Genomic DNA, 72,089 nt, shown 5'->3' on the forward strand with positions numbered 1-72,089 from the left:
GATTTTGTTCTAGCTTAAACTAGTCAATACACAGATTCAGAAAGCTTTTTTTGTGATTAAAAGAATCTTTCAAATCAAAGAAGACCAGTTTCAGCAAGCCCAGAAATAACAGATTCTATTTCAAATGAACAAATTTATTTCCTGACAAATTATCCAATCAATCAAAATAGAGTGCAAGGATGAGAAGAATGATGCAAGCACACTTTATACCGGTTCACTCATAACGAGCTACATTCAGTTTCACCTCATTCCAACGTGAAATTCACAAAAAGATAGTTCCAAACAAATACAACACACAACAATTCTTGAAACCTACAAGAACAACACAACCAAAGCTGAAAAACCCCATTTCTACACTACTTGCACTTCAAGAAACCCTATCAAGAAGTGACTTACGCAAACACCTTTACAAGAATAATTTAAGGAAGGATAACACCTGAAAGAAGATGCAAGAACTAAAAACCAGTAGCTCAAATTGCAGTAGAACCGCACCAGTACCTTCACCAAGATCAAGGCTCACTAAGAACAAGCACTCTTCAAGATCTTTTTGAAAAACCTTTCAAAAACTCATTAAAATCCTCTTTCTCTCACAGAAAACGTTTTATTTCTATTTAAACCGTGATTGCACAAAAACCTTTCATGTGAGAAGTGTCTTTCTTTATATAGAAATCAGTTTCTAACAACTTTTCAAAAAACAGTTAAAAAGCTATTATAAAACGAACAGTGGAAGGGTTTCAACACCATTATCAAAGTTCCATTGTCTGACAAGTGGAAGGGTTTCAACTGAGATCGATATGACGGGTCTACCGACCCGGACGAGCATATTGATGAATACACCACCCACATGAGTCTCTACACCTCAGATGACGTAGTGTTATGCCGAGTGTTTCCTACTGTTTGAAGGGAGCAACCCTTAGTTGGTTCACCAAGCTCTCACCCAACTCCATTGACAACTTTGCCACACTCGTGGCGAAGTTTGAGACCCAGTTCGCCACCAGCTAGCCGCACCACCTGACATCCATCGCCCTGGTGGGCATCCGCCAGGAGAAGGGAGAGACCCTGAGAACCTTTGTTGATATGTTCAGCAAGGTGGCAATGACCATCCGGAATCTGAGCCCGGAAGTTGCCATGTATCACATGCTGACAGCCCTACGTCCAGGGCCCTTTGCTGACAACCTGTGCATGCAACCGGCCGACAGCCTGGACGATCTGAGGAAGAGAGCTGCTAAGTACATGCAGCTGGAAGAACTCAGAGAGTTTCGTAACCAGGCCCGTTTCGAGGCCAGTGGAGAGAAGAACAAGGAGGAGAAAGACCGTCAGGGCCGACCGAGTCAAAGGAATGACCGACGCAGAGACAACCGGGACTGACCAATCTAGTTCTCGAGATACACACCCATGACGGCCGAGAGGGGAAGGATTATGGACGAGGCTCTCAACACCGAGTTGATCCCCCATCTAAGGAAAGTGGCCAACCCAAACAATGCCGATTGAAGGAAGCAGTGTCGGTACCATCAAAACAGCGGGCACTCGACCGAGGAGTGTCAGACTCTGAAAGATAAAATTGAGGAACTTATCCAGGTTGGGCACCTCCTCCGATTCGTCAGGAACGGCTGAGACCCACCCCGCCGGGCACAACCCCCTAGGCGAACGAGGTCACCCCAACGCGGTCGAAATGACCAAGATCACAGAGACGACCGACAGCCCAGGAGGGACGATCTTCCCCGCATGGATGACCCTCCCAGGGAGGCCGACAGAAGAGATAACCGAGAGGTTATCAACACCAAAGCCGGCGGCTTCGCTGGGGGAGGGAGCACCAACAACGCTCGGAAGAAACACCTGCGGGCGATGCACCAAGTGAACGCGGTGGCATTCCGACCAAGGATGCCACCCATCACCTTCACTGACGAGGATTTTAAGGGCGTGGATTATCGCCTGCAAGACGACCCGATAGTAATATCGGTCGATATAGACCAATTCACCATCCGGAAGACCCTCGTGAACCAAGGAATTTCAGTAGACATCCTCTACTGGAAAACATTCAAGGCCATGAGAATAGTCGAGACCGAGATGATGCCCTACGACGACCATGTAGTACGGTTTTCGGGTGAGAGGGTAGGTACCAAGGGCTACATTGAGCTCTACACCACCTTCGGCGAGGGAAAGAATACCAGGACTATAAGGATCCGATATCTGGTCATCGAAGCCAATACCTCCTACAACATCCTCCTCGGTCGACCATCCATCAACCGGTTGATGGCCATCGTATCAACCCCTCACCTGGCAATGAAGTTCCCTTCGAAAACGGGAGACATTCTTACAGTCCACGTAGACCAGAAAGAGGCACGAGAGTGCTATGCCAAGAGCCTCCGGGTGGAGCCCTTAAGGAACGACACCTCTCCCAAGAGAAAGTCCTTCAGAAAGGACCGCTCACCCAATATGAGAAGTCCGGAGAACATCAAGGAGGTACAGCAACTCCTAGGACGCATGACCGCCCTCTCCAGGTTCGTCCCCCGTCTGGCCAAGAAGACGAGACCGATGGTCCAACTGCTACCACCAAGTTCAGCTGGGACAACCGATGTGAAGAAATCTTCAAACAGCTCAAGGATTTTCTCACATCCCTAGCTGTCATCCAGAAGTCGATACCCGACCACCCAATCCTGGTGTATCAGGCGGTCTCGGAGGAAGCAGTCAGTGCTGCTTTGGTGCAAGAGACTGAGGGCAAGGAACGGTCGGTATACTTCGTCAGTCGAACCCTCAACGTGGCCGAGACCAGATACCAGATGATCGAGAATGTGACTCTCGCCCTAGTCCTCACAGCAAGACGGATGCGCCCCTACTTCCAAAACCACTCAATAACTATAAGGACCGATTATCCCATTTTTAAAATTTTATCTAAACCAGACCTTACAGGGAGAATGATAGGTTGGTCGGTCGAACTGTCTGAGTTCGACATACGCTATGAACCGAGGGGCGCCATCAAATCTCAATGCCTGGTCGACTTCTCGGTCGAGCTGACACCACTGCCCACCCTCTCGAGCGGGTGGACGCTCTATGTGGACAGATCATCAAACAAAACAGCTTGTGGAGCAGGAGTCGTCCTGGAAGGGTCGGGCGACCTCCTCTGGAGCAAGCACTCCAGTTCGGATTTCAGGTGACCAACAACCAGGCCTAGTACGAGGCCTTGCTCGCTAGGCTGAACCTAGCCTACAACATGGGAGCACGCTAGGTTACGTGAAAAAGCAACTCCCAGTTGATGGTCGGCCAGGTCAATGGAGAATTCGAGGTGAATGAACCTCTACTGCAACGATACTACCACGCGGCCAAAAACAGTATCGCCCGGTTCAACAAGACACCCTTGGAACACATACCGAGGGAGCAAAAAAAAGGGTTGACATCTTCTCTAAGTTGTCGATCACCAAGAAAAATAGCCACCAGAGATCAGTCATACAAATATGGCTAAGGCACTCCAGTGTGATCGAGACTGAATGTCTTGCAGTAGACAAGGCCGAGGTCGAGACCGATAACTGGATGATACCCGTCATCCAGTACCTGAAGGACGGGACATGCAAGCCAGACCAAGAAAAAGCGATGAAACATTAGTGTGCCTGAAACACCATGATCAATGAAGACTTGTACCGAAAAGGATACTCGACCCCCCTGTTGAAGTGCATCACCAGCAAACGAGCCGAGTACATTCTGGCCGAGATCCACGAGGGAGTCTGTGGAAATCACTCTGGGGCGAGGACGATGGCCGCTAAGGTCCTGTGGGCCGGCTACTACTGACCGACAGTCCAGGGTGACTGTGCCGAGTACGTGAGAAAATGTGCCAAGTGTCAGGAGTTCGCCCCTCTCCATCACACAAGGCCGAAAGAGTTGCGCTATATTATCTCCCATGGTTGTTTGCCATTTGGGGGATGGAGATTATCAGCCCCTTTGCGCCAGGAAAAGGCAGACCATGTTCCTCCTCATGGGAGTCGACTACTTCACCAAATGGATCGAGGTCGAACCCCTTGCATCCATCTCGGCCAAAAACGTGCAAAACTTCGTATGGAGGAGCATTGTTTGCCGATTCGGCATCTCGCACACAATAAAAAACTGATAATGGCCGACAGTTTATTGACTGAGGCTTGTAGTCCTTTTATGATGTCCTGGGCATCAAGTCTGTTACGACCTCGGTAGAACACCCGTAAACCAACGGGCAGGCCGAGGCCGCCAACAAGGTCATACTCAATGAGCTGAAAAAGCGCATGGGCAAGGCAAAAGGTTGATGGACCGAGGAGCTGATAGAAGTACTATGGGCGTACAGATGCACCCCCCAGACTACCACGCAGGAGACACCCTACAGCCTGACATATGGGTCTGAGGCCATGATCCCGGTCGAGGTGGCCGAGCCCACCATACGAAGGCAGATGTTCGACCTCACCCTAAACGAGGAAAGCCTAGCGGTCAACCTCGATCTGGTAAGTGAATTTCGTGACAAGAGCAGGATTCGGGAGGCTACCTGCAAGATCTTGGGGTCAAGGCGATACAACACAAAAGTCCGGCCGAGGAGCTTTCAGAAGGGAGACCTCGTCTGGAGAATGCGCAGTGATGCGAGAAAAAATGAAGGGAAGTTCTCGTCCAACTGGGAGGGACCTTTCCGAGTCCGAGAAGTCGCAAAGGGGGGAGCTTATAACTTAGAGGGGCTTTCGGGCAAAATTGTACCGAGGACGTGGAATGCCACGCACCTCAAGTTTTTTTACAACTGAATTTAATAAAGTCACACACTCTTTCCTCACCCTATCAGGGAGTTTTTCACAAGGTGTTTCCATCAAAGTACTAGCATTGTTCCCCTGCAACCCCTCGGCTCGATCTGGATGAAGCCCTAACCGGCATACCCTGCCGAGACCAATCAATCAGGTTTGGTCTGGATGAAGCCTTAAACGGCATACCCTGCCAACACCTCTCTATCGACTCGGCCTGGATGAAGCCTCTACCTGATGGCATTGAGCTCTACTCCTTGCGGTTTTTGTGGTGGTTTGCGGAAGTTTCAATGGATTGTAGGTGGAACAAGGCTCTCCTAAGAGTTGTGGTAGCCTTGGAGGTGCATGAAGAGTAGGAGAGTGAGAGAGGTTCGGCCAACTCTCTTTGTAGGTGAAAGGTTTGAAGATTAGAGACCTAAATTTAGAGAGATTTTAGGCAAGGGAGTAAGAATGGCACATTTTGGCAGCATTTCATTACTCAAACTAATCTTACAAAAGGAGAGCCAAGCACCTCAATTTATAGTGTTTAGAGGGCTGGAAATTCAAAAGAAAGTGGAGGGAAATTCAAATGAATTCCCTCCCAAAAGTGGAGCCTAAATGAGCACATGGGGAGGGGTGTGTCTAGTTTGTATGCTCACCCCCTCCATGGGCTTTCTAGACCGACCTTGGTAAATTTAGAGGTTCTTTTAGAAACTCTAAGTTTACCTAGGTTGGTCTTTTAGGTGCCAAAATTAATTCTAAGAAAAATTACAAATAAAGTTCTTATGCTAATTTTGACAAAAAATTAAAGTCTACTCTACACTAGAGTTTATGGCATTTGAACATGTAAAAAAACCTCTTCTTGGATCCTCTTGGCCATAACTCTAGGGTTGGCCCAAATCTACCCTTTGGTGGGCTTGCATGTGGGCTTGTGCTTGGACCTCTTCCATCACTACCGGCACACCCCTGCCGAGACCGATCGATACACACCGAAGTTAACGTCGTAACTTGGCACAAAAAAACTCACACGTTAATGGTCGACCGCCCATTTAACTTGTTTGATTAACGCAATCACAGTTAATGGCCAACCGCCCATTTAAATTGTTCGATTAAGCATTCACAATTAATGGTCGACTGCCCATTTAACTTGTTCGATTAAACAATCACAATTAATGGTTGACCGCCCATTTAACTTGTTCGATTAAACGATCACAATTTATGGCCGACCGCCCATTTAAATTGTTCGATTAAGCATTCACAATTAATGGTCGACCGCCCATTTAACTTGTTCGATTAAACAATCATAATTAATGGTTGACCGCCCATTTAAATTGTTTGATTAAGCATTCACAATTAATGGTCGACCGCCCATTTAACTTGTTCAATTAAAGCAATCGCAATAATGGCCGACCTCCCAAACAAATAAAAATTGACACTTTTAACTTGTGCTAATTGTTTCTACAAAATCAAATAGACTGATTAAAAAGAAGTTGGGCGATATATCAAAAGTTGCAAAGGGAGGAAGCCACACCCCGGCCTCGGAGGAAACAAAAAGAGAAGAAAAGGTCACAGCCCGACCAAAGGCAAACCTAATCTTGAACTTCAATGCACTCGCCCTCCTCAGCCTCAGTCGGCCCAGCCTCCTGTGTCGCCAAAGCACCCATCTTGGCACTTGGGACCAGCCGACCCTGGTGAATTTCACAATCAATGTCGAACTCACCAGTGGCCGACGGCCCCCCATAAAGCACATGGGCTTGGCGCACGACTCGGTCGAAGCATTGCTTCAGCAATTCCTCCGACTCCTCGTAGTTTTGGTCAAGCTCAGCTTCAGCCTGATCCTTTGCACCTTGGATGGCAGCCAACTCAGTGGCCAAGGACAAGAGCTTCTTTGTTGTCTCCTCGACCATCTTCTTCAGTTCGACAATCTCTGTTGTCGCGCTCAATGTCTCGGTCTCCCTCACCGCCAAACGTTGCCTCGCCTCGACAGCGTCCTTCTGCACCAACTCCCTCTCGGCCGCCTCCCGAGTAATCATGGCCGACAACTCATTATTAGCAGCCAAATATTGCTTCAAATCTTTACTGGCCTCGGCCAGCTGATGCTCCAGTTTAGAGACGTCCTCGGCCTGACGGTCTCGCCCTTGAATTGCATTCTGGACAAGGACAATGGAGCGGCACAGTAACTCCAAGCCACTCCTCAGCAGATCCGACGAGGAGACGCCTCGGATGGACTCCTGAGTCTCATATGGGAGGGCCACGCGAACTCTTCACGTAAATTGGAGGCCACCCCCAGAAGGTCGAACGGCGAGGACGAGGCTCCAACACTGGTCGCGGATGGCCCAGTCGCACGCTCTACATGTCTGGGCTAGGGCGGTGCCACCTCGACAACCTCTCGGCGAGGTGGAGGTGTCGGCATGGACCCGGGAGAACGAGTGGTAGCGGCGGTGTTCCCACCGTCCCTCGGGCATTTCTTGGACTTTTGGGAAGGACTAGTCGAGCCCTTGTCAGTCCTTGCAAGTGGCAGCACCTCAATGTTGCGACGACCCTTACGCTTGGCCGCCCGTTGCCTATGCTTGTCGAGAGCGCCAACAGGGGTCGGTTGTTCTTGCACCATGATTTCTACAAAACAACAAAAACAAACAAGTTAGAAGCACTGTAAGACCGACCGAATCACAAGAATGACCGACCGACAAAGCTAAAATAAAAACCCATACCCCTAACGGTCGCCCATCACGTCGTCTCAGTATAGGCACCGATGAGCCTCCGGCATGGAAGCTTCCTCGGGAGGGCATCAAAGAGGGAGAGGACCTCCACCTCATCGGCACCCTCTATCGGTCTCGACCACACCTTGAAATCACAAGGCTTGTGAGTCCAATAGACGGGAAACCTCGATCGACCGCCCTCATAAAAAAAGAGGGCGTCGCCTCTGGCTGAACGACGACCTTCACAAACCTCTCTTTAAATCTCTTATAAGAAACGACAAAAGAATCAAACAACACGCTCCCCGACCGACCGACCAACGAATGCCAAGAGGCCTTTTGGGCGGGGTGAGTGGCATAATAAGAGAGAAAAGAAGAAGGGGTGGGATGAAAACGCATTACATCACACAGCAGGCGAAAGGCCTGAAGGGACGCCCAGGTGTTCGGGTGAATTTGGGTGGGAGCCACGTTGAGTGCCCGAAGGACGCCCATCGTGAACTCGTCAAAGGGGAGGGAGTCATGAAGGTCAGAGAAAAGGCACATGTACATATAAAAGAAGGGGGGACCGGTTCCCGACCACCCCAAACACACACTCTCAGTGGCTTCGCAAGGCAAAATACTAAAGTATTGAGAATGACCGCCCGCCTTCAAGACCAGGTGCTTAGCCAAAAACTTGGCAACAGACGTCTCGGTCTTATAGACGGACGAGACCTCAACTACCTTAGAATCTACCCAGCTAAGATCCACAAAGGGGATGGCTACCGGGGAAGAGTCCGACCAGTCAACAGCAGTAGCCGGATCATCCCCCCTCACAACCTCAACCTGGGGTGGCACCTCGGCCACCCCGACGATAAGGACTCAGTGGTAGATGAAGAAGAAGACGAAGTTGAAGAAGAAGAGGAAGAGGAAGATTGTCCAAGGGGAAGAGAGGGGCGACCGAGAGGGGAGGAAGGGTGACCGGAGGAAGAGGACGTAGGCCGAGACAAGGTCAACAAAACTAACCTTGTGAAAATTGGACAAGACTGAGTCTAATAAAGGTGGGCAAGAAGTCACTCAGATCTCAGAGCTATGGACGAGAGAACGCTCGGCTATCAGACAAACTCACAAATGAAAAACACAGCGTCTCGACACTGTTGAGACCGCTATTTATAGGAGCCAGCAACCTCGAAATTTGAAACGTCTGACCCATCTCAATCATTAGATCTTCTTGATCAACGGTCCACAATGCTTCCCGCCCAAAAAACCCCTCATTAATGCCAGTCACGTCACGCCGCCTGAGGTCACATCACACCTTGGGGAACGAGACAACCACACGACCAGGGAGACCGACCGACACCCACTATTAAAGACTCATCAGACATAACCGTCCTCAAGCCTGCGAGGCAAGTGTACTGGTATGGGCGAGACCGACACTCGGTCTCCCTGACCAAGACCCACCTAGCTGCCCGAGACCTGGTCTACCTGACCGAGACCAGAGGAACTTGGCCGAGACAAGAGAAATTGCCACGGTTAGCCAAGCCGGCCGACATATACATCAATTAATGCTCAAACCAAGGTCAGTGAAGCTAATCTGTCATCAAGGATTAGGTAATACACCCATAAGTGAGATCCATTCCACTAATCAAGCCCAATAAGGTAAGTCCATTAAAATAATATAAATAGCACACATCCCAAGTGTTGAACCAAATGGTGTTCAAGCTTTGAAGAATCCAAACCCTTTGAAGGATGTTGAAGCCTTTGCTATGCTTGGTGTTGCTGTGCTTGTTTAGCTTAGTTCTGGGGTAGTTTATATGTTGTAATCCACCCTTTGATTAAATCTAAAGCATTAGCAATCTCAATCTTTGTGAAAGTGAAATGTTTTCAAACTAAGTTAAAACAACCGATTGGTTTGTCGAAACAACCGATTGTTTATACTTAGGTGTTTTGAGAAAAAAGATTGAAAACTGTTTTTAAAATGGTTGAATTGTTAAGTACCAAAACAACCGATTGATTCGAGGAAACAATCGATTGTTTGTTTTGGGACCATAACAGAAAAACTATTTTAGCTTTAACTAAGCTTTAAATGATTTAATTGCTTACGCTCCAGTCATTAAATGTTTTGACCAATCTTTTAATGCAATTTAAGAGTTTGTTAAGATATGATAACAAACTACATCTTTGAATATATTCAAAAAAACAGATTTGACAATTAATCTTTTGACAAGTTTTGCAAAGAGTTTGAGTTTTTCAAAGATTTAATATTGCTAAGAGTGTGTGATTGATCAAAGTTGTGGAATAGGATTCTGCTTGTATTGATTTCAGATTATCTTCTATAACAAGTGTAATCCTTGTATTATCTGTAAAGACAAGTTTCGTTTCTGTGTTTGCTAAGATTGGTTGTGTGTTCTTGAGGGGATCAAGATTAGCAATCTTGGTGTAGGTGTGTTGACCAAGGAGAGTGTGTTTCTTGAGGTGTTCAAGGTCATTCTCTTGGTTGTTGTGTAAGTGATCAAGGTGTGATTGCTTAGTGGATTTCCTCAGGGTTTCTGAGAAGACTGGATGTAGCTCTGGGTTTGGAGTGAACCAGTATAAACAACTTTGTACAATCTCTCTATCTCTAACTCTTTAAATTCAGTTTTATTTGTTCTTTGTTGTTATAAACAACCGATTGTTTCTGTGAAACAACCGATTGTTTTTCTAGTACTGCAGCATTTGCTTGCTATTTTGGCGAACTGAATTTCTGAATCAATTGTTTCCTGAGATAAATTCATTCTTGTTTTAAAAGTTTACGAAAATCCTTTTTAAACAATTCACCCCCCTCTAGTTTAAAGCCATCTATTCTAACAATTGGTATCAGAGCTTGGTTCTTGAAAGTTATTCAAGTTGATCCTAAAAATCTTTTTTAATGGCTGATAGACTACCTTTTGGGGAAGGTGCTTCAATTAACAGACCACCTTTGTTTTGTGGTTTGAACTACCAGTTTTGGAAAGTAAGAATGAAAATATTTATGGAATCTCTTGACAGAGGAATTTGGGATGCAATTGAAAATGGTCCTTTTGTCCCAAAGTTTGAAAAGGATGGATCTGTCATTGAGAAACCATGGTCTCAATGGACTGATGCAGAAAGCAAAAAGGCCAAATTCGATTGCATTGCCAAAAACATTATAACCCCTGCTTTAAATTCTGATGAGTATTTCAGGGTCTCGCAATGCAAATCATCAAAAGAAATGTGGGACACCTTGGAAGTCACTCATGAAGGAACAAATGAGGTGAAAAGAGCTAGAAAGCATGCTCTTATCCAAGAGTATGATATGTTTAGAATGCTTAAAGGAGAAACAATTGTTGAGGTGCAGAAAAGATTCACGCACATCATCAATCACCTTATGAGCCTTGACAAGACTTTTGATAAAGAAGAGTTGAACATCAAGATCTTGAAATGTCTTGATAGAGCATGGCAACCAAAGGTAACTGCTATTTCCGAATCTAAAGATCTAACATCATTAAGTGTTGCTTCTTTGTTTGGAAAGCTTAGGGAACATGAGCTAGAGATGAATAGACTCAATGTTCAAGAGAGTGAAGATAAGCACACAAGGAGCATAGCCTTAAAAGCATCCAAGCAAAAGGGAAAGCAAGATTCCAGTGATGATAGTGATGAAGAAAACCTTAGCTTGCTGTCAAGAAAGTTCAGCAAATTCCTAAAGAGAAACCGCAACAAAGACAACAACAAAGATAGGTATGGAAACAAGAAATCCAATGATTTTAATTCAAATAACTATACTTGTTTTGGTTGTGGTGAGCAAGGTCATATAAAGGCAGATTGTCCAAACAAGAGCAAAGAGAAAAAATCTAGCTACAAGGAGAAGAAAGGCAGGACAAAAAGAGTCTACATAGCTTGGGATGAAAATGAGGTGTCATCATCAAGTTCTTCATCAAGTGAAGAGGAGAAAGCAAACATATGCTTGGTAGCTGAAAATGATGATGAATCTTGCAGCTCAAGTGAGGTAAGTTCATGTGCTTCCTTAAATGAACAAAATTACAGTGAATTACTTGAAGCTTTTCAAGAAACACATGATGAAGCTAATAGATTGGTTCTTTCAAACAATCGATTGAAAGATCTTAACAGTTGGCTTGAAAAGAGAGTTAAATCACTTGAAGAAGATCTGGAAAAAGCAAAAAGTGATTTTGAAAATTGGAAAACCATTGCAAAAAATGCTTCTTGCCAGTGTGATACTCCCATTTGTGAAAATTGTGAAAATCTTGAGAAAAATGTTCACTATCTTGTTGAAACTGTGGACAAGCTTTCAAAGGGGAAATCTAACTTTGAGAATGTCCTGGCATCTCAAAGCTGTGTTTTTGGAAAGGTTGGTTTAGGCTTTAATCCACAGAACAAGCAGGATAATTTTTCAAAAAGTTTTTCAAGAAAATCAGAAAAATAACCGATTGTTAAGACGAAACAACCGATTGTTACATGCTTTTACTGCATGAAGAAAGGCCACTCTGTTAGGTTCTGTAAAATAAGGAAATATTCTGTTCCAAAAGGTTTTATGAAATGGATTCCTAAGGGATGTGAAGTTTCTAACTGCAAAGAAAAGTCAAACGGACCCAAATTTGTAAGGGGACCAAATCTTGCTACTTGAAATCTTTTATGCAGGAAAACTAAAGAAAAAGGAGGGACTAAGTCATCTGATCAAGTTCTTGAAGAGAAAGACAGTCATTGAAGCTGAATCAATGATATGCAAAGGACCTCTACAGTGAAAAGAGGCTTCTTGATCATAAAGCACATGGCTCATTGAAGAATTAAAATAAAGATAAAACTTTCCTTTATCTGTTCTTAATTTCTGTTTCAAAGTTCTTTCACATGGTTAAACAATCTTTTTATTATGCACAATGTTATCTGCTTTGAAATCCTTCTGCTCATGGTTAAAATTCAAAAACAGTTTTAACTGCTGCAGAAAAACAACCGATTGTTTTGTGTCTGACATCACTATGAAGAAATTGTTTTAATTGCTAGTTTAAATTTCTATCCGTTGCAGATCAATTTAAAGAGAGAATCTTGGTCAAAGAATCTGTGTTGAAAGCTGAACATGTTCAAAAAGAAGTTACAACAGTCATAAAGGAGAATATTCCAAAATCTTGGAAATTTAATAGCCTTAATGATTAGTCAAAGATCACATATGAAGACCATGTGATTCTCAGCTTTTTCTGACATTTTCTGTGCAGAGCAGAGTCAAGTCCTCTCTCTCTGAAAATCAGGTACCCACTGAATAAAATTAAATGCTATTTGATTCATTTTCTGCTATAAAATCTGGTGCAGCTGATCTCTTCAACAAGAACAACCAATTGCAACATCTCTTGCTACATCCCTTGCAAAAACCTGTGAAGTGAGTTCTTCTCTGTTTTCGTCTCTGCCATCATGGAATCAACTCCTCCCACTTCAAAGAGAGTCAAATCCAGAGCTGTAAGGTCTGGAGGAAGGCTAGAAGGCTAGTTTTCTGGAGAGAATGATCAAATTAAGAAGTATAGGTATGAAACAAGTATCAAAAAGATAAACAACCTCAAGGTTGTATGCTTTGATTGGCTGAAAAGTCAAAAGCTTGATAATGTGAGAAGACTGCTAAAGGATCAATCTCTCAGAAAGTTCCTGGAGATGAAGGGAAACATATATCCAGATTTGGTGAGGGTGTTCTACACAAACCTAAAGTTTGAGGGAAACAATCTAGTTTCTCATGTGAAGGGTGTAGAAATGGAGATAACTCATGAAGTATGGACTGATGTTGTTGGTCTCAAGTTCTCTAGTCTTAGAATCAACAAGGGAAACCTTGGAGTGGTGGAGGATTTTAACAAAATCCAATTCTACAAGAGTTGCTTGAAGAATAAACATGCACAAGTAAGTACATGCTCGGTTGGAGGTCTAAAGCTTGATGAGAGATTGCTTGCTCTCATTGTAACTTGGATTCTAACTCCAAGGGGGAGTAATCATTTTGTGCTAACTGAAGAAGATCTAGTATATATCTTCTACATCACCAAGAAAATCAAAATCAATTGGATCCATATCATCAAAGAACACATGCAAAAAGCCATGAGGTTAGGTGATTATCATTATCCATATGTCGTTTTGGCATCTAAATTTCTACTTTATTTTGAAGTTAACCTTGAAGATGAAACTTCTGAGTTGGTCAAGTCAACTCAAGAGTTGAACAATGGATCACTCAGCAAAATGGGTTTTACAAAAGTAGGTGGAAAATGGATAAGAAAGGATGGTGATCATGGTGTCTCATCTAGTGGTGCTGCTAATCTTGAACAAGATGAACCTGCTGATACGGATGTTCAACATGAAGATCCACCTGAAGATTATCAAGATGCTGGACCTAGTGCTGGTGCTAGAGATCAGGAAGATGGAATGCCAACCATGTCTTCTTTTGAAAGATACATGATCAATAGGCTTGATACTTTTGGGGAGAATCAAAGGAATCTTCATGATCTGTGTGTTAGCAACTTCCAGAACATTGATAATAGATTCAACAACATGGATGCAAGGTTCATGACTCTGGATGAAAAGATTGAAGTTGTTCAGAACCAAATCTTTGATCTTCAGTTTGCTGATGAAGAAGAATGAAGGAAAAACAACTGATTGGTTATCGGAACAATCGATTGTTTTTGTCTGTTTTTATCTGGTTTTTAAATTTTTTTCCTTCTGTTGTTACTGCTTTAATTCTGATGTAATCAAAACAATATCTTGTTTTATCTCTTATCTTTGTCTATTTGTGAAGACAAATAGGGGGAGATATATGTTGTGTTTTTGCTATGTTTAAGTTTTGTTAAAACAGTTTGGGGTGAGTAATATTTTCTAATATTTAGTTCTGAAGTTTATTACTGTTTATCTGTGCTAACCAAATATCAGAAGTTCTATGCTTTGTTCAAAACTGTATCTTGCAGGAACTGCTTCAGATTTAATCAGGTACAACACAAGCATCAGGGATTTGTCTTCATCAAATAGGGGGAGATTGTTGCACCAAGTGGTGTTCAAGCTTTGAAGAATCCAAACCCTTTGAAGGATGTTGAAGCCTTTGTTGTGCTTGGTGTTGCTGTGCTAGTTTAGCTTAGTTATGGGGTAGTTTATATGTTGTAATCCACCCTTTCATTAAATCTAAAGCATTAGCAATCTCAATCTTTGTGAAAGTAAAATGTTTTCAAACTAAGTTAAAACAACCGATTGGTTTGTCGAAACAACCGATTGTTTATACTTAGGTGTTTTGAGAAAAAGATTGAAAACTGTTTTTAAAATGGTTGAACTGTTAAGTACCAAAACAACCGATTGATTCGAGGAAACAACTGATTGTTTGTTTTGGAACCATGACAGAAAAACTGTTTTAGCTTTGGCTGAGCTTTAAATGATTTAATTGCTTACGCTCCAGTCATTAAATGCTTTGACCAATCTTTTAATGCAATTTAAAAGTTTGTTAAGATTTGATAACAAACTACATCTTTGAATATATTCAGAAAAAACAGATTTGACAATTAATCTTTTGACAAGTTTTGCAAAGAGTTTCTGAGGTTTTCAAAGAGCAAAGATTGCTAAGAGTGTGTGATTGATCAAAGTTGTGGAATAGGATTCTGCTTGTATTGATTTCAGATTATCTTCTGTAACAAGTGTAATCCTTGTATTCTCTGTAAAGACAAGTTTCGTTTGTGTTTGCTAAGATTGGTTGTGTGTTCTTGAGGGGATCAAGATCAGCAATCTTGGTGTAGGTGTGTTGACCAAGGAGAGTGTGTTTCTTGAGGTGTTCAAGGTCATTCTCTTGGTTGTTGTGTAAGTGATCAAGGTGTGGTTGCTTAGTGGATTTCCTCAGGGTTTCTGAGAAGACTGGATGTAGCTCTGGGTTTGGAGTGAACCAGTATAAACAACTTTGTACAATCTCTCTATCTCTAACTCTTTAAATTCAGTTTTATTTGTTCTTTGCTGGTATAAACAACCGATTGTTTTTCTGGTACTGCAGCTTTTGCTAGCTGTTTTGGTGAACTGAATTTCTGAATCAATTGTTTCCTGAGATAAATTGATGTGAATGTAACTACAAGAACACATGATTCTTGACATTCTTAGGAACAACTTGAGCTGGATTTGAAAGGCACTTTACTTTAGAGTTGGATCAATGTTCTAAATTCAAGAACTCACCAAAACTAAGCACCAACCAAGACTCATATTGAAGTCCATGTATTGTAAAATTGAATCAAAACAAAAGGAAAGAAGAACAAGAATTAAAACTGGACAGAATTTAAATGATAGTTACTGAACCAAAACAGAATTAAGAACACAATGCTGGAAACACAAAAATAAACGGTAGAAAAAGAAGTAAACTCTAGGAATCAAAACTACCGAATGGAAAATTGAAGAAAAGGGAAGAAGAACACTTATAGAATAAGATGCTTGCTGGATTTTGAGAATTGGAAGAAGCCATTCACGCCACTTGGAACCTTGAACCAAGATAAGTGATGGAGTGCCACCACTTGAAGCTCACCATAGCTCACAAGATAAGGCAAAGAAGAGGAAGACTCAAAACTCACAAATTCTCTCCAAAATTGAGTATAGTCTCTCTACTATAAAATTCCAATCTGAATTGTACAAGCTAAGCACCTTTATTTATAGCCTAGAGGTGCTGAAAATGCAAGCTAAATGGCACACAAATGCAATGAAATTCGGTTTGGCACCCCCTAGGCTCCTATATACACTCCCCCCTAGACTCCCTTACTACTTACACCTTTTTATTACATTCACACCCCTATTCTACAAAAGAAATAAGAAGAGCCATTTCATTATACTCTTGCCCCAAAGCTCTTGCCATGCTCCTAGTAATTCGTTGGGCTTGGGCCCCTTGTTGGGCTTGGACCCCTTGATGGGCTTGGGCCCCTTGTTGGGCTTGGGCTTCATGGCCTAGAGCATCCTCTACTTGGTTTCCATCATAAATTCATTCTTGTTTTAAAAGTTTACGAAAATCCTTTTTAAACAATTCACCCCCCTCTAGTTTAAAGCCATCTATTCTAACACCAAGGAGAAAGGTACGTCATTTATTACTATGCACCTACCTGAATACTGATCACCCGTTTTACTGACTTGAGCGTCGGAGTGCCTTCCGCAGGTACCCCCCATTCGGTGTTCGCCCGAGACCGAGAGCCGAAGGAGACGAAGACTTCAATAGTTCTCTAGGTCCCATCTCCCTAGCAGGAACAATTAAGCACAAAGACGAGAAGGACCTCAGTCCAGCACCCAGCAACCTGCCCGGTCGAAGGAAGGAGACGAAAACTTCAATAGTTGTCTAGGTCCCATCTTCCTAGCAGGAACAGAAGTCATGTCGGACATCGTGATTTGATGGTCCTTAACACTAAAGATTTAATTTATAAAATGACTATTAATAATGAAAATATGAATATTAATTATTTGAAAAATATTGAATTCAACGTGACAATTTTTAACAACAATCTTTCACTCATTCATGTCATACCAAAGTAAAACTGAAAGGTATTCCTGAATCAATCCACATAATGCAATGTACACTCTTATGCACATCTAGAACTCAATAATTATCTTCCCAGTAGCATGACCATCAATACTCTTGGCCCAAGCATCTTCAGCCTTGGTTAGAGGATATTTGGAATCTACAACGGTTTTAAGTTTTCCTTCCTTGACTAAATCGATAAGATATTGAAGGTCCTCACCCTTGGGAAATAAAAACAATGGCACAAGTTGGTTTCTAGAGAAGGTAAGCTTCTTCAGAGCAAATGTTAACATTGAAGCAGGGGTTGGAGTTATGTCCACAACCTTTCCATTCAAGGTTAAGTTAGGCTCAAAGGTGGACCGTGGAAAGCCCACTGCACAATGAATCACAGGCGTATTTCTTACCAGAGGGACTCTTCAAAGCAGCACCATCTGGGGTTTATAGTCAATTACCTCATCAGCCCCTAAGCTTTTGACCAATTCAATGTTGCGAGCTCCACATGTTGCTGTCACGTGAGTGTTTCCTAGCTTTGCCAGTTGGATGGCATAGTGACCTACACCACCTGATGCAGCAGTAATCAAAATGTTCTTCCGTTCACCACTCCCATCAAGTTTGATCCCTATGGTTTTGGTGATTGCCTGGAGAGCTGTCAAACCTGCTACAGGTAAACCAGCAGATTCTGATGCTGAGTTTTCTGATGGTCTTGATGCAGTTATGCTTTCCTTAGCAACAGCATACTCAGCCAGTCCTCCGCCACTCTAGCATGATCAATTTGCATGATTTATAACACATGTCTTTTCTTTCATGAAGCTGCTTGACACTGGTAAATTCTATCATACGTTATCAAATCAAATGCAGGAATCAGATACCTTCATTAAAATAAAAATGTATGTGTTTTTGTCTCCTGATTATAGTTTAATATCGGACAGTGAGTATAGATATAAATTGAAATAACTTTTGCAACAAGTCAAATGTTTTCTGTTACAAAAAAGCCAGAATTCTACTTGCACGGTATGATGATATATAACTTTTGACAAACACCTCCATCAAGTACTTGTGTAATAAAGAGGAAGATCTAAGATTTCATGGGATATCTCTTTTTAAAGTCTTCAAAGTAGTTATCAACTGCTAGGAGAAATTAAACCCTAGTAGTATTCTTTTGAAATGGACAGGGGCTACAATATAATAATGCTTGTGATGACTTACGAAGGGGCTGACAAGGGCTACAACTTTGTCTCCAGGTTTGAACTTTTGTACACCCTTACCGACCTCTATGACCTCTCCTGTTATATCACTACCTACATAATGTAGTAACTTCAACGTAATAATTGCATAAGGAGATAGAATACATGAGACAAAGTAAAACTGTAAATGATTTGGTAAGCTCAAGTTGTAAACCATATTTAATCATCGGAATACTGAAATATCAAGTTCAACGTGTAATGTGTAATTAAAGAAAACCAGATTCATGTGTTGTGCTATTGATTCCTCATCTTTGATATGAACAGTAATCACAAAATGATAGCTATCTAAATCTAAATAGATAATAAAGCCTACTAGTAGCACAAGTAAATGCTTCAATATAGCTGTCATACATTGGAATAACTAGTAATGGACTATGAGATTGAAAAAAAACAATTGGCATGTAATATAGACAGTATTTAAGAGAACATAATATCATCAGATACAGTTCCTCATAAAAAGAGATAGATATTAATCAAATTCTTGTCAAAGATAGTTGCTAGAAAGTATGAATGTAAGGACTTGGCTTAGATTTCCTTAAGGTAGTGTTTGGATTGGGGGTTGGCACTCTAGCGAAGATGGATGGGAGTGTGCCACCCCCGTTTGCTTCAGTGGGCGCAGGAGAATGAGGGTGCGGGTGAAGAGAAATTGGTAGCTTTTTTTTGTTCATTGAAGAGAAAGGAGAGAAAGTAAGGTAGAAAGCCACGTAGGACGGTGTCAATGACAATACTACCCATGCTTTTTCACTCTCTTTTTCCCTCTGAAGTACACTGTGGCTACCCATTGCATCACGACAAAAATGGCACAGCAAGCATGAGATTCCATGCTTTTATACTTTGCATTGCGCTGAAATATGTGCTTGTAGAGGGTCGTGAGTAAGCACAGAGATGGTTCACTGAGTTTTGTTGTTCATCTATGAGCTGAGGTAAGAGTTTCAATTTATTTCGTTCCATTCATAATCGATTATGCTATTTAAAATAGTTCATAATTGATTATGCTTAATACATAATCGATTATCTGAAATTTTTTTGGCAACTTAATCGATTATGTGGACTATGTTTTTGTGCTGATAATCGATTATCCTAGAACATAATCAATTATGTTGTGTTTTGAACTGTGGCTATAATCGATTATGCATCTTAAATGTGTGGGTAATCGATTATGTGTTGTTTTAAACGGACCTCATAATCGGTTGTGTTCATGTTTTTATTGGATTTTTTATTTTGTGATTTTTGTTTTAATTTTTTAATACATTTTTTTCAAACACAGTTTGATATTGTTGAGAGTTGATTTCTGTTGTGATTTTATTTTGCTCTCTTGAGGTATGTGTGATGTTTTTAAATTGTGTTGGATGTTTATTGTTTTTGGAATTTAATTTTTTTAAATTATTGTAAAGTAGATATTGATGTTAATTAGTTTGTAATTTTAAATGTGAATGTTTAGGAGAAATAAAATAGTTATGATACTAAATTAATTATTGTCTTTAAGTTGATTATTTATTTTTGTATTGTTATGTAAAAAAATTGTAATGTTTTGAATATTTGTTTTGTGTCATGAATTGAAATTATAGGTGTGAATCTGTTTTGTTTAAATTTTTTTATTAAATTATAGTTAAGATTTTTTAATTTTCGTAAATGAATAAATTTTTTTATATCAAATTAAAAAATTTACAGAATAGAAATATTTATTTTAAATTATTATTTTTACAGAATGAGAATTATTATTTTTACAGAATGAAAATATAAATTTCTAATGTTATGGTTTTAATATTTTTACCTTTTACAAAGACATACGTTAATGTTATGAAATTTATATAATTTATTTTTCAATTTTAAATTATTTTTTAAGTTATAATTGAAACTTATAATTATTTTAATTATCAAAATTATGTACAAAATTAATAATTATTTTTTGATTATTTTTTTACATAAATGGACAAAAGTATATTTTATTATTATATATAACATAATGTAATAGAAATTAAATAATATAATATTAATTATTTTAATTAACTTAAATGTTTTTTAAATTAATTAATATTTTATTTTTCTATTTATTTATATACAAGGATAAATTTGTAATCTTATAATTTACACTATTCAAAATATATTAAAATATTCTCACAATTATCACATCATTCACGTTTTTTAATAAATTTTCTTCACACATCCACTCTAACATTTCCCAATCCAAACACCCTCAACTTTCTCCACACTTTCTTCCACTTTCTTTACATTTTCACTCCTCACACCCTCAACTTTCCACTCCCGCTCGACCTCTAATCCAAGTGAGAACATGTCTTCGTGCTTGAATCTAAAATACTAAAATGTATGATAAAGATGAATACCTAAACAAGAGAGAGGGGAAAGGAGAGATACCAGGTATATATGGGAACTTGCAGGGAAAAAGTGGCCACAATATGCCTTTCTGTACTTTCCAATCAACTGGATTTAGACTAGCTGCTTCCAACTTAATCAAAACCTCACCTTTACTGGGAGTCGGCAAGGGAACTTCAACATGCTGAAATAGGTATAAAAAATTATGAAAAGCATTCTTAATCTAGCTAAACTTTTTTATGTTATTGGTGCTTTCTAAACACATAAATTCAAATATCATGCATTTCCTACATCATATTGAACTTTTTCTCAGGTAACAAAGCACATACAGATAAGTCCTTAGAATGTAAGTTAAAGATAAATCCACAGGGAAAGAATCTAATGGCCGAGGGGCAAGGTGAAAATGCCGGTGGAGATTTATCTGATTTGGTAGTTGATGTCATGTCAAAACAATTTCCATATCCTCAATAAAAGATGGTAGTTTACTAAAGAGAGGAAAAGGGTACAAGTCCCTTTCCTTCTAAATAAGTCACCTGAACATATTGCATTTGATGACACTAGTACAAAATATAAAAATAACGACCCTTTATTTAGTGCGGCTTTGCGCTTAAACGTATTTGTAAAAAACGCAGTGGCATTTTTTAAATTAAATTGATTTACAAATGCGATTTTTAATATGACCGCATTTGTAAATCAATGTGTAATGATTTACAAATGCGTTCTTTACTATGATCGCATTTGTAAATCATTACACATTGATTTACAAATGCGGTCATATTAAAGACCGCATTTATAAATCAATTGATTTACAAATGCGGTTTTACTCTACAACCGCATTTGTAAATCAATTTTACCCTAAAAATTTGAAGCGCGCCACTAGTTTCAGACTTTCACTTTCCTCTTCTCCGCTCTTCGTTTCAACGTTCTTGCACTCAGTTTCAGTTTCTTCTCTCTGCATTTTGTAAGTTTCAGTTTCATTCATTCGTTTTCGTTTTCGTTTTCGCATCATTCATTATTCACTTCGTTGGCATTGGCATTTTCGTTTCCTAACTTCGTTGGCATTGGCATTTTCGTTTCCTAACTTCGTTTGTGGCATTTAGGTTACTATTCCATTGGTGTTCACTGGTTTTTTCCTGCTCCGCCACCGCCACAGCTTCCGCCGCCGCCTTCGCCTTTGTCTTATGCCTCTGCCACTCCGATCACCATCAAGCTTGTTCACGACGGAAAGGTTGGTTTTGTATTTAATATTTATTTAATATTTTGAATTTATATTTAATATTTTGAATTTTTATTTAATATTTTGAATTTATATTTTTCTGTATTATAATATATATTTAATTAATAACTAATACAACTTGAAATTTATAACTAATAACTAATAATTTATATATTGTGTGTATTTTGAATTTTTGTTTATTATAATTTATATATAATTTAATAAATTAGTTACGGAAACAACTAATTTATATATTATTATATATAAATTTGTATTATATAATTTGTATTTTCTTAAATTTATATTATATATTTAGTTAGTTGTTAATTACATTTTAATAAAAGTTTTATGTTATGTTAGTTATTGTTACTTTTAGAATAGAATTATCGTGTTTGGATTGAGTCCGGGGGTGTTTGACCCTCAGCAAATGTGTGAGATAGAATACTAATTATTAGAAAATCCTAACTATTTCAGAATATATAATGGATCGAGGTTGGATTAATGTTGTTCGTATAAGTGATGAGTACGAAAGGGGAGTAGAGGAATTTATACGATTTGCGCAGCGTAACGCGATTATTAGTGGTCATGATGGAGCAAAGATCAGGTGTCCGTGCGTTAACTGTTTGAATGGAAGGATATTGGATGTGAATATCATGAGGGAACACCTGCTATGTGATGGGTTTCTTCGATCTTATACAACTTGGACATGGCATGGTGAATTATTAAATTTACCACGTGTTTCCGTAACTAAAGAATATGTGGGTTCTACCATGGATGAAGCAGTACACGATGATGGAGATGATGATCGATTGGAGGACATGATTCGTGATGTGGGAGCTGAGTGTTTTGCAAAAGCGCATGGATATGGAAGTATGTCAAAAGATGCAGAGACTCCTTTGTATCCTGGATCAACTAACTTCACACGGTTGTCGGCGGTGTTAAGATTGATGAATTTGAAGGCAATAAACAGATGGACTGATAAAAGCTTCACGGAATTGCTCCAGCTGTTGAAGGATATGCTTCCAGAGGGAAATAGTCTACCTAATCGTAATTACGAGGCCAAAAAGATTCTTTGTCCAATGGGTATGGAGTACAAAAAGATACATGCATGTCCTAATGATTGTATATTATACCGGAAAGATTTTGAATTGTTGAAAAGTTGTCCGAGGTGTGGTTTATCACGTTATAAGTTGAAACAAAAAGATGATGATTCTATTGATGAAATGGAAAAGCATGGACCCCCAATGAAGGTTATGTGGTATCTTCCCATCATTCCAAGGATGAAGCGTTTGTTTGCAAACCCAGACGATGCTAAGAATCTTAGATGGCATGCAGATGAGAGGAAATGCGATGGCATGTACCGACATCCAGTTGATTCTATTCAATGGAAGAAATTTGATGATGACTTTCCAGAGTTTGGTAAAGAATCAAGAAATATCCGACTTGGTTTAGCTACAGACGGAATGAATCTGTTTGGTAATATGAGTACAAATCACAGCTCATGGCCTGTATTACTAGTTATTTACAACTTACCTCCTGGATTGTGCATGAAGCAAAAATACATGATGTTGTCTATGATGATATCCGGTCTGAAACAACCAGGGAATGATATTGATGTTTATCTAAGTCCCCTAATTGAAGATTTGAAGTTAATGTGGGACCAGGGTGTTGAAGTATTTGATGGATTTGCTAATGAAACTTTCAAGCTTCATGCCATGTTATTTTGCACCATCAATGACTTTCCGGCATATGGTAACTTATCAGGTTATAGTGTTAAGGGTCACAAAGCGTGTCCAATATGCGAAGAAGACACTGCTTCTCAACAATTGAAACATGGAAGGAAAACAGTATATCTTCGGCATCGGAGGTTTCTTAGAAGTCATCATCCTTACCGGAGGTTGAAGAAAGCCTTTAATGGACACCAAGAGGGTAGTGGTCCACCAACTCCATTAACCGGTGTTGAGGTTTACGAAAAGGTAAATAACATAGACCACACCTTCGGTAAGTAAAAAAAAAAGTCATCTGTGACAAATATTTGGAAGAAGAAATCAATCTTCTTTGATCTTCCGTACTGGTCGAGGTTAGAAGTCAAACATTGTATAGATGTAATGCATGTTGAGAAGAATGTGTGTGATAGCTTAATTGGTACACTTCTTAACATTAACGGGAAGACGAAGGATGGTCTAAATGCTCGTTTAGATTTGATTGAGATGAACATACGCGACGAGTTGGCACCCATAGAAATGGGTAAGCGTACATATTTGCCCCCAGCCTGTTACACAATGTCAAAAGATGAAAAAATTAGTTTTTGTCAATGTCTAAAAGGTGTGAAAGTGCCACAAGGACATTCCTCAAATGTGAAGAGCCTAGTGTCAATGCAAGATTTGAAGTTAATTGGGTTGAAGTCTCATGATTGTCACATCTTGATGCAACAGTTGTTGCCGGTAGCTATCCGTGGGATTTTACCAAAAAATGTTAGACATACCATAACCCGTTTGTGCTCATTCTTCTCTTCCATTTGTTGTAAAGTCATTGATCCCTCAAAACTAGATGAACCTCGAAATGAAATTGTTGTTATCTTGTGTGAATTGGAGATGTTTTTTCCTCCGTCTTTTTTTGACATCATGGTTCATCTAGTTGTGCATCTGGTAAGAGAGGTTAGATTGTGTGGACCAGTGTACTTAAGATGGATGTATCCTGTTGAGCGGTATATGAAAATTTTGAAAGGTTATGTGAAAAATCATTATCGTCCAGAGGCTTCAATGATTGAAAGGTACATAGCTGAAGAAAGTATTGAATTTTGTTCAGAGTACATGACAAAAGCAAATCCAATAGGTGTTCCAGCTAATTCATGGCACCACAGGCGTTCTACAAGTAAATGTTTACGTGGTGTGAATATTGTAAGCAAATCTCGATCAGAAGTCTTGCAAGCACATTTGTACATATTGAATAACACAGATGAAGTTCTACCTTACATAGAAGCTCATAAAGCCATTGTGAAGGCAAATAACCCAAGACAAGCAGAGAAATGGGTCTTGATGGAACATAATAGAACTTTCATGCCTTGGTTTAAAGACGAGGTGTTCAAGGATTCAACGGTATCAGAGACCTTGACCTGGTTGGCTGCTGGATTGAAGTTTGATGTCATCTCATGTACAGCGTACGAAGTGAATAATTGTATATTTTACACGAAGTCCATGGATGAAAATAGTACAGTTCAAAATTCTGGTGTTACTCTTGAAGCCGAGTCAATGCAGTTTTCGACTTCGAAAGATACAAATCCAGTACTTGGATCAATGGCATACTATGGGTTTATAAAAGAGATATGGGAGATTGACTACACTAAGTTTTCCGTTCCAGTTTTCAAGTGTAAATGGGTTGACAATAAAAGTGGGGTTAAAATTGATGATTCAGGATTCACACTAGTGGACTTTCGAAAGATAGGGTATCGAGATGAGCCATTTATAATGGTTCAACAAGCATCTCAAGTTTTCTACGTGAAAGATCCTACGTCAGAACATTGGTATGTCGTTTTACACGGCAAAAAACAAGGGGAGACCATAGATGATATTGAAAATGGTGACCCCTGTTCATTCACACCAAAGATAATTAATAAAGATGACGATGTAGTTGATGATGTACATGCAACTCGTAAAGACCACAGTGAAGGAATTTACATATGAACTTTCAACCCCCATGCAACCTATAAATAAGCATTTTTTATTTACATTTTTATGTATTATTTTGATAAGATTTTAATTCGATGCAGATTAACTAATGTAATTGTTACCTAATTTTTTTAACAGAGACATGGATGACGATCAGACCCCACTCAAACCTCGATCCGGAAGAGGCAGCAGAGGACCTACTAGATTGAAGCGTCTCGCATTGAGACGTGCTACTGGTGAGAAGACACGTGTTGACATTGACGTCAACAATGGAGTGGCTTTTGGTCCTAAGGCAGATGAGTTTAAGAGCTATCTTGGAGTTGTTTCTCGTGAGAGGCTCTCCATTCTGATTAAATCATGGGATGAGGTGTCAGAGGTCGACCGTAACATGATCTGGGAGGATGTTCTAGTAAGTTTTACATTTTGATATAATGCTTTTTAATATTCATTGATTAATTTTAATTTGCTGATGTTATTTTGCAGGCAAACTTTGAAATTCCTGATGTGGAACCGCTTCGATCAAAGATTATATCCAATATCGGACTCAAATTTCGTACCTTTAAGTCAAGACTGACTTCCAGATACATTTTTGGCGACCTTAAAGACGAAAATCCATGTTTAAAGTACAAACATATTGATGAAGAGATATGGCGTCTTTTTAGAGAAAGCCGTGGAAATGAGGCTTGGATGGTAAGTGAAGTAACTTTTTTGTTTATAAGACATTAATAAGTTTATCTTATTTACTTCAATTTGTTTCTTTCAATTATGACAGGATCGTCGGAAGAAAGCTCAAGAGATAGCTTTGAAGAATCTTACCCCGCACGTTATGTCTCGTTCGGGGTATCAAAACATTGAGCAAACACTGATGGTGGAAAAGGAGAAATCTCAACAGGGGACGTTGTCTGGGAATGCGGAAACAGGGGTCACTTCTCCTCCATCACCACCTTTTCGCCATGTAAAATGGAAGAGGGCCCGAATTAAAAAGTCGGGTGCACCAAGTTCTGAGCAATCCGGGGTTATCATCGAAAAAATTGTAAGTTATTTTTGTTATTTTCATTTATTTTAAAGCATTAATTATATTAATGATTGAAAATATGATTTTTGTGTACTCTTGCAGGATTCCTTGAAATCCGACGGTAAATTTGTTGCTGAAGGTCGTCACGATATCCTGGTTGAAGCAATTGGACGACCTGAGCACTCTGGTCGTGTTCGTGCAGCGGGACAAGGGGTCGGAATTAAACTATATTTTGGAGTTTCAGAACGACAGTCATCCTCCTCCTCCAAAGAGAACGAAACTCAAATGAAGACTAAGATACGTGAAGAATTAATGGAGGAGATGAGAAAGAATACTGATTTGATGCGGCTAGAGATGAGTGTGGCTATTACATTATGCAATGGATGATTACCATTATAAGACTAGGTGTTAAAACTGGTTGGAAAGAGGTACTATATATGTTAAATCATTTTTATAATTCTTGAACATATATATATCTAAAACTAATTTATGTCAACTTTGCAATGCAGTTATTCACAGAAGAAACACCAATGAATGAGGAAGACATTTCATATGTTAGAGATTCTTGGTCCACATATTTCATAAATTTTTATAACTCTAGCATAGGTAAACAATAGTGGTTTTATTATATGTAATTTGATTACTTGTAAATGTACATTTTGATGATTTCAATTGATTACTATATTTCTGTATTTGTCTGGCTGGGTTTGATCTTATGCAGGTTATTAAATTATATGGTTTATGCACAATACAAACTGCACTTAAAAAAAAAAACACTATTTACAAATGCGGTCATTTACCAAGACCGCATTTGTAAATGTGATTTATGAATGCGGTTTTTACCAAGACCGCATTCGTAAATCCTAAACCCCCTAACCCTCATCCCTCATTCAGAATAATATACAAATGCGGTTATTTTAAGTAACCGCATTTGTAAATCTAATTTATAAATGCGATTCTATGACTGCATTTGTATATGCCCGATTTACGAATGCGTGCTGATCAAATGCGGTTCTATGACAGCATTTGTAAATTTAAAATAGCCGCATTTGTTTTACATTTCTGCACTAGTGTGAATTAGTAGATATCAGAAAATGAATTTAAATCTAACTTGTCCCAATAAAATTGGCTTTTTGTAAGTAAGGATAGTCTCTGCTTATAAACTGTAGATTGATCTCAACTTTAATTCATGTGAAATCACCGAGAATAAAAACAGACGAAAACATGCTTGTTCAAGGAACATCATATAATCTAGCAAATTTTGATGACCACGTATGTAATCTAAGGACAAACAATATTTTAGATGAAATCAAATTTTGGTTAGGAGAATACATTCTTATTAGATTTTGTACTGATTAGTCCTCGATCATCGACTCCAGTGACAGACTTCAAACATCGCATACCTGTGCCTGATAGTAAAGATGGAGCACGTAAGGTGGGCCCCAGACACACACATATCAGGGTGTTGGTCAGTCTTCGAACATCGGTACCATAGACATCGACGTCAAGAATCGACATCGGACCTCGCCAACAGAAAGAGAGATCGGACGTCGGTGGTCTGAACAGCTATATTGGGCCACGTAAGGTGGGCCCCAGAATTATACTAGTTACCAGTTAAGACATCAGATATGAGAGGAAGCCCTAAGACACGAGGGATCCATGTAGGTGGTGTGTATAGCGCATTCAGGCGCAGCATGAGTAAATAGTCCTTGGAGACACTAAGGCCCGTTAGGGTTAGGGTTTCCAAGGGAAGTTGCATGCATGGCACGTGAATACTTAGGACACCCACAAAACAGATGGCCCTAGAAATTTGGTGCATAAGTTGGTACCCAGGCGGCCATTTTGTTAGTCGTTGCACTCCAGTTAATGGAAGTTCCATGTGCCAGATTACGCTAAGATTGTGTAATAGCGACGCAGGGACATTCTCCAAGGAACCCTAGACACGGGTAACAGAATAGAGGCAAACCCTAGTTTCAACCTATATAAAGGGGACTAAGAACCCTAGCAAGGTACATAGTTTCTAAGACTGAAACTACTTTATACACTCATTGTTTCTTGGCATTCCAGTTAATGGAAGTTCCATGTGCCAGATTACGCTAAGATTGTGTAATAGCGGCGCAGGGATATTTTCCAAGGAACCCTAGACACGAATAACATAACAAAGGTAAACCCTAGTTTCAACCTATATAAAGGGGACTAAGAACCCTAGCAAGGTACACAGTTTCTAAGACTAAAACTACTTTATACACTCATTGTTTCTTTGCTCTAATACTGACTTGAGCATCGGAGTGCAAATGGCCGTCAAGGCGTCCTTTGTCTTTGCAGGTGAGAGATTCTTCAACAAAGGAAGTTCGATTCTCAGGCGAAGATAGGAGGGCCAGAGATTGTCATTCGAGTCAATCGGCGAGCGAGTCAACCGGCGGGAACATTTGACAAGGTCCCACTCACAATCGTGATAGAAGAGTTTACCAACGATATGAGGAGTACGAGGCAAGGATCTGTTGCACCCCCGGGTGCTGCGCCCTCTGGAGGGGACAATGTCATCATGCAACAACTCATGGAAACCATGCGCGCCCTCCAAGAGGTGGTAGTAGTTGACATTGTCGCATCACAGGCAAACAACGAAGAGCTGCGTAGAACCTATGAGGAACTGCGCAGGAATTTGCAGCAGGCAGGGGAGTGCACGGTGTATGAGTGTGCCCCACCAATACCACCTAGGGCACGCCCCATGCCGTTCTCTCAGGCGATTATGGATACTGCGTTACCAACCACGTCTCTAGGCTTGAAAGTCACCTTCACGAGTGTAGAGGACCCGGAGGCTCACCTTACAGTGTTCCACACCCAAATGATGCTTACAGGAGGATTTGACGTTGTGTACTGCAAGTTGCTGATGAACACATTGGCAGACGTAGTGTTGGAGTTGTTTTTTAGTCTCCCTCACGGCCACATCACTACCTTCGACCAGTTCGCAATGTTGTTCAGAGAACAGTACCTTATCAACGGGGCTCCCCCTCGAATCTCTTATGATGTCTTTGAGATAAAGCAGTACCAGGGAGAGTCCTTGAAAGAGTTCTTGAACAGGTTTGGAGTCCAGTTGGTGAGGCTAAAACCCACAGATGAGCCCATGACGGTGCACGCCTTCACCAAGGAAATGCTACCAGGGCCCTTCAGTGAATCACTACTCAGGTTTTACCCAAAGACGTTCTGCGAGATCATGCGTCGGGCATTGGCGCACATTGCCGCGGAGGATCGAGTCACAGAGAAATGTGGCTTTGTCGATCCTGTCCGACCTCGAGCAGCAGGTCGACCTCAACCCTTGAGGGTGCACGAGGCGACAACAGAGAAGAAAGGCTCGGGGAAGCAGCAACCTTACGAGAAGCCCCAGATCGGAGCACGCACGCGGAGAGACCCGCCCCCCAAGCACAATTTTTGCGTAGAGCTTAAGGAGTTGATCGTTATTCCTAACATAGCGGCAAGATTGAAGATGCCCCCGAAGACATACAAAAAGATGGGGCCCAACAAGAATGCTTGGTGTGAATTCCACCAAGCATATGGCCACCCCATACGCAACTGCTTGGCCCTGGGATACCAATTGGACGAGCTAGTGAAAAGCGGCTTCTTGAAGGACTACCTCCAGGAGCCGCAGGAGGATCAGGCGTTAGTGGCCGCAGGAATAGATCAGGGGCACGAGGTCCCCATTCATGGTGAGATCAACACCATCTCTGGAGGGTTCTCAGAAGGAGGATGCACTGCCTCCCAGCGAAAGAAGTACGCGCGAGAAGTGATGGCAGTAGAGGTGCAGGAAACAGATAATACTCCCGATGTCGACCTCGTCTTCACCAAGGCCGATCGCCAGGACGTCATCCCACATGACAACGACCCGGTGGTGATTTCGGTAATAACGGCAGGGAGGAGGGTGCATCGCGTCCTCGTGGACCTAGGAAATTCAATCGATGTGATGTTCTGGTCAACCTTCAACAAGTTACAATTGTCTCCGGACCAGATGAGGCCTTATACCGGTTGCTTGTATGGTTTCGCTGGAGACCAAGTGGAGGTGCGTGGACACATAGCGCTGAGGACGACCTTCACGGATGGCACAACCTCGCGTACTGCAAACATCAGGTACCTCGTTGTTAACACTCTGTCAACCTATAATATACTTTTGGGCAGACCCGCTTTGAACAGGATTGGAGTGGTGGCCTCTACGACGCACATGAAGATGAAGTTGCCTTCCCTCGAGGGTACGGCGATCACCATCAAGTCTAATCAGAAAGAGGCTAAGAAGTGTTTCTAGAATAGCCTCAAGACAAAGAGAGGGGTGTTCATTGTTACCACTCAGCCTCTGAGAGAAGAAGAGGTCACCCGCGCTGAGATCACCCGGGAGAGACGGCCTAAACCTGCCGAAGATGTGTTAGAGAGGGAGATCGGTGGGAAGATGTTCAAGCTTGATAAATCCCAGGGCCAAGAGACACAGGATCAGATCGCCGAAGTCATAGCCCAACACCTTGATGCTTTTGCATGGTCTGCCTCAGATATGCCTGGCATAGATCCTAACTTCCTGTGTCATCGTCTCACCATGGACCCCCAGGTATGACCTTTTTGCTAGAGAAGACGAAAGTTCAACGATGAGAGGCGTCAGGTCATTAGAGAATAGATAGAGAAATTGTTAAGGGCTGGCCACATCAGGGAGATTCAGTACCCTGAGTGGCTGGCGAATGTGGTGTTAGTGAAGAAAGCCAGTGGTAAATGGAGGATGTGTGTCGAATTCACAGACCTCAACAAGGCTTGTCTGAAGGACGCCTACCCGCTGCCCAGCATTGACGCTTTGGTGGACAGCGCGTCCGGTTGCAGACTATTCAGCTTCCTGGATGCTATTTCTGGTTACAACCAGATCATGATGCACCCCAGGGACGAGTGCAAGACAGCGTTCATGACAGAGTTGTCTTGTTATTGTTATAAGGTGATGCCCTTTGGACTTAAGAATGTAGGGGCGACTTACCAAAGGCTGATGGACAGAGTGTTAGCGCCCATGTTAGGGCGGAATGTCCAAGCATATGTGGATGACATGGTGGTCACCTCCCAGCAGAGGGAACAACATGTAGTAGACCTAGAAAAGCTATTCACCACAATAGCCAAGTAAAGGTTAAAGCTGAACTCAAAGAAGTGTGTTCAAGGTAGAGGCAGGCAAGTTCATGGGGTTCCTACTCACTGAATGTGGGATAAAGGTGAATCTTGAGAAGTGCGTTGCGATAATAGCAATGAGGAGCCCGATCTCAGTTAAGCGGGTGCAGCAGTTGACAGGGCGCATGGCCAATCTGTCCAGATTCGTATCGACAGGAGGAGATAAGGGTCATCCATATTTCCAGTGCCTAAAGAGAAATAGCAGGTTCGTATGGACCAGAGAGTGCAAAGAGGCGTTCTTAAAGCTTAAGGAGTACCTGACTAATCCACCAGTGTTGTGCAAGCCACAGTTGAGTACTCCACTTCATCTATATTTCGCGGTTACAGAAAGGGAGATCAGTTCGGTCCTGATGCAAGAGCAGGACCAGGTGCAGAAGCCAATTTACTTTGTCAGCAAAGTGTTGCAGGGGGCAGAGGTAAGATACCAGGCCATAGAAAAAGCAGTCCTGACAGTAGTGTTCTCAGCACGAAGACTTCGCCACTACTTCCAGAGCTTCACCGTAATAGTGATGACAGACCTTCCCATTCGCAAGGTCTTACAGAAACCGGATGTGACAGGAAGGATGGTGCGATGGGCAGTAGAGCTATCACAGTTTGATGTACAGTATGAGCCCAGAGGCCCTATTAAAGGCTAAGTTTATGTTGACTTCGTGGTAGAGCTCTCCTCGGTAGCCACACACCAAGAAGGAGCAGGTTTCAGATGGATACTCTCTGTAGACGGTTCCTCCAACCAACAGGGTAGTGGGGTTGGTGTTATCTTGGAAGGGCCAAATGGGTTGCTAATTAAGCAGGCCCTGCGATTCGCTTTCAAGGCCAGTAACAACCAGGCAGAGTATGAGGCCCTGATCGTTGGAATTTTGTTGGCTAAGGAGATGGGTGCGAAAGGTTTGCTGGTGAAGAGTGACTCCTTGTTAGTCACAGGGCAAGTCACGGGAGTACGTCCACGTTCTGAGGGAAACGTTTGAGGTGTTCGAGTTAGTCCATGTACCCAGAGAACAGAATGTCCGAGCTGACTTGCTAGCAAAGCTCGCCAGTTCAGGCAAGGGAGCAGACAGAGGACCATCATTCAGGAGACCCTAAAAACACCTCGAACTACCACCGATAATACGGTAGAAGTTCAGCAAATCGACACTTCGAAAGGGGTGAGGAGGAGTCATCAGTCATTGACGCAGGAGACGTTAAAAACGCCCAAAATAAGTGTGTACCCAGTTGCTGGGGAAAGGTCTTCGCAGGTTTGCCTAGTTGAAGCAGGAGAAACTTGGATGACACCCTACAAACGCTACTTGGTTGATGGGGTACTCCCGCTAGAACCTACGGAGTCGAGAAAAATCAAGAAAAATTCAAGCAAGTACACCTTGATCGATGGAAAGTTGTTCAGGCATGGGTTCACCCACCCTATCCTAGTGTGTGTAAGTGGTGACCAATGCACGCGCATTATGGCAGAACTTCATGAAAGGATATGCGGAAGCCACATCGACGGTCGATCTCTCTCATCAAAGGTCATTCGTGCATGATATTATTGGCCAACCATGAAGGGATATTGCACGGAGTATGCACAGCGGTGCAAGCAGTGCCAGCAACACGCTGACTGGCACAAGGCACCTCCAGAAGAGCTTAGGTCGATCTATAGCCCATGGTCGTTTCATACTTGGAGAATCAACATTCTGGGGCCTTTCCCTTTAGCAGTGCGGCAGATGAACTACCTCGTGGTTACCATAGAATACTTCACAAAGTGGATAAAGGTTGAGCCAGTAGCGCAAATCACAGCCCATAAGATCCAACACTTTGTGTGGAAGAACATAGTGTGCTGCTTTGGAATCCCAAAACGATTGGTGTCTGATAATTGTACCTAGTTTGCGAGCCAACAGTTGGGCAAACTATGTACGAAGATGGGAATAAAACAGGTGTTCGCATCTGTCGAACACCCCCAGACGAACGAGCAGGTTGAGTCTGCCAACCGAGTTCTGCTCAAAGGCCTGAAGAGAAGGCTAGACAAAGCCAAAGGGACTTGGGCAGAAGAAGTTCCTAGAATTGTGTTGGCTTACCACAAGTCCACAACCAGAGAAACACTCTTTAGCTTGGTGTACGAATCAGACGCAATGATTCCAGTAGAAATCCAAGAGAACTCGCCACGCTTCCAAAACTTCGTGTTCAAAGAGTCCAATGAAGAGAGAAAGGTGATTCTGGACCTACTGGACAAAGTAAGGGAGGAAGCAAGGATCAAGACTGAAGCCTTGAAGAGAAGGGTGGAGTCCAAGTACAACTCCAAGATGAGACCTTGGCAATTTCAGGTCGCCAACCTGGTGATGCGGAAGGCCCACCCATACCAGCTAGAGAATAAGTTGTCCCCCAAGTGGATTGGTCCTTTCAGAGTGACAGAGGCCCTTGGGAATGGAGCATACAGGCTCGAGACATTAGAAGTTGGAGCGATCCCTCGTACGTGGAACGCGGCCAACCTTAAGTTTTATTTCAGTTAAGTTGTTTGCATTGTACATAGTTTAGGGGACACTCTTTTTCCCTTATAAGGGTTTTTTAATGAGGTCACCCAATAAAATTTTAATTATTCAGTGAAAAGAATATATCTCCAAGCAATTTTGTACAGTGCAGTTACGAACCGTTCATTTGGGGTTAGAAGTCTCAAGATGGGGATAGGATGGTTCGCAGAGAACACCTCCCCCCTTGGTGAAACATACCGTGTGGTTCGTTAGTTAAAACTGGTCCCTTGACTTCATACAGCAAGGTTGCGGTTAGTTATTACAAACTTGTCCCTTGACTTCATACAACAAGGTTGTGATTAGTTATTAAGACCTATCCCTTGACTTCGTACAACAAGGATGAGGTCAGTTATTAAAAACATGTTCCTTGACTTCGTACAGCAAGGATGAGGTCAGTTACGAGCCGTTCACTTGGGTTAGAAGCCTCGAGGTTGGGAGAAGATGATTCATAGAGAACATCTCCCCCTCGAGTGAGAATGCCAAGGATGAGCAGTATGGTTCACCAATAAATCCTCCCTTGCCTCATGGGCGAGGACGAGGTCAGTTAAGAACCATTCACCTGGGTTAGAGATCTCAAGGATGGGAGAGGATGGTTCGCAGAAAACACCTCCCTCTTGAGTAAGGACACCAAGGTCGAACAACATGGTTCAACAGTTAAATCATCTCTTGCCCACCTAAAGCAAGGTCGAGGTCAGAAAGCCAACCTCTCCCTTGTTTGTAAGTCAAGGTAGAGGACAGCTTGGTTCACCAGTATCACTAGTAAGACATTTCCTTCGTCCTTAAAGGCAAGGGTAGAATTTTCAGGAAGGCCTTTCCCTTATCTTGCAAGACGAAGATCATAAACAACGAGTGAGGATTGTCCTTATCCTCGTGCAACAAAGGCGAGGTCGGTTAAGGGTGCGTGCACACATCACTAGTACCTTAAAGACGATAAAGGTTGTGAGAAGTTAAAGCAAGTGGAATGAAGCGCGCTACCTAAGAGGTAAACCTATGTCCAAGGGCGTTGTTAGTCAAAGTTAATACAAGTAAAGAAGCTAACAACCAAGACAGAGCAGAATAAAGAAAGGAAGATGTTCATAAATATATATGTACAAGATACAAATTGTTCATCAAAAAGTTTGTTACAATACAAAAGAAGCTACTCCCTGGGCACAAGCTGCCAATCAACGACCCACTTCGTCTTATCTCAGGATGCACGCAGGCAACTTGAGCCATGGCATCTTGAAACCCTGCGCCATAACCATCGGTGACGTCGTTGGTGAGCTCTTCTTCTGTTTGCTTGAAGAATTCGATCTTCTGGGCAAGCTCTCCCTCCACCTGGCCCAGTTGGACCTCGCGCTGGGTGGCCCTCTCCTCCAACTTGGCCATCTTGGCCTGCGCCTCCTCTACCTTCTCTTCCAGATCAATCACTTTGTTGCGGAGAGGTTGGATCTTCGACTTAGATTGAAGGGCATCCTGAGACTTCTCGAAGAGAAGCCTCTTGGTTTCCTTCTCGAATTGTAGAAGGTTTGACAGCTCATGGTTCAAGGCAGCTTCGCGATTGGAGGAGACCTTGGCCTGGAGAGCCTTAGTTTCATGGTTCTTCCCTTAGTTTCGCTATCTCAACCTGTGATTCTCATGCCTTACTCAGAGCGAGGTTGGACGCCATAAGGAACTCCCCAAAGCATTGAGCCACGCGGTCCTGGAGGAGGTCCTCACCCAGGCTCTCCACCACCTTTTTATTTTGAAAACACTTAAGGGCTTGTTGGAGAATGGCTGGGAGCTCGAATGCAGGAGGCGCTTGGTGAACTTCAGGAGCATTCTCCCCCCACCCCCCCACCCCCTCCCCCGCCTTCATGCACGATAAGGTCGTGAAGGGAGGAGACGCTGGGAGGGTTGTCCCTGAAGGATGGCGCGTGGCCATCAGAAGCAGAGTGCGACGACGCTTCGACATTGCCCACCCTTTGTCTCTTAAAGACAAGGCCCGAGGAGGTATCCTCGTCTTCTGTGCCAGCGGCCACCACCACCCCCTTTAGCCTATTGTCAACGGGGGTTGTTTCAGATGAGTTTGAAGCAGAGGTAGCAGAGGGAGGAGGGTTTGCAGGGGTTGAAGTGCCCACGCCGGCAGCAGCAGCCCTGCGCTTGGAAAGCAACTCGGTCAGTTTCTTCTTCTTCTCCTCGTTAAGGGTCATGTCTACATAGAAACAACAAAGGATAAGAAACTAAACAACGTGCAATTGGCAGCAAATGTGAAGCAAAAATAAGAAAGGTACCAATATAGCTCTTGAGAGCCTTGGCACAGAACTCGAGTTTGATCAGCATAGTAGTGTCAAACACAACTCCCAAGCTCGAGAGAAGCTGGCACATCTCACGATCAGGAGGAGTCAAGTCCTCAAGGCTTATAGGTTTCTTGACTCCCGGTTTCTCCACCAGTAAAGCGGGAAGTCATCCAGTAGGGTGGGGTCGTGGATGCTACAGCATATCTTCAAGAACTTCTTCTTGAAGCCCTTATAAGATTGTTGAAAGAGAGTCAGGAGGACTCTCCCCGCCACTCCGTTGAAGCTTAACTATAGTTTCTTCCCCGGATTCTTCATCTCAAAGAAGTAGAGGAAGACGTCCATGGAGGGTGGGTGGCCAAGATGGTCGCAGAGGATTGCGAAGGTCCGCACAAAGGCCCAACTGTTAGGGTGCAGTTGGGCAGGGGCCACATTGAGCTCTGTGAGGAGAACGCGCTCGAACCGCAAGAAGGGGAGGTGGAGTCTTAGCCACTTGAAAATGGTGGTGTGCATAAAAAAGAAAGGTTCTTTAAGATCCGCGCGATCGTCAGCGCACACGGAAACACCCTCCTAACAAGGCAGAACCTTCAGGTACACGTCGAGTTCCTTCCCGAAGGCATGGAACTTGTCGTGAGAATCGCCCTGTTTGTACGTATCGATGTCTTTAAAGGATTCCATTTGGGAAGTCTCGGCCAGAAGGTCCTCTGGTGCCCAGTGGTAGAGGGTTTTGTAGTTAAAAGAAGGTGGAGGGTTTGGTGTGGTTTTTGTTATGGCCATCTCGAGAAGAAAGCTAAAAAGAGATAAAGGAAGGAAGAAAACGAGGGTTTAGAAGAAAATGATGGCGCGACCCATGAAACCCAGAAAAGCAGAGAGCAAAGAAAAGAACAGAGAAAACATAAAACGCGGAAAACATAAACAGTCCCAGAACAGTTATAGCATGTTATGAGCAGCGGAATCATAAAATAAGAACAAACAATTTTGATCAAGTAGGATTTGAAGGTATGAGTTTTGAAGAGGAAGAGAGCGTTTCGAGCAAGAGAAATGATTTGCTTAAGTGAAAGTAATGGAACAGTGAAGAGAGCGTAAGGGTTTAAAGGTTTAAACAGAATACGAAGAAGCACAAGCGCCAACAAGTGATAGTCGTTGATCTTGCCACGTGTACGCTGATTTAAAAATTATGGTGAGACGTCACTTCGGTGTACTGTTCACATCCTGTCACCCAGTGTCACGTAGGTCGCCTTGGGCGATCACTTAGTCTCTTCTTTGAACAAGTTACATCTCGAGACTAGGGGGCTTGTGTGCCGACCAGTCCTCGGTCATCGACTCCAGTGACATACCTCAGACATTGTACACTGGTGCCTGATAGTAAAGATGAGCCACGTAAGGTGGGCCCCAGAAACACATATCAGGGTGTTGGTTAGTCTTCGGACATCGGTACCATAGACATCGACGTCAGGAATCGACATTAGACCTCGCCAACAGAGGGAGAGATCAGACGTCGATGGTCTGAATAGCTATATTGGGCCACGTAAGGTGGGCCCCAGAATTATACTAGTTACCAGTTAAGACATCAGATATGAGAGGAAGCCCTAAGACACGAGGGATCCATGCAGGTGGTGTGTATAGCGCATTCAGGCGTGACACGAGTAAATAGTCTTTGGAGACGCTAAGGCCCGTTAGGGTTAAGGTTTCCAAGGGAAGTTGCATGCATGACACGTGAATACTTAGGACACCCACAGAATAGATGGCCCTAGAGATTTGGTGCACAAGTTGGTACCCAGGTGGCCATTATGTTAGTCGTTGCACTCTAGTAAAGGGAAGTTCCATGTGCCAAATTACGCTAAGATTGTGTAATAGCGGCGCAAGGACATTCTCCAAGGAACCCTAGACACGGGTAACAGAACATAGGTAAACCCTAGTTTCAACCTATATAAAGGAGACTAAGAACCCTAGCAAGGTACACAGTTTCTAAGACTGAAACTACTTTATACACTCATTGTTTATTTGCCCTAATACTGACTTGAGTGTCGGAGTGCAAACGGCCGTCAAGGCGCCCTTTGTCTTTACAGGTGAGAGATTCTTCAACTAAGGAAGTTCGATTCTCAGACAGAGATAAGAGAGTCAGAGACTGTCGTTCGAATCAACCGGCGAGCGGGTCAACTGGCGGGAAGAGATTTCCTTAGACTCCATGTGTCATAGTTTGGTCCATGATTATGAAATTGTTCACCCTCTCTCACACACACATCTACTCTGGTGTCTTTATAAGAATTATTACTCTTTTGACTATCTAATAATTCACCTAAGTCATTACTGAGAGACACGCTCGGTACAAAACGCAAATTATATGTCTCAATCTCAACAACTGGGAAATTAAAATTGACAGAGAGTGATGCTCTTATTATAAAGAGCTTAATACCAAACCAAATAACCAAATCCTCTTTTAACTATCTGCTATTAACACCACTCACATCCAGTAACACTAGAGTCAGAACTCACAATCACAAACCTTTTTTTCAAAACCTTCAGGTTTATTAATTGAAACCAACCCGAATATCAAAGAAATAAGAGTAAATTACTAATACCCTACGAGGTTTCATCAAATTTACCTGACACCCCTCTCATTTTTATCATTAAGTTAATTCTTTGATTGTTTAAAATATTACACTGACACCGACACCGACACCCCATCTCACCAAAAAAGCACAGTAGAGTGTACTGGTTGCTTTAAAAAAATGTAATCTATAATATCAAGAAACATCAATGTCAATGGTGAGTGTTGTAATTTGCTCAAAAGATAATGCAACACTCAGTTTAAAACAAAAGAAGTGTTCAAGCATTGGAACACTTGTTGGACTAATAATCAACCAATACAATGTTCAGAGCAACAGAATGCAACAACATGGCAATCGGAGAGAGAGTTGAAAGAAAACCCTTAAGGCAGAAGGTCCTCCACCGTAGCTGTTGTACTGAACCGCATGCATGAGCTTTCCCATATCCACAGTTGAGAAGAAGGAAGAAGGGTGTGGAGTGTGTAAGTGTGTAAGTGTGAAGTAGAAAGGAAAGAGGGAGTAGGAGAAAGGAAAAGAAATATGCAAAAGGGTAACGCGTGGATAGGAAAAAGACAAGTGGTCGCATCGCATCCATCCCTGTCTTTTTGCTTTGTCGCATAGGTTTTACCATGATTAAGGAAATTGCATTTGTAATTTAGTTTTTCGCAAATCTACTTTGTGTCTACCCAAGTGTCTCTCTTTCTCCTACATTCCAATGTACTTGGATTACTGCAAGCAACGATAGAGTCAGAAAATTTTCGTAGATCAGATTTTCTACAAAATTATACTGAGAAGTTACGGTTTAATTAAGATTAAAAATGTTAGATTAATGAAATTGTATAAGAGAAATACGATTTTAAAATGTTAATCAAAGGGAATAGTATGGCTTCAATACGGTTTTAAAATGTTATGGCTGAAACTCAATGGTTTTTTTTTAAAAAAAAGTTATTTTTTAGTCTTTTCTTAAATCATGTAATAATTTAAGAAATATTTAGTTGTATCGTTTTAATTGAAAAGAGTGTATGAAGATTAATAATGATGGTAAAACATTACATCTAATATGCTAAAAAAAACTGGAAACCTTAACGAAAAACATAAAAAACATAAAACTGAGAATGTTAAGAAAAAATCGTAAACCTTAACTAGAAACCTTGAAACAAAATCTAAAACATAAGAAGTAAATGCTGAAATTCTAACTCGTAACATTAAAGTAAAGTGTAAACCTTCATCGAAAACCTTAATAAAAAAATCTTAAGTTTCTCAGATTTTAGGGTTTATGCTTATCATTCTGAATTTTAGGTTTTCAATTAAAGTTTACGATGAAGGTTTGAGTTTTATGGTTACAAACTACAATTTGAGCATTTACTCTGAATTTGAAGTTTTAAATAAAGATTTGTAATTAAGGTTTATGTTTTGAGATGAGTAGGTATGAGAGAAAAGTGTGGGATGTGTGTGAAAAAGCAAAAGCGAGTAAGGAGGGTACGGGATGATTTGTGTGGCAGTGAATGCGTGGAAACACAGGCTGTCATGCTTGAGGAGGGCTTGGACGTCACCTAGGAAGAGAGACAGGGTGTAAAAGGTAAATCTATAGGTGTGCAGAGTAAACATGAGGCCTTTTTCTTTGTTTTGTTTCGATCCTTTCTTTTAGTTTTTCTTTTAAAAGCTTGGACAGATTCTACCTGCACCATACCATTTTTTACCCACAACCAACAGCATTATGTGAAATGTTTTGTTTGTCCTTATCATATTTTACCTACACCCAACAGCACTATGTGAAATGTCATGCGTGTCCTTAATGAGTTATGTGAAATGTCTATTGTATCCTTAACGAAATAAAAGTTAGGTTTCCACTACAAACATCCCCTACATCCAATCATAAGCACCCAACATTCACTGATTACCTAAGGTACGACTGCATCCAACACACACCACTGAGTTCCTAAGGCACAACGATAGAAAGGAGGAGAAGAGTTGTCGTTCACAAAGGAGGAGAAAAGTTGTGGTTGTGGAAACTAATATGCAGTGCAGTAAGTTTTAGCACATTCTATGACTTCCAGATATATATATCCGGAAGTGTTTTTTCTCTTCTAAACGTGCATATCCGGGACGGTACCGAATGCTTATAATCGGAAGGTTATATAGTTAAGTTTTTGCCTCCAAATTAGATATCCTTAGGCATTCAATTTCGGATAACGATGTCCATAGTCAAAGAGTACAATTCTGGATAACAATATATGTAGGCAAACATGACACTTCTGGATACCAATATCCATAGACAAAGCTAACACTTCTGGATGCCAATATCCATAGGCAAATATGTGACTTCTGGATATTAACATTTCTTCTCATCAGTTGCCCTAGGTCAGACCTTGGAGTTGCCCTAGGTCAGACCTTGAAGTTGCCCTAGGTCAGACCTTGGTGGTGGACTTCGGGTTGACTTCTCTCATTTGTTGTTGGTGCCTTTGGATACTAATAATTCACAATGAGAGAAGCTTCACCTATTGATTACACTCCGAAAATCAAGTAAGTGAGAGCATATAAATATAAAAAACTATATGCAAAATAACTGTATGAGTGCAATCTTTCCAAATTTGGAAAGAGCAAATGTTGCACTTTGATATTACATCCCATGTGAATCTATTAGATGAGAGTGAAAACCAAAAAGAACAACATTCAATATCAATCAATTTAAAGTTGTAAATATTTATTAATATAACTATAAGATGGAGGTCCTTTTTTTGACAGCAACTATTATGTACCAACTAACAATGTCAAAAAAAGAGTAATACACAGTAGCCAACTCATCAACGTAATTGAAAGAAAGGATTTCAGTTGAAAGTCTTATTTGTTATGCTAAACAAATGAGCCTAAACGGGTTTCCGTCGGCAGAGGACAGCTAGGCGAGCTCTAGCAGGAGAAACAAGGGTGTGGTGTGGATGGGATGGAACCGAGACGCATTCGTGACAAGGTAAAATGAGGTCTGACAGGCCATAACCCAGATAGATCCAAGATTCTTACTCTTAAGCGAGATGAATGATTGGTTTGCTATGAGACCCATCGACCTTGGAAGTGAATAGAAAGAAAGAATTGTTGGTTAGATTCAAAGTATGCCAGTTGATTGATTCTACTCACTTTCCATATTGGCTTAGTGTTACATTTATCATTGGTGTCGCTTTTTTTATATTATTATATAAGAGAAAGTCACTATAGTGAGTGATCTGCCCCTATAACAAACAATAAAATAAGAGAAAAAAGTTGTTAATGTAGGTTGGATCAACGTGGAGATAAATACTATCTGACTTTCATGATTGAATTGATTCCATGGGACACTTTGTCGAGATTGGCTTGGTCTTCAGTGTAAAAAAGTGAATGTTCAAGTACAAGATCGAAAAGAATGCATTGTATGAACATTAAGATGCCGAAGAGAAAAAGAAGGAGGAAAAACATTGTTTAGTTAGGAACGAAGATAGTTGACCAGCATAGAGAGGGCTTTAGCAAGTAGAGGACCATAGGGTAGAGAAGTCGTCTGGTTATCAAAATTCTGTATAGAAAGAAAATTTATTTCCACTTTTTTTTTTCCTTTCCTTAAGGTCTCAATTCCTTTTTATAGTCTTCTTCGTCTTACCTTTCAAAGTTTAACAAATTCTGTATAAACAAATTCTGTATAGAAGGAAAATTTATTTCCACCTTTTTTTTGACTTTCCTTAAGGTCTCAATTCCTTTTTATAGTCTTCTTCGTCTTACCTTTCAAAGTTTAACAAACACAAAGATATTATGTTATTATACAGGTACATGCAACGTTATCATTATCATTTTTATTATACAGGCACACTTCTGTCTTTCACATAGAAAACATACACAAATATGTAATATGGTTTTTGTGTTTAAAAACTTATGTTGGGTGCATATAAAAACTGATAGGTGCAGGGAGAAATTGCCTGGACTAATGGCTAGCCCAAAATAATTAAAAATGAAAATAAAAAATTATAAAAAAATCAATACTACTTTAGTTTATTTCTATAAAATCATGCAAAAAAAATGTGTATAGATGCTGTGATACTTACTCTTTTTTACAATCTATACATCTTTTGTCCTCTTTCGATAAAAAATAAATTATCGTTGACATGGGAAAATACTAAAATAATTTTAGTAATAACTGTAATAAAATAGTTACATTCTCGTTACAAAAATATTTCAACATTATATCACATGTTATTTGTTAGAAAAAAGAATCGTCAACAGTTATATCACACATCACACGGATATTGTGTGAATCATAGTCAATTTATAAACAAACAAAAAAACTATCCAAACTTCAAGCAAAAACAGTTCCAAATCTTTATTTAAAATCAAAGTCTATTCAACCTCAACGTTGAAAGCACATTTGTAAGAAATTCTCGTCAAAAACAACAATTAATAAGATCCATGTCAGCAACAATTGTGTTAACCTAAAGCAAAAAATGCACTAATGTCCTCTTGGGGATGAAATTCATCCTATGTAAACAGGTCATAGATGGACTAGGAAGAATGCCAAACTATATAACAAATAATTTGAGATTTGTGATGATATCAAAACAAATATAGGTAAGATTCTAGAAAGTATTAAGATGACATTTCTCATGTATTCATCAATGTCTGCAACCGTAAAACTAGAGAAAACAAACCAATCCAGTCCAGCAATCAAAACTTACAAAATACAAAAAAGAGTGAAAAAAAACTAGGAAGCATAACATTAAAATTCGGATCAAGATCAAGCATCTGCAATGGTCACCTCAACCTCCACACCAGGTTCAATCGTGATAGAGGTAATTTGCTTAACCACCTCTGGAGAACTGTAGAGGTCAATGACTCTCTTGTGCACACGAAGTTCAAATCTATCCCATGTGTTGGTACCTAAAACCAAGAAGCAGTTTCATAAACACAAGGCGTGATAACACCATTCCTTTTACAACAACATTCAGAAAATGTAAACACAGAACAATATTATCATTCCATAAGATCATACATACAGGCAGTTAGTGTAAGACAAGAAAGCCAACACGTATCAAGCTTTCAGCCCCAACAGAACTTTATCTATGTTTCAGACAGTAAGAATGCTAATGCTCACAGTTCACATATAAAAACAATTGAAGAATAACAAAAGAACCAATCCCACCAGCCATATGCAAAAGAAAGTCAACTAATATCATATAGAATTAAACATCACAATTTGTTGAAGAACTCTGATCAAGTAGCACGTATCATTGACTGAAAAGGAATTAAATGAAATACAGACATAACGTTAACGATTGCCCTGCAACTAAACTACTCAAAGAATGAAAATTGAAAAACAAATGCATTTTAATCTCCCACTTCATCTTTTCTGTTAGAATCAAAAATCAATGAACCCCCCTCCTAATTCATATTTATAAGCACAATATAAATCTGTTCCTTTTTCCTTCACACTGATCCCCTCAAACTTCCCATTTAGCACATTCCAGACCTTGCAAACTAAATTATAGCAAAACCCAAAAAGAAAAGAGAAGTCTTGAATCACTTAAAGTATATAGTAAAAGAAGCAGAAAAGAAAAGGGGCAATAACAAGTAAGGAAAGGGTGAAAATACCTTCACCACAAGGGGATTTCCTGGTAGTTATGAGAAGAACCTTAGTGGGCATCCTAACAGGTCCCTTAACCCTGAGGTGCTTGTCCTTTGCACCGCGAACAAGGTCCCCACAAACTAAAAAACAGTGAAATCAAAGTTGAAACGCAAGGCCAAGGATAGGAAGAATGAAGCATGAAAAGAAGAAGAAGAAATACCCTTCTCGAGATTTTTGACGTGCTTGGAGGAAAGGGTGATCCTTATCTTGTGGATCTGTTCCTGGGATTCTTCAAAGCCGGGCTTGGTGGGCTTCATCGCGGCGTACGCCATGTTCACGGCCACAGAGAGGAAGGGAAGAAGAAGCCGCCTGCTTGTGAGAATGAGAGACGAAGGAATGGGAAACCTAGAAAAGGTTTTTAGGGCAAAAAATTAGTAAACCCTATTAAAGCTAGTCAATTACAACTCAATTTTTATTCACTTATTCAATAAATAACACTACTCGAATCAAATGGGATTCATTGTATAATTATAAATAGTCAATAATTATATATAATCTATAGATATAAAGGGGATTTTTCTTGTAATCGATTTTTATATTTATTTTTTATATTAATATTTTATTTTATTATTTTGAAAATTATAATAAGAGATTTTTTTTTATCATTTTATTGTTATCTTTAGATATTTTTATCATTTTTTAGTATTTATTTTTATTTTTTAATTTTATTATCTAAAAATCAAACCTAACTTTCTTACAAAAAAAATTATCACTTCGTTCTCTATCAAAAACTTCACACTTTCTTCTTTATCAATTTTTTTTTATATTTACTTTTATTTTTCTAATTTTATTATCTAAAAATCAAACCTAATTTCCTTCAAAATAAAATAACACTTTTCACTTCCTTTTCTGTCAAAAACTTCACACTTTCCTCTAAATAAAAAACTTCTCGTTTTACTCGCTCTTAATTGTCATTTTTTAAACCATTGCAACACCCAACTAGTAAGTGTGTATTCAGAAACCTAAAATCCCAGAGTAAGAAAAAAGTGTTTACAATGGAGAGCTTCATAGGGTTTTCTTAGTTTCTTTTCTTATTTGTAATTTTTTTGCCTCCGCATGGAAAACTAAACCTTTTGTTTGATTTCTTTGTGATTCCCCATTGAGTTCTGAGGTTTTGATCAATAAAAGTTTCTATTTTCAATTAAAAAAAAGTGTTCACAATGATGACAAAACACTCCATTCTTTTTTTTCACCAATCTTAAATTAATTTTTTTATTATTATTAATAGTTTGACATAAAATACATAATTATATTGAATTAATACAAAAGAAATCATTGTCGTTATCCAATGCATGAAGTTTGATACCTTGATTAAATTATGACTAGTGACCCTCCAATGTATCTTCTCTAATTTTCCTCAAGGGTTCTTCCAATTTCAAAGAGTAAATTTTTCATAGTGTATAGTAATAATAAGAATATAACAGTAATAACAAATTGTATACCTATATATAAAGAGGATTTTTTTGTGTGTAAACATTTACTTCTCAAATTTATCTTATATTAATATTTATTTTATTATTTTATTTTGAATAATCTCACTCATTTCATATTTTTCTGAGTAGTTATTAAATAAAACTGTTTTTATGATCATTTAGTTTTGAAAACTATTTTTTTATTTGTTTTTAACACTAATATTTATTATTTGTTTTTAAAACTAATATTTATTGTGGATTTTCTTTTGCATATCGTTATTCTTGATTTTTTACTGAATTTTTTCTCTTGGGTTTTCTCCTCTCTCATTAGGTTATCAAAAAAGAATTAAAAATTATTACTTCTCATACTCTAATTTTCATACTCTAATTTGACCGTATGCACAATCACATTATAATGTTTTTTATCATCACTCCCATTTAAATTTGAACCGTAAAACTAGTATGTAAAATGTTTCAGTCTTTTATTTTATTTATTATCTTATTTTGATTTATAATTTTTTTTATGAAGATCTAAATTTTTGTTTACAACATGGAACATAATTTAATGGAAGGTCTTTTAAAATCATTGTGTTAACCAAAATAAATATAAATTTACTAAAATTAATGAGTTTTAATAATTTTAAATTCAATTGTATTTTTTTTTAAAATATTTTTATGACATAATTTTCACAATCTATGTTAAAAATCTCGGTGAATACTTATGGCGAGATCTTCTATTAAAAAAGGTATATTTTTTTTTCATCCACCATTAAAAGAAAGATCTTGCTTAAAAGATTAAAACTTAATTTAAGTAATGATGAAACTAGTATATATCCTTGCAATATATAGATTTTCTAAAGGTCATTCACTAATTATTATTATTATTATAAAAAGTAATATCAATAATAAATTGCCACACATGTGGAGTTGTGTGTATCTTATAAATTTTGATGTTTCTCATTTGGGTTTCTATTTATTTTACTGCTAACTTTTATTTTATTTTGTGTCAAGGAGGCTGTGATCCAAAATATTCTATTTTTCACTTTTTTTAAAATTATAAGTTTGATTTGTTTTGATATTTACTGTTTTTTCCGATGCTTGTAGTACACACAATATATCTTCTTTCTTACTCATTTGATTTTTTTTTTCAATTTTTTCCCTCAAAATTCAAACTTCACATATTTTATTCAAATATTCTTTGTTGTTAGCATACAACCGTAGAAACATGGGTTGTATTATTTTTTTTTTTAATTTATAGAAATGGTTTTAGTAAGAATTTATATACAAAATATCACATTTAATAAATACAAACATTTGACCGATTGAAAATCAAGAACAAGAAACAAAACATGTTTTAGAATTTTTGATATAGAATGGGTATGGAAGAAGAAGATGAAGAGTTGAAGAAACTTATGTGGTTGAAGACTTGGGAATGGTCAGGCCACTTGAAGGATGGTTGACTCCAAGATTAGTGAGATGCCGCCACTTGAGAGTTCTCAAAACCCACAAGATAAGACTAAGAGAAAAGAAAAACAACTCTCACACAAATCTCTCTCAAATTGAGTAGAGTTTCTTTACTTCCAAATTCAATACCAATGTTATGTTTACAAAAAACCAAGCTCCTTTTTATATAGAATAGAGGACCGATTATGAATAGGCAAGGTACATGAAAAGGCATTTGCAAATGCCGCCCCTTTTCACGTCACTTCCTATTCTAGAAAATGTGACTTTTCCTACTACTTCCCTTTTAATCTATCTTGAATCTATTTCTAAAGATATTACAAAAATATATTAATTGGGCTTGGGCCTCATTTTGAGAAGACTAATAAGAAGAACTTCAAATGCTTTGAGCCTTTTCCATTTCTTCTATTGATGAAATCTTTATTTGCTTGTTGAGATGACCCTTCAAATATAGCATCCTTGGTCATCTTCATGTATTTTTGGGTTACATCATGCCCTCCAAGTTGGAGAAAATTCGATCATGAATTTAGTACTCCTGCATAAGACAAAGTCAGTTTGAAATTAGATAAGAGAATGCAAGAAGAGATAGGCAAACTTGATTTAGCATTTGTAAGCGTTGGGAGTTTAGAAAAAGAGGTTCTATAGACAGACCATGTTGGAAAAGATTGTTTGGGAATGATGACATTGTTTTGAAAAAAAGTCTTCTTAACTGGTGAAAACCATTAGGAGGTATGTAAAAATCATAAAAAACATTCTTTAACCAAGATGGTGTTGAAGTAGGAACCTTTGATAATGAAAAAGACAAAGAAGAAGAATACCTTGTAGATTCAAGTTGAGGTATAACACGAGTCAACATGATTGATTTAATAGATAAGGTATTGTGACTCGGTTTAGCACTTACTTCCTTTGCTTTCTCATTTTCTCTTTTAGTTTTCATTTTTATTTGGTCCTCATGAACCTCTTGGGGAGAGAGGGGTTTTAAAGTAACCTTGCACCCTTGGAAGGAAAAAGACATTGTGTTGGCTAGGCCATCATGTAAAACATGTCTATCATATTGCCAAGGCCTTCCTAAAAGAATATGAGTTGCTTCCATAGGCGCACCATCACATAAAACCTCATCTTTATACTTTCCTATTGCAAAGTTTATGAGGACTTGTTTGTTACCATGATTTCACCTTAGTACAACTACCCCCATCAATAATCAAGGAACATAACTTGTTGGTGATAAGACAACGGGTGTGGAAAATATTTTCTCTTTGGGTATCATCCAAAGGTTTTGTTCCCAACATTCGCCTTATCATCAATAAGTAACCTTCACAAGGTATTTCACATTCATATTCACTAAGGGTTTTTGAAGGGGAAGGGGAGTTAGATCTAGATGAGTTATCACTATGTTCACTAACTACTTGATCCCCCTTAACCGTCATGGTTCTCTTTGTTGGACAATTGGCGGCTATATGACCAAAACCTAAACATTTAAAACATTTTTTACTTGAGGTCTTGGTAGGTGATATAGGAGTTGAAGGTGAGGGTTTTGAATTTTTTGGTTTGTAAGTGGACTCCTTTTTAAAATTGGAGGGAAAAGTTGAAGTAGTTTTGTGTTTATTTGTCCAAGATGTGTGGTAAAAGCCATCATTGTGAGCCATCATATGAAAAAACTTGGGAAAGAATATTGAATGAAAAAGACAATCAAGAAAATAAGGCACTCAATCAAAGATAGTACACAAATGGAACCTAGAGAATAACATTAGAATTGGATGAATAAAACCAAAAAACAATACTACTGGAATTTTCTATAAAATGTGCGTGAATTTAAAAATTTATGCTAAACTGAAAACTGCAAAGTTGAATGTGAAACTTAAACCACATAAAACTCAAGTTCTTATCTCAAAATAGGTGCTGGAATTGTACTAAAACAGTGCACCAATTAATTGTGATAAATTTTCTAAAATCACTGCCGCTTCATTGTTTTTCCAGAGTCAGAATTTTGCACTTTGTACGTATTTCATTTATCATTTTTTTGTATTTTGAATTTTGCTACACTTCTTTTTTTCACTCTTTTGTAACACTTCAATCTACTCTGATCCAGAGTTTCATAATTTTTTGCCAAAAAAATTAATTTTGATAAACAATTTTAGTCAACACAGATTTAGTGAAAACAGAAGAAACCTATTCTGAAACTAAAAACAACATTGAGAAACTTAAAAGACACAATGGAAATGATGTATAAGAACTTGTATGGATGTAACAAACAAGCATGAACTCAAATCTAAAAAGAAAAAAAATGCACCAAAAGATCAAAAACAGAATTATAAAACTGCACTGAAGTAAAAATCAATCAACCAAAATTAGCAAGAAAAGTACTACATAGAATTAATGACATTATTGGAGAAACATGACTTAACAAAACTCATATGGATTAAAAAATCAAAATGACTCAAACACAATTAATTTGTACCAATTAAAACAACAAGAAAGACTCAATTAAAAATGAAAAATAGAACAACACACACAAAAAGGAACCCTAAAAAAACAAACCCATGGCTCATGATACCACATGATGTGATTTGATTCATGAATAAACACTTTCAAGAACTTGGATCAAGGTTCTACAAACAATTGAAAGAACACAACTCAAGAAACCCAATAGAAACCTATTTCAAGAACATGAACTGAATAGAACATCAACAAGTAATTCCAACCGATAAAACAAGAATCAATGACAAACTACGATTATAAGCATTCAATAGAAACATTTGACCGATTGAAAATCAAGAACAAGAAACAAAATATGTTTTAGAGTTTTTTATATAGAATTGGTATGGAAGAAGAAGATGAAGAGTTGAAAAAACTTATGTGGTTGAAGACTTAGGAATGGTCACGCCACTTAAAGGATGGTTGGATCCAAGATGAGTGAGATGTCGCCACTTGAGAGTTCCCAAAACCCACAAGATAAGACTAAGAGAAAAGGAGAACAAGTCTCACACAAATCTCTCTCAAATTGAGTAGAGTTTCTTTACTTCCAAATTCAATATCAATGTTATGTTTACAAAAACCAAGTTCCTCTTTATATAGAATAGAGGATCGATTATGAATAGGCAAGGTACATGAAAAGGCATTTGCAAATGCCGCCCCTTTTCAAGTCACTTCCTATTCTAGAAAATGTGACTTTTCCTACTACTTCCCTTTTAATCTATCTTGAATCTATTTTTAAAGATATTACAAAAAGATATTAATTGGACTTGGGCCTCATTTTGAGAAGACTAATAAGAAGAACTTCAAATTCTTTGGGCCTTGTTCATTTCTTCTATTGATGAAGTCTTTATTTGCTTGTTGAGATGACCCTTCAAGTATAGCATCCTTGGTCATCTTCATGTATTTTTGGGTTACATCTGGTGGCATGTTGCATGAGAGGTGATAAAAGGAGAATAGGTCTCTAGGTAAAGGTATGCTGTTTTTGCACACTTGACTAAATTGCTATTTTTCGGTGAGCCCTTACTGACTTGATCTTCGAAGTGTAATCAACAGGTAGGGCGCCCTCTTTCCCAACGGAGCCTTATTCTAGCACAACAAAGAGACGTGATTCTAGTTCCAAAGGAGACAGATATAGGAGGCAACGTTCAGCCTAAGGTCAACCGGCGACGCAGTCAACCGGCAAGAACATTTGACGCCCACTGTGGGGTTCGCTAAAACCTGATCCCATCCACACTTTGTTCAAGCTCGTAGACGAAAATGGGGAACGCAAGGCAAGTACCAGTGGTACAAGAAGGTGCAGGCGAGGCTCCCACTTTGCAGCAGCTTATGGAGACCATTAGGGCCTTCCAAGAAGCCAATGAATAGTCCAAACAGTTACAAGAGAAATTACGAGAAGAGCTACGCAAAACTAATGAGGATTTGCGACGTGACCGTCGTATCTTGGGACAACGAGAGATGAACCCGCCTGAGAGAGACTGCCCCAAGCCTTTCTTGAGGGCCATCATGGATGAGCCAATGCCTGCGAACAGTGTGGCACCCAAGATTGCTTTCATGGGGGTGGAAGACCCCGGAAGTCACCTCATTGCGTTTAATGCCCAGATGATAATCACGGGTGGCTCAGACGCAGTGCGATGCAAGATGTTCATGGGCACTTTCACAGGCACAACCATACAGTGGTTCAGTGGACTCCCCAATGGCCATATTTCCTCTTTTGTCCAGTTCGCCAAGCTATTCCGGGAACAATTTCATGCAAACCGGGTCAAACCTCCCGTACTGTATGATCTCTTCAATGTGCGACAGAGGGAAGGGGAGACGCTGAAATATTACTTGAATCGGTTCTGGGCTCTCATCGTAACACTCCAGACCCACGACGAAAATGTCATGGTGTTCGCTTTCGAGCAAGGGGTCGCTCCGGGGTCGTTTTGAACCTCCCTTATAAAGAACCCGGCCGAAACCTTTTATGTAATTAGGTGAAGAGCAGTCGCTCACATCAATACCGAAGAAGCGGTTTTAGCCAGGAACAATGGTTCGCATTCTCGGCTGTCTAAACCGAGAGAGGCAAGCAAGGCTTCTTGGCCTATGAGGGTCAATGAAACCTCGACTGGGAAGAAGGCAGAATCAAGACAGCACCCCTACGAGAAGGGAGAGTCCAAAGAAAGAGGCAAAGAGGAGGAGGTCCGCCTAAATTCCGCATATCATACAAGGAATTGATATCCATACCTGCAGTAGCCGAGAAGTTGAGGTTCCCCCAGAAGGCTGATAGGAACCTGGGAGGAAGAAAAGACATCTGGTGTGAGTTTCATAAGGGGTTCAAACATGGTGTCGAACGGTGCATGGCCTTAGGCTATCAGTTGGTCGAGCTTTTGAAGGAAGGTCTCTTGAAAGAGTATCTTGAGGTTGACGACAGAGAGCGACAGGGGGAAGCTGTTCTGGGGGACCCACCACATGAGACACTTGTACATGGTGAGCTAAACACGATCTCGGTGGGTTCTCGGGTGGAGGAAGCACGACAACCAAGCGTAAGAGGTACGTGTGGGCGGTAATGACGCTAGAGACGAAAGGTCACGGTGACACCCCGGATCCGGATCTCTATTTCACCAAGGCAGACTTGGTGGGTGTAGTCCCTCATGACAATGACCCGGTAGTAATATCCGTTGTCTTGGTGGGAAGAAAGGTGCATCGATCTCTCATTGATCAAGGAAGCTCGACAAACGTGTTGTTCTGGTCCACGTTCGTCAACTTGCGGTTATCCCCCGATCAACTGAGGCCGCATGACAAATGTTCAATCGGTTTCGTAGGAGACCAGGTGGAATGCCAAGGATATATTGACCTGAGGACAACCTTTTCAGATGAAGAAGCCGCCAGGACTATTGTCATCAGGTATGTGGTAGTTAATACTCCTTCTGATTACAATTTGTTGTTGGGAAGACCCTCGTTAAACAGGTTATGAGCAGTAGCGTCCACAAAACACATGAAGATGAAGCTGCCATCCCTCGAGGGAAGGGTGATCACGATACGATCCAATCAAAAAGACGTTCAGAAATGTTACGAGAGTAGCCTAAAGTGCATGAGGAGTTATAACGCCTACACTATCTCTCAAGGGGGAAAGGTAGCCGAAGTTTTAGAAACCGAGCTCAGCCACCGACCTCGACTAGGACCAGCTAGCGAAATCCAAGAAAGGGAGATCGAAGGAAAATTATTCAAGCTCAGTGCCTCTATGGGGCAAGAGCTGCAAGATCAGATAGCTGGGGTGATAGCTAAACACCTGGACGTGTTCGCATGGAACTCCGCTGACATGCTCGGGATAGATCCCGATTTCTTGTGCCATAAGCTTACTATGGATAACAGGATCCGACTAGTGGTCCAGAGAAGGAGAAAATTCAATGAGGAAAGGCGCCTGGTTATCAAGACCGAGTCACAGAAGTTGCTGAACGCCGACCATATATTAAGGAGATTCAATACCCCGAGTGGCTGACAAACATAGTGTCGGTTTGAAAGAACAACAACAAGTGAAGAATGTGCATGGACTTCACAGACCTGAACAAGGCCTGCCCAAAGGATTCCTACCCCCTGCCGAGCATTGATTCCTTGGTGGATAGTGCCTCGGGATGTCGACTGCTGAGCTTCCTAGACGCATTCTCAGGGTACAATCAGATTCAGATGCACCCAAATGATGAAGATAAGACCGCTTTCATGATGGAGCACGCCAGCTACTAGTACAAGGTCATGCCATTTGGCCTAAAAAACGCTGGTGCCACCTATCAGTGCTTGATGGACAGGATCATCGCCCCTATGCTCAGGCGAAATGTACAAGCATATGTGGGCGATATGGTTGTCACCTCTAAGAAGGAAAAACAACATGTAACGGATCTAGACTGTGAGTAAGTATAATATGAAGTTAAACCCCAAAAATATTCTTTGTTGTTATCATACAACTGTAGAAACATGGGTTGTATTATTTTTGTTTTAATTTATAGAAATGGTTTTAGTAAGAATCTATATACAAAATATCACATTTAATAAATACAAACATTTAATTGTATTTTACGATTTTAAATTTAGATGACAATAAGGTAAAATGGTTGTCAAATATTTATTAAATATTATAAAAATTTAAATCAAAATTGATGGAATATGATATTGACACAATTTTAATGATAAAAGAAATACATTTTATTTTAAAAAAAATTATAATTATATAAATTTTAAAATAAAATACAAAATAAATAAATAATTAATATTTTAGAGATTTAAAACAACAACAAATATAAAAACAAAATGAGTATATATATTATTGTCTATATATTTGATTTAAAAAAATTAAATATTACTATAATCACTTAAAAAATTTATCAATTAAGACTTAAATTTCTTTTAATTTGAAATACTAATTAAGATAAATAAAATAATAAAATATTTAAATTAAAATGATTTTTTTTAGTTGCAAAATTCAATCAAGTAATTTATCTAGTACTAATTAAGATAATCATTTGTTTATTTTTTAAAAATACAATTTATGACAATATAAGAGTAAGAAAATAGATATAAAATTAAAAAAAATTTAAAAATATTTGATAAGAATATTTTAATATATTAATAATTTTTAATAATTTAAAATTTTAAAAAGAAAATTTCATTCTAAAATGTTACAAGTAACATCCGATATAAAAAAAAATATAATTGTACATGTAAAAAAAATCACATTAATTTAAGTTGATTTGAATACTTCATTTTAGAGAGTCAAATTGTTGTTGCATTTGATAAAAAGTTTAAAAAATATTCAAATAAGTATAAATGAAATCATATCATATGTAAAAATTTTTATTTAAAAAAATATGATTTTTGATTGAAAGTTGAATGTTTGTTTGTTGTGAAGCTTGATGGGAATGTGGGAGAGCAATGCATAAAAAAGAATGGTATAGTTGTTGAGTTCGTTAATAACAAAAATAAAAATAAAGATACAAAGTAATGATAAATATAAAAAATTGGATACATAATATTAATAATAAGAAAAAATAGAGATACACATTAATAACAAACAAAAATGCGAATACACTGGCGCGCGCCTTTGTCCCGTAGTAATAAGTTAAAGTAAATTTTTACTTAAATTGTGTATATAAATTAGGGCACATAACTTTATTTATTTAAGCATCTCAATTTTTAAAAATTAAATTAATTTTATATTAAAAAAAACAATAAATTATATATCTATGATTGTTAAAAAATTATTTAAATTAAATTGATATTAACCACAATTAAATTGATTAAAAGTCATAATTTTTTATAAAAATTAAATTAAATTATTAAAGTAATTTAGTTTTATCGTTACTAAATATAAATTTCTAAACTAATGTGAAATAATGCAAAATATAATTTATGAGATCGTCAAATATACTCTAAAATAAAATTTTTATTAATAATAATTGGTATAATTACTTTATTTGTTCTTGTCAATATTTAATTTAATACAATAATTTTTGAAAAAGTAATTTAGTTTTTTTTTAAATATATATAAGTTGATCATTTCCATTAAGTCCCACCTTACCTTGTTATTTATGTAAGAAAGGATGGAATTGAGACATGTGACATGTTAAGATGAGTGTTGTCTGTGATTTCCTCTTCGCTTTCCAGAATCTCTGTCCAGGGGAACGAACGAAGAATAACGACGTATTGGATTGGATGAAGAAAGTCATGATTGGAGCCAGCTGCGGTTGTCCTTGGCGACATGGGAAGAGTGGAACTCGACAAGATTGACAAGCGCGTCGCGGTGGGAGGAGTGAAGGGGAGTGTGAGAGACGCGCTAGGCACGGAGTGAGATCCACGCGAGAAAGAGGAAGATGACGAGAAGGAATGGGATGGGGTAAGGTCGCTGGATGAACCAGGTGATGATAGAGGGACGGGTCTATTGGGACGACGTCGTTTGGGAGTTTATGAAGCTCATTCTTCTCTGCGTCGCCATTGTGTTGTTGTTCTTCTCTCTTTCTCTCTCTCTCATTCTGCGATTTTCGAATTCGATTTGGAAATGAAAGTGGAAGAAGTCGATTTGTTGTTCCTCTCTCTTTACTCTTTAATTTCATCACTATATTCGTTCCCTTCTTCTTCTTCACCGCAAATTACATTTTCACAGTGTTCGCCGCAAGGTTTATTATCTCCCGCAAATGATTATTTTACCTTTTTACGCCAATATTTTAGAGACTATTGTTGTTATTTCATATTACATTTCGTAATTGTGCTTAATCTTTGGTTAATGATATATGTTGTGTTAGCCGGTTAGGTTTTCATGGTGTGTTGTGGAATATGGACCAAAACACAATTGTTTTCTAGGTTTTAACTTTATTTTTTTGTTTTCCATCGTTGTCTTCGTAGAATATCTTCGATGGCATCCCAAATTATCTTTGAGTAGTCTGGAATCAATACATTCGCCCATGCTACCCAGACTAAGTTGCTTGAGCTCTTGGGAAAACTTAAACAAGAGGTTTTGTTTTTATTTACCCTCTTCAATTATACCTAAGTTTATTGACACGTCACATCTCTGAATCCCACCTCTCTGCCACATAAGTAGCATTTGACATTGTAAGGTGCGATTTAACGGAAAGGATCAATTTGTATATATTTTAAAAAATATAGGGACCAAATTGATTTTTTTTAAAATCACAAACCTAAATTGAATATTGATCCTAAATATAGGGACGAACAAGGTAATTATACCATAATGATTTAGAATAAGATGTAGTATACTCGTCTTTTATTAAATCTAAAGAAAAGTTTTTGTTTTTATATGAATATTTGAATACTTATAGGTTCTTTGCATATTTAATGACATAAACTTTGATTTCAAAAGACACCTTATAACCTTTATCTAACCGTGAACAAACACTTAATTTTTTTTATTAATCTTAAAAACATATAAAACATAAAAAATGAATTTGACACTTGAATTAATTTTAATTTCCTTTCAAAATAAGTTGTTTTTCATTCCCAAATTTTGCTTTAGAAGTATTGTTGAACTCTTTGAAAAGTTCTAGATCATGAGTCATGTCATGTGATTTGTACAATCAATACCTATAAGCCAATCTTTAATAGATTTGTTCATTGTAACACACCATGTTGCAAGAATGTTAGGATTTGCATATATTTTCTACATGTCCCAATTGACCACATTGGTGTCAATTCGCATTTGGCCTCCACCAACATTTGTTGTGTTGATGATTATTTTTCTTACAAAGGGAGAAAATGGGAAAACGCTTGTATTGTAGTTTTAGTTGTATTTGCTCATTTTCTAGTTCTTCACTTTGAAAGCTCTTTCGATAATTGTTGGAGATCCCACATTGACTGGAGATTAAGACATTTCATAGTATATAAGTGGGTGCAAATTTCACCTTATAAGTTGGTTTTATGAGGTTGAGTTAAGCTTAAAGTCCACTACTTAATATGATATCATGAAGAGCTCTGTTGCGCTCACTCTGGTTCCCTCTTTCTAAGTTTCTTATTTTTTTTTGTATTTTCTTATACTGTTCTTTTGCGTTTTCTAATCTCTTTTTTCCCTTCTTGTTTGTTTTGCATTTTTTATTTTGTTTTACAATGGCTGATCAAAACTCTGATCGAAGCGAAAACCCTAACCCTGATCAGAATAAGAATCCAATTCAAGGTGATAATCTTGTTCACAACTTCTTGTATTTGAACCCTAATGAAAATCTTGTGACTCCTCTTGTTTTCCCTATTCTCGATTCAACAAATTATCATTCTTGAAGTCGTTCGGTCCTCACTGTGCTAAGTGCAAAGAACAAGGTAGAATTTGTCAATGGTGTAATACCTTAACCTTTAGAATTTGATCCTTGATTCTCGTCTTAGGTTCGCTGCAATAATTTGGTGGTATCCTGGCTTGTACATTTGGTTTCGGTCCCCATACGAAAAAGCATCATATGGATGGATAAGGCACTAGATATCTGGAACGATCTTAAAGCCCACTACTCACAAGGCGACCTGTCTCGCATTTTTTATCTTCAAATGGAGGCTTCCTCTCTCAATCAAGGTGGTCTTTCTATTACTGATTACTTCATTAAGCTTAGGGTTATATTGAATGAATTAGATAATTTTAAACCTGACCATGTATGCTCTTGTAATGGTTTCTCTATTATTACTCAAAGAAAAAGAGAGGACCAAGCCATGCAATTCTTACATGGCCTAAATGATCAATACAATAACATAAAAGCCCATGTCCTTCTTCTGAAACTTGTTCCTGCCATTACTAAAAAAAAATTCCCTTGTTGTTCAGCAAGAACGACAACTCAAAAATAGTGTTTTGATTGCCAATATAAAAAATAGTAACCCTACTACTCATACCAATGTTGTCACCTGTTCTTTTTTTGTGGAAAATTGGGTCACAATGAATCTGTTTGTTTTAAGAAAAACAGTTTTCCTAACCCAGAGGGTAAGAAACCAAAATTTGGTAGTAACAACAGAAAAGTCTATACATATTGTAATAAGATTGGGCACACTGTTGATGTTTGTTACAAGAAACACGGGTATCTTCCTAGGCATAGATCTCAGTATGGAAAATCCACTCAAATCAACAATGTCATCACCTAAGAGGACAATTCTAGTAAACAAGATCAGACTAAACACAATAATGGTGGTGATTCTTGCATTCAATTTTTTTGAAGAATGTGAATGTCTCTAATGGTCAAGCTCAAGTGAACCAGGTTGGTTCCATTTCTGTTGATCTTCAGGATCAAAACTCTACTGTCACAGGTAACTTTTATAGACTCAAAAACCTTACTTTCAATAAATATGCTTGGATTCTAGAGCAGCAAACCATGTTTGTTTTTCTTTGTCAAACTTTGCATCATATAATCAAATTAAATCGATTGTTGTTAAACTTCCCAATGGTGATTCTGTTACTGCCTCTCAATTTGGTACAGTGGTTTTCAATGACAATTTTATTCTTAAAAATGTCTTATATGTGCCAGATTTTTCATTCAATTTAATTTCCATATCTCAATTAACTACATCTCCTAAATGTGAGCTTATTTTTTCCTCTACTGAGTGTTTGATACAAAATCCCAGAACCAAAGACAAGATTGGTACAATTAATATTGTAGTAGGTTCTGATCAAGAGTGATCAAGAGCTTTGAAGAATCCAAATCCAAGGTGTTTGATGAAAGGCTGGTGTTGCTGCTGTGTGTGGGTGGGATCTGGGTAGATTAAAGTGTGATACACTCTTTTGTAGAATCTAAAACTGATGTGAATTGAAACCTTTTTGAAATTAAATGTTTTTCCAACTAAGTGAAAAAAATCCTATTGTTTTGTCGAATCAACCGGTTGTTTTGCTCTTAGAGGTTTTGAAAAAGGTTGAAAGTGTTGATCAAGAGTGATCAAATGCTTTGAAGAATCCAAGTTCAAGGTGTTCGATGAAAGGCTGGTGTTGTTGCTGTGTGTGGGTGGGATCTGGGTAGATTATTTTGTAATCCACTCCTTGTTTGAATCTAAAGCTGATTTGATTTGAAAACCTTTTTAAAATAGAATGTTTTTCAACTAAATGAAAAACAACCTGTTGTTTTGTCGAATCAACCGGTTGTTTTACTCTTAGGAGTTTTGGAAAAGGTTGAAAGCTATTTGACTTGGTTGACTAAACTGTCAAAACAAATCAATTGGTTGTTTTGTGGTTTCAACTGATTGTTTCTTTGAAAATCCTAACAGAATTCCGTTTTTGATTGGTGAATCTATTTTAAATGATTTCTAACTGAATACGCTCCTTCATTAAATTTTTTGACCAATCTTTGAAAAATATAAATAGTTTGTTATATGTTTCTAAAGAGTAAGAAACAGTTTTGAGAAATTCAGTTTGACATATTTGATCTCAAGTTTTCAAGATTCACATCAAGCTTTGGATTTTCAAGAGAGAGTAGAATAGGATTGCAATTGTAATCTTTTCAGATTGTTCTATGATCAGGTGTAATCCTTTCTCAATCTTTTGGATTTCTGTTGTTGGATTGCCAATGAGTGTTGTGTGTTCTTGAGGTGTTCAAGTATCAATACTCTTGGTGTGGTTTGCCAAAGGTAATGTTGTTTTTTGAGGGGTTCAAGGTCACTACTTTGGTGTGTGGTGTTTTGTAATCTGGTTTGATTGCTTAGTGGATTACCCGTGGTTTTTGGGAACTGGATGTAACTCTTGTTGTAAGAGTGAACCAATATAAACTGTTTGTGTGCTTTTCTCTTTCTCTTAACTCCTTTGAATTATGTTTTTAAGCTGTTTGAGTTTTAACTGGTATAAACAATCGATTGATTCGAAGAAACAACTGATTGTTTTTTTGTGTTTTGCTTTAAAACAGTTTGAGTTCTTGGCTAACTTGATTCCTCTTCTGGATTTCTACACAAAATTTCTTTGAACCTTCAAAAGTTTTTGAAATCTCTTATAAACAATTCACCCCCCTCTTGTTTAAGGCCATATATGTTGAAGATGGAAAGCTTTGATATATCAAATCCTCATGGAACCTGAAGCTGTGCTGCGTTTTAGGTTTGGGTTTAGTTATGGGGTTTAGAATCTTTGTAAGATCAGTCTTGATTCCTACAGAAAGCTTGTTTCAATCTATTTTTAAAGAACTAAGTGTTTTTTCCATGCAAAGGGAAAAACAACCGATTAAAGTTTCGAGACAATCAGTTGCTTGTCACTTAGCTGGGAAAGGAGTTTTGAAACTGTTTTTTAAATCAGTTGTGTAACTGTTGAAACCATTCAACTGGTTATATCGTGGTTTCAACCGATTAAAAGTGAGTTTTCATAACAGTATTTTGAAAACCTGTTTTAACTAATTCAATTGTTCAAATCTGCCTTAAACGGTAGTTTTTTCAAAGGTTATAAATATAACCTTCTTTAAAAAATTTCACACATGAGAAAGATACAAGTTTTACACTTTGATTTGAGATAAAAAAAAGAGATTACAATCTGTTTGTGAAAAGGAGTTTTCCAAAGTTTAGCAAGATTGCCTTTGAGATTTGCTGTGATTCAAGAATTGATCATAGGGCTTATGGTTTACTGTAATTCCATGTGTTTTCTACCCTTTCTTAGTTTCTTATAATTGTTCATATTACATTCTGTAAACATGTTTGTAAAATCCTGTAAAGTCAATGTGACTCTGGATTAAGGTGTGTGTTGTGTGCAAAGAGGGTGAGTAGGTCTTGTGGTTTCAAGATCACCTTTTTGTGGGTGTTTATAATATGTGTTTGGTTACATAGTGGAATACTCCGTGGTTTGACTGAGGACTGGATGTAGCTCAGGGTTTGAGTGAACCAGTATAAACCTTGTGTGTAAATCTCTCTCTCTCAACTCTCTAACTGTTTGATATTTTCGCTGCCATAAACAACTGATTAAATCGTGTTTTTAACCGATTGAAATTCTGATATCTGTTTCTGTTAGACTGTTTGATTGACTTTCTGATATGCTTATTTGAGTTGTTTGTTAAAGATTCATTCTAAAGTAAAGTAATTGCGAAAATCTTTTAGAAACAATTAACCCCCCCTTGTTTAAGCCATCAATTCTAACAATTGGCATCAAGAGCTAAGTTCTTGTAGTTACCTAAGTTTTCGATCCTAAATCTTTTTTTCTATGGCTGAAAAACTACCTTTTGGGGAGGGTGCCTCAATTAACAGGCCACCCTTGTTTTGTGGTTTGAACTATTAGTTTTGGAATGTTAGAATGAAAATCTTTGTTGAATCTCTTGATAAAGGGATTTGGGATGCAATTGAAAATGGCCATTTTATTCCAAAATTTGAAAAGGAAGGTGCTTCTATTGAAAAACCTTGGTCCCAATGGATTGATGCTGAAAATAAAAAGGCCAAATTTGATTGCGTTGCCAAGAATATCATAACCTCTGCTTTGAACTCTGATGAATTTTTCAGGATCTCTCAATGTGCATCGGCTAAGGAAATGTGGGATACTCTAGAGGTCACCCATGAAGTAACAAATTATGTGAAAAGGGCAAGGAAACATACTCTAATACAAGAGTATGAAATGTTCAGAATGCTCAAAAGAGAATCAATTGTTGAAGTGCAAAAGGGATTCACCCACATAGTCAATCATCTAATGATCTTGGAAAAATCTTTGACAAGGAGAAGTTGAACTTCAAGATTCTAAAGCGTCTTGATAGATCTTGGCAACCAAAAGATACTGCCATCTCTAAGTCTAAGGATTTGACATCCTTAACCACAACCTCCTTGTTTGGAAAGCTTAGAGAACATGAGTTGGAGATGAATAGACTCAATGTTCAAGAAAGTGAAGACAAGCATGTAAGGAACATAGCCTTGAAAGCTTCCAAGAACAAAAATAAGCCAGACTCAATGATGAGAATAAAAAAGATATTATCAATAAAAGAAATGGACAAGGGCCAAAACATTTAAAGTTCTTCTTATTAGTCTTTGCAAAAGATGAGGCCCAAGCCCAAAGCCCAAGTCCAAACCATGAGGGGCAAGGCCAAACATTAAATAAAAGAGCATAATTTGAATTACTTTTGTATAGTTGTAGGAGGTATGAATATTAAATAAAGAGTGTGAATAGTTAGGGGGGTGTAGACGCATTTTAGGAGGTGCTGAAAATAGGAAAGGAGTCACACTTACTTCATGACTAGGTGACACCAATTTGCATTTGAATTTGGAGGGAACTTTGAGTCTCATTTGTGTTTCATTTCAGCCCTCTTCTATTATAAATAGAGAGGTTGAGCTCTTGTAAATTCAAAATTGGATAATTGATATAGAGAAACTCTACTCATTTGGAGAGAGATTTGTGTGAGATTTGGATCTCCTTGCTTAGTCTCATCTTGTGAGCTTTTGGAGAGCTTCAAGTGGCGGCTTCCTTCACTCATCTTGGGACTCCATCACCAAGTGGCGTGAGCAACTCCAATTCCCATTCCAGCCGATCTTCATTCACCTAAGTTTCATTCCTTCATCTCATTTTCTATTTTCAATCAGTAGTTTAGAGTTCTTTAAGTGTTCTTCATCTTTCCGCCGTTTATTTTTGTGTTCATGTGTTGTTTCTAGTTTTCTGTTCAATAGCTTTGTGTTCTTAATTCAATTTTGTTTCGAAATCTTATTCCATGGATGTTCACAAGGAGATAACACTCTTATTTGAGTTTGGAACATCATTTGGACGACTATGTCTCCAATGATGATTCCTTAAGCTTCCTTGAGTCCAATTTTGTTTTCAGCATTCTGTTTTGTTCTTGCTTTCCTTTCAATTCCGCCAAGTGTTTGTGATAAGGACATGGCACTCATTGTTCAATGAGTTTGGCTTCTCTCTTGGATGGCATTATCCTCCATTGAGATGACCTTAAGTCTCCTTAATGTTGTGTGTCTTGTTAAAGTGTCTATCCAGCTCATATCACTCAAGTGATGGAGAAACTCTAAGTTTGCTAACCAAAAAGTTCAGCAAATTTTTTAAGGGAAACCGCAACAAAGAATCCAACAAAGAAAGGTATGGAAACAAGAAAACTAGTGATTTTAATCCTAACAATTACACTTGTTTTGGTTGTGGAGAACAAGGGCATATGAAAGTTAAATGCCCAAATAAAGAAGGCAAGGAAAAGAAGTCAAGCAAGAAAGGGAAATCAAAAAAGGCCTACATTGCTTGGGATGAAAATGAAGTCTCCTCGTCAAGCTCCTCATCAAGTGAAGATGAAAAAGCCAATTTGTGTTTGATGGCAGAGGGAGAAGATGATTCAAGCAGTGTAAGTTCTTGTGCCTCTTTAAATGCTGAAAACTATAGTCAATTGCTTCAAGCTTTTAAAAAGAAACTCATGAGGAAGATAATTGATTTGCTCTCTTGAACAACCGGTTGAAAGGGTTGAACAACTGGCTTGAAAATAGAGTCAAGACACTTGAATAAGAATTGGAAAATTCAAAAACTGATTTTGAAAATCTTGAAATGCATTGCAAAAAGTCTTATTGTTTGTGGCACTCAAAAGCTTGTGAAAATTGTAAAACTCTTGAGAGTAAAGTCCACTATCTTGTAAGAACTGTGGATAAACTTTCAAAGGGTAAATCTATCTTTGAAACTGTCTTGGCATTCCAAAAATGTATTTTTGGAAAATCTGGTTTGTGGTTTAATCCTCAAAACAAGAAAAATGGGATTTCTAAGCCTTTTTCAAAAGTGTCAGAAAAACAACCGATTGAAAAATCGAAACAACCGTTGTTACACGTTTTTACTGCAAGAAGAGAGGTCACTCTGTAGATTCTGTAAAATTAGGAGATATTCTGTTCCTAAAGGTATTATGAGATGGATTCCCAAAGATTCTAAAGTTCCCAGTGATAAATGTAAATCAATAGGACCCACCTTTGTAAGGGGACCAAATCTTGTTGTTTGAATTTATTGTGTTGTAGGAATACTAAGAGAAGCATGGACTCTTGAGTCATCAGATCAAGCTTTTGGAAGGAAGAGATCTTGTCTGGAATTGAAGTGAGAATACTGTATCAGCTTAACTCTTCTTAAAAGCCAAAAAATGTTCTCTTGATCATACACTATGACTCATTGAAGAGGCTCTATGACAAAAGGATAAGGCTTTCTTTGTTTCTATTGTTTGTATTTTCTTAATATGTGTTAAATCTTCATCTAAACTGTAATATATGTAGTGCAAATACATCTTTCTTTTTCTGCTATTGAAAATTCCAATTTGTTGTTGCTTCAGAAAAACAACCGATTGTTTTCTCGAAACAACCGATTGTTTCTCCTCTGACAACACTACATAAAATTCATTTAATTTCTTTATGCATTCTATCTTTTACAAATTTCAATCTTAAAGGAACTATGAGTCAATAAAGCAGTCATAAGAGTCTGATTTGGTTCAGGAGGAGGTTACTTCTTGTCATTAAAGGAATATATTCCATATCTTGAAAATTCAAGTGCCTTTATGACTAGTCAAATTCACATGTGCTAACCATGTGTTTTTTTGTTATGGGCTGATGTATTTATTGTGCAAGCTTGGACCAGATTCCTCTTCTTGAAGACTGAAACCCACTGCAACCAAAGGATCAAAGAGGATTTCTCTTTTGCTATAAAACCCTCTACAGCTTTTTTTCTTCACAAAAACAACCCATTGGCACATCTCTTGCTGCATCTCATATTCTTCTCTGTTTTTCTTTTTCTCTCATTCTGTTATCATGGATTCTACTCCTCCATCATAAAAAAAGATTAAAACCAGGGTTGTAAGAACATGGGGACGTCTTGAAGGCTGGTTTTCAGGAGACAATGAGTTGATTGAAAAATATCGCTTTGAAACAAGTAGAAAAGTGATAAACAACCCTAAAGTTGTCTCTTTAAGCTGGTTGAAAAGTCAAAAACTCGATGATGTGAGAAATCTTCTCAAAGGGCAATTGCTAAAGAGGTTCTTGGAGATGAAAAGGAACATTTATCCTGATCTTATTCGGGTTTTCTACACCAACTTGAAGTTTGATGGCAACAACCTTGTTTCTCATGTCAAAGGTGTGGATATGGAGATTACTCATGAGGTATGGACTGCTGTAACTGGTTTAAAGTATTCTGGATTGAGAATCAACAAAGGGAATATTGGTGTGGTGGAAGATTTCAACAAGATTCAGTATTATAGAAGTTGTTTGAAGAATCCTCAAGCACAAGAATGAACTTGTTTTGTGGGAGAGTTGGAGTTGAATGAAAGGTTGTTGGCTCTCATTGTCACTTGGATTCTAACACCAAGAGGGAGCACTCATTTTGTTCTCACTGAGGAAGATCTTGTCTACATATACTGCATTATGAGCAAAGTCAAGATTAATTGGATCCATATCATCAAGGAACACATGCAGAAATCTAGGAGGTTAAGTGACTATCATTATCCTTATGCTACCTTGATTTCTAAATTCTTAAACTATTTTGAAGTAGATCTTGAGGAAGAAACATCTGAATTGGTGAAATCAACACAGAAGTGAACAATGGTTCACTAAGCAAGATGGGTTTTACCAAGATTGGTGGAAGATGGGTAGGCAAGGATGGTGAACAAGGTGGTTCCTCAAGTGGTGCACATGGTGAACATGATGAAGAAGATCAAGAAGTTGTTGAAGGGGCTGATGATGATGCTCAAAATGAAGATCAACCTGCTGCTGACTTAGGTGCTAGAAATGAAGGAAATAGAATTCTCTCAATGTCTCATTTTGAGAGACTCATGGTCAATAGGTTGGACAACTTTGCTGAAAATAAAAGGAATCTTCACGATCTTTGTGCTACAAACTTCCAAAACTTTGACAACAAATTTCAAAGCATGGATACACATTTTCAGACCCTTGATGAACAGATTGAAGCTGTTCAAAACCAACTTTTTGAGCTGCAGTATGGGAAAGAAAATTGAAGCCAAGTTTTGTTATTTTTACTATGCTTATATTGCTTTTTTTGAACTATTTTTTTTATCTCTTCGAAATTCTATTTGTGAAGACAAATAGGGGGAGAATATGGTTTATGTGTTGTCTTAAAACTGCTATAACCTGCTATAACTCTGATTTAAGTTTCTACTGCTTATGATGTTTGATTTGGTGCTGCAGTTTGGTGTGTTTTGGCATAGTTTGTGGCTGGTTTTTCTACTCTTGTGGTTATGTAGAAAACTAGTTTATGTGTAACCATAACTTGCTATTAGAGATGCTCTGGATTGCATAGTTTCTGTTTATTAGGAGTGGTTTTAGATTCAAACAAGATCACCACAAGCAACCAGAGATTTGTCTTCATCAAATAGGGAGAGATTGTTGATCAAGAGTGATCAAGTGCTTTCAAGAATCCAAATCTAAGATGTTTGATGAAAGGCTGGTGTTGTTGCTGTGTGTGGGTGGGATCTGGGTAGATTATTTTGTAATCCACTCCTTGTTTGAATCCAGAACTGATTTGAAAGCCTTTTTAAAATAGAATGTTTTTCAACTAAGTGAAAAACAACCTGTTGTTTTGTGGAATCATCCGGTTGTTTTACTCTTAGGAGTTTTGGAAAAGGTTGAAAGCTGTTTGACTTGGTTGACTAAACTGTCACACCAAATCAATCGGTTGTTTTGTGGTTTCAACCGATTATTTCTTTGAAAATCCTAACAAAATTCTGTTTTGGATTGGTGAATCTGTTTTAAAGGATTTCTAACTGAATACGCTCCTTCATTAAATGTTTTGACAAATCTTTGATAAATATAAATAGTTTGTTATATGTTTCTAAAGAGTAAGAAACAGTTTTGAGAAATTCAGTTTGACATATTTGATCTCAAGTTTTCAAGATTCACATCAAGCTTTGGATTTTCAAGAGAGAGTGGAATAGGATTGCAATTGTAATCTTTTCAGATTGTTCTTTGATCAAGTGTAATCCTTTCTCAATCTTCTGTATTTCTGTTGTTGGATTGCCAAGGAGTGTTATGTGTTCTTTAGGTGTTCTAGATCAATACTCTTGGTGTGGTTTGCCAAAGATAGTGTGTTTCTTGAGAGGTTCAAGGTCACTACTTTGGTGTGTGGTGTTTTGTAATCTAGTTTGATTGCTTAGTGGATTACCCAGTGGTTTCTGGGAACTGGATGTAACTCTTATTGTAAGAGTGAACCAATATAAAATGTTTGTGTGTTTTTCTCTTTCTCTTAACTCCTTTAAATTTTGTTTTTAAGTTATTTGAGTTTTAACTAGTATAAACAACCGATTGATTCGAAGAAACAACTGATTGCTTTTTTTTTCTTTAAAACAATTTGAGTTCTTGACTAACTTGATTCCTCTTTTGGATTTCTACACAGAATTTCATTGAACCTTCAAAAGTTTTTGAAAATCTCATATAAACAACTCACCCCCCCTTCCTTTAGTTTAAGGCCATATATTCGAACAGAAAGCTGTTTCACTTGGTTGACTTAACTGTCAAACCAATTAAATCGGTTGTTTTGTGGTTTCAACCGATTGTTTCTTTGAAAATCCTAACATAATTCAGTTGTGAATGGTGAATTTGTCTTAAATGTTTTCAAACTAAATACGCTCCTTCATTATATGTTTTAACCAATCTTTGGAAAATATAAATAGTTTGTTATATGTTTCTGAAGAGTAAGAAACAGTTTTGAGAAATTCAGTTTGACAAATTTGATCTCAAGTTTTCAAGATTCACATCAAGCTTTGGATTTTCAAGTGAGAGTGGAATAGGATTGCAATTGTATTCTTTTCCGTTGTACTTTGATCAGGTGTAATCCTTTTCTCAATCTTCTGTATTTCTGTTGTTGTATTGCCAAAGAGTGTTGTGTGTTCTTGAGGTGTTCAAAATCAATACTCTTGGTGTGGTTTTCCAAAGGTAGTGTGTTTCTTGAGGGGTTCAGGGTCACTACTTTGGTGTGTGGTGTTTTGTAATCGGTTTGATTGCTTAGTGGATTACCCAGTGGTTTCTGGGAACTGGATGTATTTCTTGTTGTAAGAGTGAACCAGTATAAACTGTTTGTGTGCATTTCTCTTTCTCTGATCTCTTTTAAATTCTGTTTTTAAGCTGTTTAAGATTTTACTGGTATAAACAACTGATTCTTTCAAAGAAACAACCTATTGTTTTTCTATGTTTCTCTTTAAAACAGATTGTGTTCTTGACCAACTTGATTCCTTTTCTAAATTTCTTCATTGAGTTTCATTAAACCTTCAAAAGTTTTCAAAAATATCTTATAAACAATTCACCCCCTCTTGTTTAAGGTCATATATTCTAGCAGCAGGCCTATATGTTTTCAATAAAATGGACAGAAAAAGTATGAGTTGTGCTACAAAACCAAGAAATATCTGGCATCTTAGGATGGGACATCCTTCGGAAGAAAGGTTAAAGATACTACAAACTTACTATCTTGATATTAAAATTGATAGAAATTACATTTGTGATGCTTGTCACTAAGTAAAAGAAAGAAAACTTTATTTTTTTCCCTAGTAATACTCGTACTAATCAATCTTTTGAATTACTGCATATTGACATTTGGGTTCCTTGCTCTGTTATTTCCATGCTTGGTCATAAATTTGTGATGATTACACTAGGTATACTTGGATTTTTCCTATGCACATTAGGTCTAAAGTCAGGGCTCATGTTGTCTTCTCTTATTCTGATTGGTGTCTTGACCCTTTGGTTTGCATGAGGATGGTTTGATAAATTGACTTGTTGGGTAGCTGTGTTGTCCTTGGAATTTTTCTTGGTTTTAAACCTAACACAAAAGGCTTTCTTTTTTTGAATCTTAAAAACCATAAGATAGGTTTATCCAGAAATGTTGTTTTTCATGAAAACTTTTTTCCTTATCATTCCAAATGTATTCAAAATAATTATTCAAATATTTTTTATTTGCATATCCCTCACAATTACGCCCAGACTTATGATGATTTAATGTGCAATATGAAAATAATGTTTATGATGATGTTTCTGATATTGATGTTGAGATTAACACTGATGTTGAACAAAGGGAGAATGTCAGTGCTTCCCCTAGACGCTCTACTCATAGCAGAAGTTTACCCACTTACCTTCAAGATTTTGAGGTATCCAACATCAGCAACAATGCAGTAAGTACTGAATACCAAATTCATTCCTTTCTAAGTTACAAATCTTTATCTGACAATTGTAAACAAACTATTATGTTGATCTCTTCTGATGAGGAAACTCACAACTATGAAGAAGCTATCATGCACTCATCATGGATTCAAGCAATGAAGGAAGAACTGAAAGCTCTTGAAGAAAATAAAACATGGTCCCTAACCAAACTTCCACTAGGGAAAACTACCATTGGTTGTCGGTGGATATACAAAATCAAACACAAAGTTGACGGTTCTGTTGAACGATACAAGGCTCGCTTGGTAGCCAAAGACTACACTCAAATTGAAGGTCTCAACTTTTTTGACACATTTGCTTTGGTAGCAAAGTTGACCACCATCCGTTTACTTCTTTCCTTGGCAACAATACACAACTGGACACTCAAGCAACTTGATGTGAATAATTCCTTCCTACATGGGGAATTAGATTAGGAATTCTACATGTTTTTGCTTTCAGGTCTTCAGTATCCATCTACAAATCTGGTTTGTCGCCTCAAGAAGTCACTGTATGGCCTCAAACAAGCAGGAAGGCAATGGTATGCTAAACTTTCAAATTTTTTACTTTATCACAAATATATTATTTACATTGTTCATCATTCCCTATTTTTGAAACATGATGGCAATCACACCACGACAATTATGGTCTATGTGGAAGACATTGTCCTCACTGGAAACAATCCTATGGAGATATCAAACATAACAAATCTTTTGAATAATTTCTTTCATATTAAAAATCTAGGCAATTTAACCTACTTTTTAGGCATTGAAGTGCCTCGTAATACCACTAGGATTCACTTAAGCCAAGGGAAGTATGTCTTAGATTTGCTAAAGGATACTAGCATGCTTGGATGTGCACTTGTGCCTACCCCAATGATTCACACATCAAAGTTATCAGCAACCAAAGGTGCTTCTCCCAATGACAAGGAAGCCACTGCATATAAGCGTCTCATTGGATGTCTCATTTATTTTACAAATACTCAACCCAATATATCCTTCTTCATCTCAAAAATGCTCTCGGGGCAGTTATTTTTCTTCATAGTCAAACTCCTATTCAATTAAAAGTAAATAGTGATTTTGATTGGGCAATCTATCATGAGACTAGAAAATCTATAACTGGTTTTTTGGTTTATTTGGGAGAATCTCTTATTTCTTGGAAATCTAAGAAACAATAGACCATATCAAGAAGCTCTTATGAGGCTAAATATTGGGCCCTAGCTGCCACCACTTGCGAGATTCAGTGGATCACTTATCTGCTAGCTGACTTACATATCAAGCACTTGCAATCCGCACTACTTTACTATGACAATCAAGTTGCAATTCAAATTGCAAATAATCAAGTTTTCCGCGAGCAAACGAAACATATCGAAATCGACTGCCACGTTGTCCGGGAAAAACTCACCACTAGTCTGCACAACCTTCTCCCAATATCATCCTCACTCCAAACTGTAGATTTCTTCACCAAACCACTTCCTACAACCCAATTCAATATTTTGTTTTCCAAGCTGGGAATGAAAAATATTTACTCCCAACTTGATGGAGGTTGATAAAATTAGTCTTTAGTTTTAGTTTTCTATTTTTTTTTCTTTTCTGCCTGGGTTTGGGCCTTAGCTTGGGCCTTATTTTTTTTTCTGTTATTCTTTTATGCCTTTTCCTTTTTGCACCTCTTGTATATAAAGCTTCTGCTAACATTAAAAATATTCAGTTTTTACATTTCCTCATACCATTGTTCTCTCTTCTCTTTCATTCCTCTTTGCCTTGTTGTTTCTCCTCTCAAACCTCCATAGTTTTATCTCTGCCTCTATAAATGTCTCTAATACATAAAGTTGACTTTGTGCACTGTTCTGTAACATGGTATCATAGCCATTTCAAGCCTATCCTAGTGATTGTTTGTTAGGCTTATCAAGCCACCTGCTATCAGGTTGTTATTCGACCACCCATAATGATGGAAGAGGCCCAAGCTCAGACCCTAGTTCAAGCCCAACAATTAGGTCCATGGCAAAGAGGATTCAAGAAGATTGGGACTCTGTTACTGATGGTAGAGAAACGTTTCTTTATATGTTCAAAGAGGACCACAAGAAGTAAAGCCAAAGCCATGAAAGTTAGTTTCTTTATTTGTAATTTTAGTATAATAAGGTTCCTTTAACATAATGGGGGAGGTGTGCTTATCATTGTAGCTTGGGTAAAGCCTTTTAGGGTAAGAAGTTAACCTAGCTTCTAGAAGTTTGCTCCTAGGGTGTGGCATTGACTTTAGTCAAAACCCTAGCAGCCGCTCTTTTATGTATTTCCCATCCTACCCTTGCTCCTTGCTGTCCAAGGCACCATCTCCTATAAATAGGGTGTTTTGGCTCATGTTTTGTAAGATCAATTTTATGAGTAAATTGTTGCCAAATATTGCAAGTTTCTACTCCCTTGTCTAGTCTCTCTAGGTTAGACACTTTGATCTTCACCTCCACCTTTCTCCAAGTGATATGGCCCAACCAATCACTCTCCATACCTTTCATGCACCTACAAGGAACCCATATCTCTATATGAGCCCTCCTTGATCCATCACATCCATTGCTTCCGCCACCCTTGTTAAATCTCCAAGAAGAACAACCCATATTTTGGTATCAACCCATCATTTGGTATCTAGAGCCAAGGTTCTTCAAGAGATAAGTGTTCTCTTCATTTTATTTTTGAGTTTTCTTCAAATTCATGTTGTTCATCTTGCCTTGATTGTCTTGCAATTTTT

At 38.5% G+C, this 72,089-nt stretch overlaps 2 protein-coding genes and 1 pseudogene across 2 annotated transcripts; 1 reads left to right on the forward strand and 2 right to left on the reverse strand.

Annotated features, from left to right (window-relative positions):
* Window positions 1-16,803: 16,803 nt before the first annotated feature.
* LOC137826165 (chloroplast envelope quinone oxidoreductase homolog) lies at window positions 16,804-39,395 on the reverse strand (annotated as a pseudogene).
* On the forward strand, window positions 26,126-27,057 carry LOC137827162 (uncharacterized). Its single transcript, XM_068633383.1, has 3 exons — window positions 26,126-26,381; window positions 26,466-26,791; window positions 26,873-27,057. The coding sequence occupies exons 1-2, from the start codon at window positions 26,175-26,177 to the stop codon at window positions 26,748-26,750; spliced, it is 492 nt and encodes a 163-aa protein (XP_068489484.1). The 5' UTR covers window positions 26,126-26,174; the 3' UTR covers window positions 26,751-26,791; window positions 26,873-27,057.
* Window positions 39,396-43,383: 3,988 nt separating the features above from the next.
* Window positions 43,384-44,881, reverse strand: LOC137826188 (small ribosomal subunit protein uS10y-like). The gene is made up of 3 exons (XM_068632073.1): window positions 44,642-44,881; window positions 44,448-44,561; window positions 43,384-43,736 (listed from the first exon to the last, which is right to left on the reverse strand). Exons 1-3 carry the CDS (start codon window positions 44,751-44,753, stop codon window positions 43,594-43,596), a joined length of 369 nt encoding a protein of 122 aa, XP_068488174.1. The 5' UTR covers window positions 44,754-44,881; the 3' UTR covers window positions 43,384-43,593.
* Between the last annotated feature and the right edge of the window lie 27,208 nt (window positions 44,882-72,089).

This window comes from Phaseolus vulgaris, chromosome 8 (genome assembly GCF_000499845.2).
Source record: "Phaseolus vulgaris cultivar G19833 chromosome 8, P. vulgaris v2.0, whole genome shotgun sequence".
Lineage (NCBI taxonomy): Eukaryota > Viridiplantae > Streptophyta > Magnoliopsida > Fabales > Fabaceae > Phaseolus > Phaseolus vulgaris.

What these genes read in the sequence shown, in the direction of transcription:
- LOC137827162 (XM_068633383.1), top strand. Translation starts at nt 26,175, where the DNA reads ATGTCTCGTTCGGGGTATCAAAACATTGAGCAAACACTGATGGTGGAA. An exon ending in GGGTTATCATCGAAAAAATT is followed by an intron (nt 26,382 to 26,465) that starts GTAAGTTATTTT and finishes GTACTCTTGCAG; the next exon opens with GATTCCTTGAAATCCGACGG.
- LOC137826188 (XM_068632073.1), bottom strand. Translation starts at nt 44,753, where the DNA reads ATGGCGTACGCCGCGATGAAGCCCACCAAGCCCGGCTTTGAAGAATCC. An exon ending in CGTCAAAAATCTCGAGAAGG is followed by an intron (nt 44,562 to 44,641) that starts GTATTTCTTCTT and finishes ACTGTTTTTTAG; the next exon opens with TTTGTGGGGACCTTGTTCGC. An exon ending in GAAATCCCCTTGTGGTGAAG is followed by an intron (nt 43,737 to 44,447) that starts GTATTTTCACCC and finishes TCTTGGTTTTAG; the next exon opens with GTACCAACACATGGGATAGA.